Raw genomic sequence first — 72,089 nt, 5'->3', positions numbered from 1 at the left:
GTAGGATACTGTAGCCTACCATTTGATACAATAAATATGTTGAAATTAAGATATCACTGGAGTCATTGCAAGTCAATTTGTGCCACTTGTGTAGCCTACCTGGAGCTGGCAAACGGATTTAATAAATAGCCTATAACTTTAAGCATATGTTTTCGTTTCAGTCTCCTCCATCTCCACTAACCGAAGATAATTGTATATATTTTTTTCTATTAATGATGTAAAATAAACAGCTGTACAGAAAGACTCTTCTGAAGGCCAAATTACAGAGGAGGAACTTCTTGATGCAATTAAAGCCTTTAAGTCTGGGAAAACTCCAGGGTTGGATGGCATACCAGTCGAGGTATACCAAACCTCATTTGATATACTCAGAGGACCCTTATTAGCATGTTTTAACCACACCTACAAAAATGGTAGATTATCAGATACTCAACAAGAAGGTCTGATTTCATTATTACTGAAACAGCATCCAAGTGGTAAATATAAAGATCCGGTCCATTAAAAAAATTGGAGGCCCCTTAAATTGGAGGCCCCTTAAAATTTAAAAATTAAATGAGCAAAAAAAAGATTCAATTTTATTTGGAACGGCAAGCCAGACAAAATTAAACGGGCCTATTTATATAATGAACATGAATTCAGAGGGCAGAAATTATTAAATATTAAAGCATTAGACCTCTCACTAAAGGCTTCAGTCATGCAAAAGTTATACTTAAATCCAAACTGGTTTTCTAGCAGATTAATAAGAATATCTCACCCCATGTTCAAGAATGGCCTTTTCCCCTTTATTCAGATTACAACCTCTCACTGAAAATGAAATCATCTCCAAAATATCACTATTTTAAAAATAAGCCATAGAAAGTTGGTTGCGATTTCAGTTTAATCCACCAGAAAAGACAGAACAAATAATACAACAAATAATGTGGTTAAACTCAAATATAATTTTTATATTATTATTTTTTCAAAAAAATGTTTAAAAAAGGTATAATCTTTGTAAATGATATCATAAATAGGACTAGTGGAGTTATGTCACACATGCAGCTAACAAAAATATATGGAAATGTCTGCTCTACCCAAAATTACAACCAACTAATTGCAGCATTAACGCAAAAATGGAAGAGGCAAGTGGAAGGGGGAAAAAATAAGGAACTTGTCTTCATTAAAGACCAAAATTGGTTAATGAAAATTGTGATAAATAAAAAAGTATATCAGTTTTATTTAAGGACAAAAAATTTGACAGCTGTGCCATATAGATTGCAAAATAGTTGGAAAGAGATTTTCGATGTACCGATACCATGGCACATGGTTTATGAACTGATACGCAAAACAACGCCGGATTCAAAACCTAAAATTTTTCAATTAAAATTATTATACAAAATTCTTGCAACCAATAGAATGTTATATATATGGGGGATACAACCATCCCAGCTCTGCAGATTTTTCTGCGAAGAGACCGATTCATTAGATCATTTGTTTTGGTACTGTCCATGTGTAGCTTGTTTTTGGTCAAAGGTCCAGGAAGAAGAAGTGCAACATTTACCTGGAGCTAACTCTGCAGATAGCACTACTGGGTGATTTGAAAAGTCATAGTCAATCGATCAATAATATAATAATACTTTTAACAAAAATGTTTATCTTTAATTTACAATCTGTAGAAACTATGAGAATAGAAAGGTTCAGAACTTTTGTGAAACATCACAGCACAGTTGAAAAATATATGGCAAATGTAAATAAAAAATGGATGGTGTTAAGAGATAGATGGGAGGGGTTGAGTGGAGCTGAAGGGTGGGATTAAAAACAACAAGATAACTAATGTAAAATATATTGTGATGGGACCAACACTTTACATGTTGCATTTATATTTTTGTTAAGTGTAGTTAAGGGGGAAAAACTGATAATACATTAGTGTGATAAAAATGTTTAGTTTGAACTAAAAACTGTTCTGGTTTACTAAGGGTTTTGAAAAACGTTGTTTTAATCTAGGTTATATAAATCAAGAGTACCAAGAGATTTGTCTACCGTCTGTGTAAAAAAACACAAAGTACAAAACACACAAGTCAAAAGGAGTGGTCTTACAATCAACTGACAATCAAACCCTTCTTGCATTGATTTGACCTTGAACATTCAGAGCCTGCTTGTATATTCAAACCAAAAACATCAGTGAAGAAAAAGTGGACCTTCAAGTACTGCCTCAAACCACTTGTCCAAGCATATTACATCTCAATGTATAACATGAGACAGAAAACACATTGAATGACAACTATGGGCTCGATTAAATCCGTATTGCCGTAGTTCAGAGCTATAGCGGCTTATAACCACACTGACATTTTTTATTTTTTTTATGTTATTAGTTATACCAAGATTTGACGTTTTTACAAGGATTGTGATTGCTGAAAATAGCACGCTTGAAATGTAAATGTAATTTCCGGTCTTCGCGAACATTGCCTTTAAATTTCAATCGAGCTATAGCGAGTTTTGCCGTTACGGATTGAAGTCATCAATCTGTCAGTGAAGACACAGGTGCTCCTGGGTGAACCATCACAGATTCTGGCAGTGACTCCAGCATTTTTGCTGTGAAACTCTGGGGGGCACTGACAGACACAGACAGTGGACTGAGGTGGGAATGTTGAGAATGTGGATGTTGAGCCACTGGAGCCCAGTGACTGCTGGTTTGAGAGGCAGATGCATGCCCATGACTGAGTCCATGGCCGAAGCTGTGTTCGTGACTATGTCCATGACCTTGGCTGTGGCTGCAGCTGTGTCCATGTTCGTGACTATGTCCGTGACTTGGCCCAAAGCTATGCTTGAGGCCATATCCATGGTTGTGTCCATTATAACCTGAGAGCTGAACAGGGCTCCCCTGTGTATAGTAGGAGTTGGCCCAGCCTTCAAATGTCTTTGGTGTGGTCTCGGTAGCCTGTAGGTTGGAGGTAAAGGACACTGGAGCGTAGGCTTGGACTGGGTAGGAGCCTGGGGTTGGAATGATTCTGCAATCAATGAGAACGTGGACAGATTTCAGAGAGCCTATCTATACCAGTAATTCTCTATCTAATCATGGGGGACCACTAGGTGCCTATTGTACAGTATTCAATTACAGCTGCGGATCATCAATTATAACTGCACCTCATTATACTGTAGTACATTATGTGCTCTGGCTTGCACACAGCAATTGTTATTTAATGACCTCTTGTCTTGTCTGATAAATGATATGTCTGGTGCTTTCTCAGTACTTACGGTGGGTGGACCGTCTTCCTTCTCTCCTCTGTTGATGCAGGGACATACAGGACACCAATGTTCCTCAGCAGCCTGAAAGGCATCTTCTTGTCCAGCACTGATGCCCTGGCATCGGACATGTCCAGAAGTGAGAGCCAGCCCTTACCGTCTGTTTCACCAGTGCAAGTTAAGGAGAATGTGTGACGCAGTGATGCAAGATTTTTTCTAAACAAACATGCCATAATGTTCAGCAGCAGGATTCATATACAACACCTATAACCTATTACCACTTAACTACACTACTAAGCACACTTATAAAGCTGTGACATACTGCAGAGGAGTGTATCAGTTATTTTGAACCACAATGAGGTTATAGCCGGCCGCGACCGGGAGACCCATGGGGCGGCGCACAATTGGCCCAGCGTCGTCCAGGGTAGGGGAGGGAATGGCCGGCAGGGATGTAGCTCAGTTGGTAGAGCATGGCGTTTGCAACGCCAGGGTTGTGGGTTCGATTCCCACGGGGGGCCAGTATGAAAAATAAGGCTGAACGATTTTGGAAAATAATCTAATTGCGATTTTTTGCCCCCAATATTGCGATTGCGATTTAATATGCGATTTAATTTATTCATCCTTTTTCCCCTACAAAACATAATGAATGATTTAAATATGACCAACACAATAGTATATACATTTAGTGTGAAATGTTCTTTCCCATAGGCTGGGTCTATTTGTTAGAATTAAATTCAAACATGTATGACTTGAAATAAATGACATTTTTATTGAACTGCTCATTACAGAAACATCTGTGGCTTTGCCACTGTGCATTTAAATAATTTAAACAAAGGCATGAACTTTGTAAACACTGTGTGCAAAAGGTACAGTCTTAAGAAAAAAATAATTTTAAATTGTATGTATCTTACTGCTCCCAAGTCAGTAACATTTCACACAACTGAAACAAGGAATTTGCTTTGAAAATATTTTGTAAAATCAAAGTAAATAAAGTTATAAATAAAAAATGAGAAATGCACTTTTAATTTAGACAAACTATTTTTTATAAACGATTTGAATATTATAATATAAAATAGATGAGCCTCACTTATCTCAAGTACACAACAATAACACACCACACAGACTAAAGTTCACTACGAGTATGGCACTGCCAGCCATACTTATCCAACAGTTCTGTTCTCAGTGGCTCACAGGTTTTTTGCTAAGAAAACCAGAATATTGACTTTTTCTGGCTTCAAGGATGAGCGAGTGCAAGTCACAATATTCCCTCCTGTGCTAAAAAGACGCTCTGAGGGAGCGCTTGTAGCAGGTACACAAAGATACTTGCGTGCCATGGTGCACAACTGTGGGTAGCTGATCTTGTGCACCCTCCACCAAGCCAATGGATCATCTTCTCCATCAATGGTAGGAGTCATCAGGTAATTGTTTATCTCTGCCTCTGCGACATCTTCAAGATTTACAGGCAAAGAAGGAGAGGCTGAACTGGTCTTGAAAAAACTGCCAAGAGACCTCTTCGTCTTTTCCCCCAAGGACTGTGCACTTTGAGGCATCTGAACAGTTTCAGTACGAGACCTCTTCTCCTATTAGATGAAAACAACAGCCATTAGTTTTCCAGTTAGATTTTACAGAAAATTTTTGTTTTTGTGAAATACATAATTATTTACCCAATGATATGTACGTTGTGCCAAGTCTACTATCTCTGTCTTCAGACGAGTCTTGATAGCAGGGATGTTGTCTGTACTGATGTACTGTATTTTGAACCTAGGGTCCAGGAAACAGGCAACATCCAAAAGCTCCTGGATGTTTGGGTCTCCATATTTGTTATTGAGGTATGCTAGGACTTTGGTTTTTATTGATTTAGTCAGGTCAGTGTCCTCAGCATCTTCAGCCAGGACTGATGTGGCAAAAAGGTGGAGAACTGGCTTGAGGTAGGAGATGCTTACATACTCCTCTCCAGAAAGAGCATCAGTAAACTCCAGTAGAGGATGCAGTGCCTTGTGAATCGACTCCAACACGTCAATATCCTGCCAGGTTGGGATAAGGGAGCGTGCATATCGATCTCCAGACAATACCTGAGAAATGGCTTTGGCCTGTTCAAGCACTCTGGCAATCATCATTTCTTTAGAACCCCATCTTGTTGGGCACTCCGTTATGAGGTTGTGCTCAGGGAGTTTGAGCTCTCTCTGTGCCTCCGTCAGGGCTGCTTTCTTCTTCCAACTGTGGGAAAAGTGCCCCACCAGCTTCCTGCACAGTGCTGTTGCCCTTGACACTCTGTCATCTTTGAGTGCATTTTCTAAAAGAAATAAAAAGTAGTGTATTACACACAATTTGAGTTTTGATACAAGGCTCTCACTATTACACACTCAAATTAGCTGTAATTCTGAAATACACACATCCACAACACATCCTCTCTCTCTCTCTCAATTCAAAGGGTCTTTATTTGCATGTCAATTCTCTCTCTCTTTCTCTCTCTCTCTCTCTCATAAACACTAAAAAAACATGTAAAAAACAAAAACAAGAAAAGAAAAAAAATGCAGGTGGGCATTCCACCACAGACAGACATATGATATAAGCAAGTAAAATGAATTTACATATTAGAAAAGGAGTGGAAGTATGAATTTATTTAATCCCATCCGATTTATATAATATCATTTATATATATTTGTATATTCAGCTTTACTAATCGACGCATCTCTCTCTCTCGCACTCGCGCACACACACACACACACACACACACACACACACACACACACACACACACACACACGATAACTTACCAATGGCAAGATGTAATCTGTGGCCAAAACATTGGAGCCTCGTCCATTCATTAAGCCGCGCAGCAAGCACCATATTCGACGCGTTGTCCGTCGTGATGCAGACGTGATTCTCCTCGTGGAGATCCCAGCTGACAAGCCCTTCTCTCAGGCCGGCTGCAATATTTTCCCCTGTGTGATCGTCTGGGAAGTAGGTAGTTTGTAGGCAGCGAGCTCGGAGGTTGAAATCTTCATCAATAAAATGGACTGTAAGACTCTGGTACGGCTCAGCTGTGCGGCTTGACCACATATCAGTAGTGCTAGCAAAAAACTCCACCGTTTTAAGTTCCGCGGCGACTTTCTCTTTGCACTTTTTGTACAGCTCCGGTATGGCAGTCTGACTGAAGTATGTGCGGGAGGGTATACTGTAACGTTTATCAAGCGTATGTATTAATGCCATGAACCCAGGCTTGGTCACCGTGCTGAGAGGCATCATATCTTTGGCTATGAACTCGGTTATTGTCCGAGTGATTTCTCCGTGCCGTTTTGAATTACGTTCATACGGAGTGACACTTTCGAACATTTCTGTCAGTGATCCCTGTCTTGAGGTATTTGGCTTGTCTCGCGCACTGATGCTCGGCATTTTGGTCATACAACTGTCATGCATTGATTTGTGGTATTTTTTTAAGTGCTGAAACAGGTTTGTAGTGTTACCCCGTGAAGTAGCAATCGGAGCACGGCATGCTCTGCACAACACCTGACGCTGCTCAGCATCTTCTTTTTTAAAACCAAAATAGTTCCACACCACCGACGTGCTGTTCCTCTTCGATATTAAAGTATCAGCTGTGTCAGTTTCTGACTGTTCCGTCGAGCAAGAGGCCATTGCACTGGACAGCATGAAAAGTCGCGTCACGTGACCACCTCAAATCGCGCACGTTGCGATTAGAAAATCGCGTTCAGTCAAATCGCGATATTATCGCGAATGCAATTAATCGTTCAGCCCTAATTAAAAATTAAAAAATAACTCACTAACTGTAAGTCGCTCTGGATAAGAGCGTCTGCTAAATGACTAAAATGTAAATGTAAATGAGTAAGGATACAGATCCCCCCTGCGATGATGGCGATGGCATTGCAAAGGAAGACAGTGTGTGGGACCAAAAGTGTTATGATGAACAGAAACAGCCAGGGCAGGGCTAACATGGGTACAGTGACCCCGAAAAGAAAGCCCTTAACCATACGGGAGTGCACTGTGGCCATACCCATAAGGGAGAGGGACACTGGAATTAACCCCTCCACCTGTTTCTGGGCAGATGCACCAAACAGTAGCAGACCCAGTATGGTGTACAACACCCCTGTGCTGATAGAGAGCAGCAGAAACATGAGGAGGAACCGAACAGTCCCCACACTCTTCTCAATGCCTCCACAGAGGGGCACCAGAACCCCAATACTGAGGAGTAGCTGGGTCACTGTCTTGTGGTGGAAGGAGTATGTGATGAGCTTGTGCACTGCAAAGGAAGAGGAAAGGATTAAAACATAAATGATAGGGTTGACAGACATAAGCTGCACTGGTGTGTTGTGCTGTAGCCTGCTGCTGTAGCCTACTGGCACCATCTGTTACATTAGCTATACGTTTTAGCAAGCTAGCTAACGTTACAACACTCTCATTCAAAGTAGCTACTGAGCATATATGACTGTTGATTCACTCAGACCCTCCTAGCTAACTTACCATGCCCATTGCCAAAAACTGTCGTTCCAAGACTGAAGACATCCTCTGATAAACCGAAATATGTAGTGACAGTAAACAAAACAAATGATACTCTAATGACAGCAACAATCCCACTCGTGAGCCTGAACTCAGGAGTAAAACTCTTGAACCTCTGAACCATATGTTTTAAAACTATTCGGATATCATTTTGATGCCCAATGCATATTTGTCAAACTTGGATAATCAAGTACAATAATCAATCTTTTCCTCCAATATTGCGTAAAACTTTAGCCAGATTATAGGTAGCTAGCTAGCTAGCTAGAGGTTCCCACTAGATAACAAAGCCACAAATTACAAATAGGCTATATCTTAAAAATTAATGAAAACAAAAATAGGCTTTTTGGTCTTAATTTAAGGTTGGGCATAAGGTTAGCAGTGTGGTTAAGTTTAAAATCCGAGTTTAAGAAGATGAATTGTAGAAATAGGCGGGCAAGCTTGCTAAGCAAAAACAAATGTACTGGACTTCCGCATTTGGATTTGTCACAACCACAAAGTTGCTCAACTGTTGCTCAGATCATCAAGTGCTGCATTTGAAGACACTGCCACCTGCTGACATGTGCCTCAAATGTGATGATCAAAGAGTCCTCAACAGCCATTTGAGTTAGATAGCTAGATAGATTTTATTTGACAGTTATGAATTACGACCAGGGGGAGATACCACCAGTCCAGTCCCATACAAGCCTTTCCTGTGACGTATTATGCGCGGCCATAAAACTGTGACCTATTGTGACGTAACCAAGCATAAATTCACTACATAAACTGTGTTCAGCTTTGATACAATCAGTACAATCGCTTTCTTCAGTCAGGTTGTTTCAGGTGCATAGTCTGCCCTAGCTGACACTGTGCAGAGAATAAATACTACGATTGGAAACGGTTGGATAGACCCGTGCGCACTGCACAAGGTGATTTGGAGTTTAGAACGTCTGGTAGGCTCTTACATTCTTTGGTCCCAAATGGCACCCTGTAGTGTACTACTTTTGACCTGTGCCCATTGGACTCAGGTCAAAATAAGTGCAATATATGGGCACTGGGGTGCCATTTGGGACATGCCCTTTATGCGTGTGTGTGCCAGGATATGTTTTGTGCCAATCAATTGATGGAAATGTATCCCTCAGAAAGCAAGATGAATCGTAATGATGAGTGAATCAAAAGAGCTTTAAGGCGCCGCCCTTATGTGTTAAATATCAAATATATATATATATATTTTAAAAATCTTCTGTTTTTGTTATCACCTTTTAAATGGAGTGTTGTGTTGACAGTTGAATCCAGTGAGGGTGAACACCCCTGATTCTGTGATGTGGCCAACCGGCAAAGTGCGCAGAAGGCCAAGGCCTGTAAGTCAAATCTGACCTGAAAACAATAACACATAAACATTAGTTATGCTGCATGTACAAACTGCAGTTATCACAATAAAAGCAAGTGCAGATATCCCTCCTTATCTAACCACATTTGAAATGGAATATTGTCTTGACAGTCTACTTCAGTGCAGACCCCTCAGATCCACAAAAGGCCTGTATGTCACATTCAAATCAACCACATAACAGTAGCTACTTAAATTATTTATTGATAGCTACATCATTTATTTCCAAGTTATTTCCAAGGCCAAAATGAGCAAAAGAGTGTTACATTTTTTCTTTACTGTTCACAGCCAATCATTGTGAGCTGTGGGCAGGAACAGACATCTGGGGATGGATGGGACATCAATCCAGAGCCTCTTAGCCAGGTCAGACATCTCTGCTGTTCCCATAGAGACAGAACAGATAGATCAATCTGTTGATTCATATGGCCATTTTGGTTGGCTTGGTTGAATTGACAATCATTCATTAGAAATGCTAAAGAATGGGGCGGAGCTAGCATGTTGGAGTGAACGGCTGTGTGTGAGAGGCTCCCGCAACTTTTTTGCGAAATAATCTAACCTAACTTACTTTATTGCACTTGTTACAGCAAACTTTTCTTACTAATACAATATTGTAACTTTCTATGTGAAAATGCCTAGTAATAAGCGACCAAAGGACAATAAATCCACATCAGAGGTCTACACCCCACCAAACAACGAGACAAACATGGCGGAAGGCACAGGTAACAACGTGACACTTACAGAACTTACCCGGGCTTTGGGAGAACTACGTGTTGCTATAGCGGAGGATCTTAAGGCTACTATTGCTGAACTGGACACTAAAATCGAGAGCACCATTCGAACGGTCGCTTCGCAGGGCCAGAGTATTGTGGACCTTGAGAAAGCTTCTGAATTCAACGCTGGTAGGATCGACGAGTTAGAGATGCTATGCACGTCATTGCAGGATAATGTGCAGAGGCTTTCTGTGAAAGTGGTCGACCTGGAGGGCAGATCCAGGCGGCATAACCTTTGCGTTGTGGGTCTGGCAGAAGGGGTGGAGGCGGGCTCTCGCCCCACCGACTTCTTCGCCAAGCTACTGAAGGATGCAATGGGACCGGATGTTTTGGCGTCGGATCCCCTAGTGGACCGTGCACATCGCGCCCTTGTCCCAGTGCCTGGACCGGGCCAGCGTCCTCGCCCAGTAATCATCTGTTGTCACAGTTTCAAGACCAAGGATCTTATCCTGCGCGAGGCTCGAATGAGGGGCAACCTGTTACATAAAGGGCACCCCTTTCGTGTCTATGAGGACTATGCGCCCGATGTGGCAAAGCACCGCGCTGGCTACAGAGATGTCATGACCAAACTCTACAAACTCCATCTTCACCCAGCCTTGCTCTTCCCTGCAAGACTAAGAATTACCCCGCCTTCCGGGGAGAAGATCTGGCTCTCCTCGGTTCTGGACGCAGAGAAGTTTGTCCGGGAATATACACCAATCCCCCGTACAGGTTAGAGTGCCTTGTCATTGTGTGTTAAGGTCTGCTCACGGACTCGAATCCATACCATACCATACCATAACGGGTGAAAGCGTATTAAACGGTCTCAGCAAGGGCTACCGAACATGTAATACGATGAGCTGACCAATGGAGGGCGGTCAGAGCTCTCACTTAACGTTAATTTCACTTTCATTCCGACTGGGTTTAGAGCGATGCCTGTTTGGGAGGCCTTCCAGGTCGGATCATTGACACTTTCGGATGGATATACTTATATTCCCCCATTTTTGTTTTGTTTCGTTATTTATTTTTCAATTCTTACATTATTCCTGTGCGTACATATAATAATAATTATTTGTACTTTATTATTATTTTCTCTTAGCATTTTAGTATTATGTATGTGTATATTTTAAATTTGTATAGATTATTATTCTGGGGTATGCATGTTTGTGTATGTAGATGTGTGTGTATGGATGTATGTGTGTATGCGTGTGTATGTATCTGTATATATTTAAGAATATTTATTTTATATGTATATATTTTTTGGGGTGTGTGTATGTATGTGTGCGTGTATACGTGTGTATATGTGTGTGTGTGTGCGTATATATATATATATACGTATGTGTGTGTGTGTATGTATGTAGGTATGCACATGTATGTGTGTGTGGATGTGTATGTGTGCACATATGTATATATAAATCACTATTTTTTTTAAATTATTTGAAAATAATGTATTATTATTATTATTATTATTTTTACATTTTTTAATTTTTTTACATTTTTATTTACTTTGTTATTTTTTTGATTGGGGGGTACGTTCAATTTATCAAAATCCTTGTTCCCTTCTCCTAACCCACAATATGTAACTGTCCTGCTGTCTATGTCGGTTACTGATGGTTTATGTTTAGACCGGTATTGCTTAGCAATAGAATCTTGTGATGATACATCTTGCTTATCTCAGGGATTGACCCAAGATTAACCTTAAGTGCGCAATATGTTTAAGTTGCAACTTATTCTGTTTAGGTTTATTAGATGCTAATTGAACACTTTAAGTGCGGGAGCCTCCTCAGTTCATATGTTAGTAGAAGTTCTAGGATAGCGAGAGGTGAGCGCATAGTTGGGATTTTATTTGTGTTTTACCTCTTGTTCGAGGGCGCGCCGTGCTTTTTTGGCATCGGCCAGACAATGTGTTTGTTATTTTTATTTTCATATTTATTTCTGTCCTATGTGTGTATGCCTGTTAAATGTGGGTTGATGGGGGGGGGGGTAAAGGTTGGGGAAAGTAGGGGAACAGGGTGGAGAGTAAAGGTGCTTGCGGGGGGGGGAGGGGTGGGTTGGATACTGCTCGGGTGTAGGTGCTACATATGCTGATCGTGATGGTTTGGTGCGCTTTCTTACCTTTTTAGTGAGTTACATGTTATGCAGGCCACCATAGGAACTACAAATGAGAGGAGGGCGGGACTTACATTCACTTCCTGGAATGTCAAGGGTTTAAACGAACCAATTAAGAGAGGCAGGGTCCTAGCCCACTTGAAAGCACTTTCGTCTGATATTATATTTTTGCAAGAAACCCATCTGAAAAACAAATCTCATAACAGACTTAAATGTAAGTGGGTGGGACAAGTGTATCACTCTAACTTCTCTGCCAAAACGAGAGGCACAGCGATTCTGGTACGGAAAGGAATTCCCTTTCTACATAAAACCACTATTGTGGATAAAGAGGGTCGTTATGTGATCGTAATAGGAGAGATCCATTCTACTTCTGTAACTCTACTAAATATCTATGGGCCAAACATTGATAACCCCTCTTTTTTCAAAAGAGTCCTTGCCCTGATTCCAGATATCTCCCATACTAATCTGGTCATTGGAGGGGACCTTAACTGTGTACTAGACCAATATTTGGATAGATCCTCTACCCGGCGAACCCCTACCTCCTATTCAAGCGAATTCTTGAATACCTACATAAAAAATTCTAACTTATTTGATATATGGAGGATCTCTAATCCTACGGGTAGGGAATACTCCTTTTACTCTCATGTTCACAATGTATATACTCGAATTGACTACTTTTTGGTTGATGCTAAACTACTCCCCTATACCTGTAATGTGAGATATCATGATATTATAATCTCTGACCACAGTCCACTCATCTTCTCCCTGAGATTGGGTGACATCGTACCAAACGAGAGGGTCTGGAGGTTGAATCCTCAGCTCCTCACAGAACCAACATTCTGTGAACATCTTAAAGACCAAATTACATTTTTATTTGATACCAACGACAACACAGAGACTTCCCCAGCATTATTGTGGGAAACGCTGAAGGCTTATTTGAGAGGCTGTATCATCTCCTTTCAGACTGCCAGTAGGCAAAACAGAAAAAAATTGGTAGAACTGGAGGGACAAATTCACTTACTGGATAGGGAGAATGCTAGACATCCATCTATGGAGAAACATAAACAAATTATGTCTTTAAAATTTTAATACAATCAGATCCTCTCGGCTAAAATTGCTAAATCTTTTCTCTATGCCAAGCAAAAATATTTTGAGTTTGGTGACAAACCACACAAATTACTCGCCAGACAACTTCGAAAAAACGTGAGTGACCGAATGATTCACAAAGTTAAATCTGCATCTGGGGAATTACTCTCCTCCCCCAAAGACATCAATGACAGATTCCGTCAGTTTTATGAGACTCTATATACATCTAAAGCGGATCCTAATCCCTTAATTATGCATAACTTTTTGGAGGACTGTAATCTTCCTGCCCTGAACCAGGAAGACTCTAACTTCCTGAATAAGGAAATATCTCTTGAAGAAATTAGAGAAACAATTAAATCTCTAAAGAGTGGCAAGACCCCGGGCCCAGATGGATACCCTGGTGAATTCTATAAAACATTCAGCAACATGCTATCTCCCTACCTGCACAAAATGTTGGTTCGGGCCAATGAGGATGGAGCTCTCCCATCTACTTTGGATGAGGCGTTTATTACAGTTATACATAAGAAGGGTAAAGATCCGGAAGAGGTAGGGTCATACAGACCAATATCCCTCCTTAATACAGACCAAAAGATTTTAGCAAAAACTCTGGCTAACAGGCTTAGCACTTTAATTGGCAAATTGGTCCATTCGGACCAGACCGGCTTTATCCCTAATAGAAACTCATTCTTCAATCTCAGGCGCCTCTTCACATTATGTATTCTCAGAGGTTACCTAACGTGGACCTTGCCGTTATATCTCTTGACGCCGAAAAGGCCTTTGACCAAGTTGAGTGGCCCTATCTATTCAAGGTCCTACAGAAATTTAATATTGGAGATGGGTTCATAAATTGGATCCAGCTTTTATATAGGAACCCCTGTGCGAGAATACTCACTAACCAATCAATGTCGCCCCGATTTAACCTCCACAGAGGGACAAGGCAGGGTTGTGCGCTGTCGCCTATGCTCTTCGCCCTAATTATTGAACCTCTCGCTCAAGCGATCAGATCTCATTCAGCAATACACGGCTATAATACTAAAGATACTCTAAATAAGATTTCCCTATACGCAGATGATATTCTCCTCTATGTAACAGAACCCCACGCTAGTATTCCAGCTATTCTTGAGGTGATTAATTTGTTTGGTACCTTCTCGGGATATAGAATAAATTGGAACAAGAGGGAATTAATGCCCATACGGTTGCAAAACACCTCCTGGCTAGAACATCTTCCAGTTAAGTTATCTTCAGAAAAATGTATCTACCTTGGAATTGTAGTTACCAAACAATACTCCTTACTATTTAAAGAGAATTTCCCTTCTCTGATGCAAAATCTCAAGGCAAACAAACAGTTTTGGAGAACTCTCCCAATTTCTCTGCTCGGAAGAATTAATGCCATTAAAATGGTCTTCCTCCCACAACTGCTCTACCTATACCAGAACATCCCAGTATTCATACCTAAATCATTTCATAAACAACTGGACTCTATTATCAATCCTTTCATCTGGGATTATAAAACACACAGGATAGGTATAAAACACCTATGTAAATCCAAGATGGAAGGAGGATTGTCTCTCCCAAATTTTATATTTTACTATTGGGCCGCTAACCTCCGCGCTGTTACGTTTTTGCTGGATGACGCAACCCCGCCATCCAGCTGGCTTAGCATGGAGCGGGAGGAGTGTCACCCCTTCTCTATTGGTGCCGTGATTTTGTCACCTGTTAATCTGGAGATGTCACTTTACCATAACAATCCTATTATACATAGCACAGTCCGAATCTGGAAGCAAATTAAAGTCCACTTTGAGCTTAGACCAATATCATTCATGCTCCCTGTTGCCAGGAATCCCTCCTTTGCCCCCTCTAACCTTGATAACACCTTTGAGCGATGGGGAGAGTTGGGGATAAGTACCATAGGGGATTTATATATAGGAGGGACCTTTGCTTCCTTTGAAGCGCTGAGGGAAACTTATAACCTTCCCAGAAGTAACTTTTTCAGATACCTACAAATTAGAGACTATGTTAGAAAACACCTCCCAACATTTGAGAATGCTAAACCTTCCATGTTTGACGGATGCATAAAAATATGCCCCACCTCAGACAAACTGATATCTCGTCTATATGACGCTTTTCAATCTGTTAGCGCACCCTCTACAGATGCCATTAAGGCAAAATGGGAGGAAGAACTAGGGACTGATATTTCGGTGGCAGACTGGGAGGATAGCTTGGAGTATATCCACACCTGCTCCATTAACTCCAGACATCGTCTCATACAATTTAAGGTATTACACAGATTACACTACTCCAAAACTAAACTGCATAGGATATTTCCTGATACATCCCCTATGTGTGATAAATGTCAGGCTGAGCAGGGTACACTACTCCACTGCTTTGCCCTATGCTCTAGTCTGTATGGTTATTGGTGTGGAATATTTGGGGTCCTCTCTGAAGTTCTGGAGACTTCAATAGACCCAGACCCGCTTCTGATAATCCTGGGAGTGTCCGATTCCCTAAACGGATTAACCAACTCCCAAAAACAACTCATCTCTTACAGTCTCATTTCGGCAAAAAAATTAATCTTGTTGTTTTGGAAAAGGAGGGAAGCGCCCTCTACCAAATTATGGCTCAGCGAAGTGGCAAAAACTGTACACTTAGAAAGAATTAGATATATTCTGAACAATAAATTATCAACATTTGATCAAATCTGGCAGCCTTTCCTCTCTTACCTGGACCAGTCGGTGCTGTGAATTTGTACTTTTTAACGCACTCTCAATTGTCATATTGTAATCTACCTTTGGGCAGCGTGTGCTGGCCCTGACACTCGAGCAGTCGGGAGGGGAATAGGGTGGAATAGGGGGGGATAAGTGGGGGGGGTTACATATACCCTTTTTCTTTCTACCTGTCCCTGTTCTGTATGTCGTGTTTTGTAATATTTGTTTTGTGTCCAGAACTCTGGGTCTTGTTGTTCATGTCTGTTCTCTTATGTTTAGATAAGAACTGTACACATGTCTTTCATACCTATACACCATTCTTGTGTGTGTTCAATAAAAAAATATTTGAACAGAGAAATGCTAAAGAATCCTACAGTATGGAAAGTCTTTAGCCCCATCCCTAATGTTATGGGAGTTGCATTTATTGCATTTCAATACACTTGCATTTTCAATTACCCATAAATTACTCACTACTTGTACAACTATGTTGGATTGCCTAAATATTCAACATTTTCTTGACAGTCAATGCCAGTGTATTCTATGGCTGCCCTAAGTACATGCCTTTGTCTGTCTCCTCAGTCTGGAAGGGTGACTCGGCTGATGGATAGAAATGATGATGGGGTGATCTCATCCTCCAACTCTGATGACATCTCTATCTACTCCTTCACTGACTGTGAATCTGAGGTAAGACAGTTGTACACCATGTCTTTGTTGAGTGACATCACTGTAAGGAGAATAGTCTCTGACTAGTTGACTCTGATACCCAGTCTGATGATGAGGATCATGAAAGGAGGACACCACTGCTGAAAGTGAAGGATGAGGAGGATGGAAAGGTGACAAGGCTTAAAGTGAGGGATATAGTAGAGGACGACGATCTTTCTCTCCACTCCTTCGATGAGTCAGACTTTCTGGTATGTTCTGCAGCATGTATTTGAGTAACTCTTTGACTGAATGTGGAGAATGGACTATGACCAACTAGCTCTCTGACACACAGTGTGATAATGGCAATGATGCCTCTGCTGAGGACAGTCCAGGGCCTTCAAAGGAACCACTGAGAAAAGGGGCTTCACTGAAGGACCCTCGACTGGTAGGCTCTTACGTGTGTGTGTGTGTGTGTGTGTGTGTGTGTGTGTTAGTGGTGCGCGGGTCAGCTGTTTGTTCAACCGAACCCACCCGCAATTGCTAATAACCCATCCGCAACCGCCCGACTATATGTGATAAAGTGAAAATCTGAGGCCCGCACCTGACCCTAACCCGCAAATATAGAACACCGTCAGAACGATTTCTTAGCAGGGGGTGCAGGATTTTTTTGTGCCTAGTTTGGATATGTTTCTGCTTATAATTTCCAACATTTTGGTAGGCTATTTGTTAGTCAACTTGTCTATAATTAGATAGAAGACTAAATAAACCAAAAACTTTTAGGGATCAAGAAGAAAATGCAATAACTTAAGATCAAAAGGGAAACATTTTCTGTGCAAAATTTCCAAATGACATCAGTTTGACGGGTTGAAAACGACCAGACATGTTTCTGATAAGATTTCAGTTTGGCTTGGATGCACATTTTATGTGGTTGAAATATTATCAGCTTTTATGATGCTGATAAAGCAGTCCCTAGCTGCGCATTTGCATTCCCTCAAGATGCTGAAAGAAATCATATTTCTCCACTGCTGTTCCCGAGTCAAAATAAAGCCTACATTTGGTGTAGCCTATCATTTTACTGCAAGAAATGCTTAATTCTGCAGGAGTTAATATTAAGACTGTGAGAGGTTAAAGATCTACAGTCAGTGTCCAGATTTCAGTTTCCATCTAACCCATCTGAACAGTAGGCTGTTTGTTCCCTTGACGTGCCATAGGCCTATTTGAATCCCCCTCTTGTGACTGTCGAATTTCTATAGTGCCTCACAATCATCAAACATAACATAGGCACTGCCATCATCCTCTTTTAACACTTCACCAAATATTTTCCAAACATTACTTTTCTGGCCGTCCCTTCTTTATTTTCAACTTTCCATTTCGTAGCTTTTCTCTTATTGAATTAAAGCGTTTGGTGATTGGTGTGTAGTCTATCTGGCGCGCGTCAAGTTATGCCCTAAAGTTTAGGCTTACACACTAATGCCAAATAGCCTATAGATATAACTTGCACAATAATTATACATTTATGGATTTTTTAATGTATTGTTTTCTGTTTATTCAACAATATTTCATGACCCTAAATCCCCCGCCCTGTGGATATAACCGCAGGACTTCTGGTTATGAGTCAACCCGCGCATCACTAGTGTGTGTCACATCTCAATTGTTTGACCCGATGTCTGTACATATTATTGTGGCCAAACCCAACATCCCTCTCCCTGCCTCTGTGAGTGCCCTGAAGAAGGTGTCACGCCAGATGGAGGTGGTCCCTTCTGTCCGGCCCTGCAGGCAGCAGCTGGACAAGAAGACACAGTGGACCAACACCAATGAGGAGAGCCTGAGGAGAATTAAAGAAAACCTGGCCTCCATAGAGCTTGACCTGGAGGAAGGCCTGAAGACGGTCAATGACGGTCTGGACATCAACCAAGAGAGGCAGAAGAAGAATGAGGGATGCTTCAGAGCCTGGATTGAGAAGTGGATGGGGAGGAGGAAGGATGAAAGACTGAGGGATGAAGATGTGAATAGGGAAGACAATGGGAGGAGGGGCGAGGAGTTGAGGGCACTGATCCAAGTGATGAAGAGAAACTGCAGCAAAATGAGATCTTGAGGCAGTAGACCTGGACAGTTGGCTGAATGACTTGGAAAGGTTGAAAGTGGCTTTCAAGAAATGCACTGGAGAGATGGCCGAAATGGTAGAGAGCATGGCAGAAATGAAGACCAGCATAGCCAAGAACAGGCTCCTCAAGCTTGAAAAAAAGAAGTATGAAGTCCAGCGCTTTGTAAGTTACTCTTACTTATTGAGTGTAGTCATGTATCTAATGTATTTATAGATTAGTTATACAGTATATCTAGAGATTGTGTATAACATAGCACTGTCCTGACAGTTTGTTTGTTGTTTCTGGTATTACAGAGCCCAGGGAAAGTCTCTGGTCCTGTGCCTGGCCAGACTTGCCTTTCTCCTCTTGTGACCTCAGCACCCTGGACCCTGGCTGAAGCCCTACGGGCCCTGCCCTCTCCAGAGGATGTCCCAAAGCCTCTGACTCCTCCCAGCCCTGTCCCTGTCATTGTTGCTCCGCCTGCTGTGGAGTACTTACCATACCACCACAGCCCTCGCCTGGCCCCAATCACCAACCTGAGCGAGAACGGTAGGAAGCTGCTCCAGAAAATGTCAGGAGTGGCCCCACAGGTGAGAGGAAATACAGAAAGCCCTTGCCTGGCCCCCATCACCAATACAGGAAGCCCTCGCCTGGCCCCCATCACCAACCTGAGTGAGAACAGCAGGAAGCTGCTCCAGGAAATGGCGCAGAAAATGACAGGAGTGTACCCACAGGTGAGAGGAAACAGGAAGGGGATATTGGCCATATGTCCTACAGTATATCATAACTCTAGATATCGTAGCTCAAGAGTAGAAAATAGCCATAAGCTTATATTACTTTATCTCCTTGTCCAAAATATTCAGGAAGGGAAGGTCAAAAGGAAAAAGGGCAAGGCAAAAAAGCGAGTGAAGCAAGAGCAGGCTAGTAACATGAAGCAGGTGGAAAATGTTGGAGAAAGTAAGGAGGACAAGAAAGAGGAAAATAAGAGTCTGAGGAAGAGGTGAGGAAATAGAAGAAGGAGAAGTAGAACATAACAAGGGCATTTTTGAGATTTATAGAAATAGAATGAGGTAGAGAATTATAGAAATAGAATGAGGTAGCAGAGAAAGAGCAGCTATCTGATGTGTAAGTGAAAACTACTATTTATTGTCCTGTTTGATTGACAGGTTTCTCCAGTGGCTGCTGCCCAAACTTAGATGTTTGAATAAATAATGGCCATCTACTACTACAACACACACACACACAGATATTTTGAGTATTGCTTACTCCTCCAATACACACAGAAACTTAATTTCAGACACAGGAACTATGTTTAGAAAAATACACATATTGGTCTCGTTCTAATATTTTGAGACATGCACTATTCTTTAAAATAAAAAAACTACAAAAAATGTTTGAAATATGCATTTTCAATAAAGCTTTTGAAATTGCAATTATTTGTGTCAGACTGTTTTTTTGTTCATTAATTACAGCAAGGGAACAATTATTGTAGTGACATTACATGACATGTTATGTACCAGTGGGTGTTTTATATTCTGCTGTCCTGCACTGGATCCCACTGTAGGTGGCAGTAGTGCACAAAATAGTTGGTTTGCTCACCAGAAACCCAACCAGGCAGAGAGACTATTGTTACCATGCAACGAGCAGATGCTTCAGTGCAGGGTTGCCATGTCCGCAGTTTTGCTAACATTTGGGCTACTTTGAAAACGATGTCGCGGGGGGTAAACATGGCATTTCTTCAAACAAAACATATTTTTCACTGTGACCTGCTGCTGACTACCAGGCAGTGAGCAGGCAGGTTGTTACTGAATGAGCAGTAGGAAGGGGGAGGGCCGTGTTCATTCAAAAATCATGTCAAACACTATTATTGCAACTTATTATGTGAGTTGTTAAGCATATTTTTACTCCTGAACTTATTTAGGCTTGCCATAACAAATGGGTTGAATACATATTGACTCAAGACATTTCAGCTTTTCATTTTTTATAGCTTTCTAAACATTTCTAAAAACATAATTCCACTTTGACATTATGGGGTGTTGTGTGTAGGTCAGTGACAGAAAATCTCAATTTATTCCATTTTAAATTCAGGCTGTAACACAACAAAATGTGGGTGTGAATACTTCCTGAAGGCACAGTACATGTACAAGCTTTGAGGGTTTTTTGAAAGAGAAAATCCATCATTATTGTGTGCCTACTGTAAATATGGCTGCCACTTGTCTTTTCCTAGGAATGCTCGGAACATGGCGCGGGATGTGCAGAATTCCTTCTATGACATCGTTGAGGAGGTGGGAGGTCTCACACACACACAGGCTGTGGCTTACATCAAGAAGCTGATGACCAAGGGCCGCTACTCTCAGGACGTGTGGAGCTAAGGAAGATTAAGTTAACGTTACAGCACACCCTCACAACCCCATATGTTAACCTATTTCTTTCGGGTGGAGGGTGAGTGGTAACGGAAAACAGTTTTAAACTGTTTTTGGAGGTAACGTGTCAGCACATAATCACTAAATGGAAAGACGTATGAATGAATGTTTGTTGTACTTATTGTCTTGTTGTGTAATCTTACTGACAGCATTTTGTAGAGACTCGTGCTGAGAGGTAGTGCAATTCATTCAAGATTGGTTGGGAATGGGCTCATACTCCAAATCGACCCCTAACCCCCAGGCCTTTCATGTACACTGAACAAAATATAAACGCAACATGTAAAGTGTTGGTCCCATGTTTCATGAGCTGAAATAAAAGATCCCAGACATTTTCCATCCACACAAAAAGCTTATTTCTCTCAAATTTTGTGCACGTGTAACCACGCCAGCCCAGGACCTCCACATCCGGCTCCTTCACCTGTGGGATCGTCTGAGACCAACCACCCGGACAGCTGATGAATCTGTGGGTTTGCACAACAGAATAATTTCTGCACAAACTGTCAGTAACCGTCTCAGGGAAGCTAATCTGCATGCTCGTCGTCCTCACCAGGGTCTTGACCTGACTGCAGTTTGGCGTCGTAACTGACTTCTGTGGGCAAATGCTCACCTTCGATAGCAACTGGCATGCTGGAGAAGTGTGCTCTTCACGGATGAATCCCGGTTTCAACTGTACCAGGTAGAAGTCAGCGTGTATGGCGCCATGTGGGCGAGCGGTTTGCTGATGTCAACATTGTGGACAGAGTGCCCCGTGGTGGTGGGGTTATGGTATGGACAGGCATAAGCTACGGACAATGAACACAATTGCATTTTAAATCGATGGCAATTTGAATGCACAGAGATACCGTGACGAGATCCTGAGGCCCATTGTCGTGCCATTCATCCGCCACCATCACCTCACGTTTCAGCACAATAATGCACGGCCCCATGTCACAAGGATCTGTTCACAATTTCTGGAAGCTGAAAATGTCCCAGTTCTTCCATGGCCTGCATACTCACCAGACATGTCACTGATTGAGCATGTTTGGGATGCTCTGGATTGACGTGTACGACAGCGTGTTCCATATCTGAATTCCCAGTCATGTGAAATCCATAGATTAGGGCCTAATTTATTCATTTCAATTGACTGATTTCCTTATATGAACTGTAACTCAGTAAAATCTTTGAAATAGTTGCATGTTGCGTTTATATTTTTGTTCAGTGTAGATTTGGTCCACGCGCTCCTTTTAAGGTTATGGAACATTTTGGAATAAACCAATAGATTTTTTTATAAAATAGAGTGCAGACCTTCATTGTTTCCCATCAGATTAGAAAAATTGGAGATATTATACATTGAATGTTACACATCGTTTTTGTAAGTGAAACTAGGCGCAAACAGAGGTGATTATGATATGAAATATTGCCTCTGGACGTTTATCATGCTGTGAAGATCCCCACAAGGCGATAAAAAAAGTAATATATTGTAAATTAACTCCTGAAATGTCTACGGCATTGAAAGCATTCTATATTTGCATCTTTAAATGTATTTACAAGTTCAACATGGCTGCCTATTCAGATGCACGAAGGTTGTGTAAATACAGAGAGCAGTGCAAGATTAGTCAAATATGCATACTAGTAGCACATTCATATTGTACCATGTACTGTACAATTCCTACATTTAAATTGCAGTAACTGTTTAGTCATTGAGCCTTGTTCTTCATCGGTTCATTAAACGAAAAGGTTGTAGATTAAATGGTGGTTTACTGTAAAAATGCCCAGGTGTTTTTTTCTCATGCTCTCCCACTGTAAGGCTTAGTACCGACTAGTTATGTTTAGCTGGACACTACCACGGCATTTAGGCAATGCAATATGTGTTGTATTGTATGTGCACTTGCAGTACAACATGAATACATCTATTAACTGTCATTTATTAACTGTCATTTATGTGTGTTCTGATAATCACTAATTCTGGGATATGTATATGTAAGAACTTTATCTAGTTTTATTTTCTTATGCTGATGGTTGAAAGCCTAAATACAAAATATTTACTTCAATTTTCTGAGGTTCTGTAACCGTATGAAATAGAATCAAGTGGATGATATACGGGTGATGTTCAGCAGTCTATCATTTTAGCACGTCATTTTGTGTTTCTTTTAATAGAGAAACCCTCAACTATTGTAGTGATACAGAATCAAATATGGTATGGTACATGTTGTCATTTAAATAAGAAATGTGCCTTTTTAAAATTGACCTGTGTTACATGACTCTTACCACTTGATCCAGTTTTATATGCAAAATAGCTATTTGTATATAAACAGTAACTTTAAAGCATGCATTTGTAAAGAAATAATAAATGGAGATCATTGATTTGCTTTATTTAGTTTTGGTTGTCATTTATGGCTTCTCTTTACTGTGCACGACTAGTTAATTTTCCAAAGATTACATCATAATCTGCCCTTGTAGCCCACACTCTTGATCACCTCACCCACTTGTCCCCTGCTTCTGAATTTCCAAAATTTTTGAACGATGCATTGCAAAACAAACTGAATGTAATGGATCTAATTTAGTGGTGAGTGGATGCTATTTTGTATTTTATTCTAAGAACACAGATACCTTAAAAGAAAGGTAGGTGCGTGGATCAGAAAACCAAACAGTATCTGGTGTGACCACCATTTCCCTCAAGCAGCACGACACATATCCTTCGCATTGAGTTGATCAGGCTGTTGATTGTGGCCTGTGGAATGTTGTGTCACTCTTCAACAGCTGTGCGAAGTTGCTGTTCATTGCTTGCCCATATCATAACCCCACCGCCACCATTGGGCACTCTGCTGGTCCTGGGGTGGCGTGGTTACACGTGGTCTGCGGTTGTGAGGCCGGTTGGACGTACTGCCAAATTCTCTAAAACGACGTTGGAGTCTGCTTATGGTACAGAAATGAATTTTAAATTCTCTCGCAACATCTCTGGTGGACATTTCTGCAGTCAGCATGCCAATTGCACGCTTCCTCAAAACTTGAGACATATGTAGCATTGTGTTGTGTGACAAAACTGCACATTTTAGAGTGGCTCTTTTATTGTCCCCAGCACAAGAAGCACCTGTGTAATGATCAAGCTGTTTAATCAGCTTCTTGATATGCTACACCTGTCAGGTGGATGGATTATCTTGGCAAAGGACAAATGCTCACTAACAGAGATTTAAACAAATTTGTATACAAAATTAGAGAAAGAAGCTTTTTGTACGTTTGGAAAATTTCTGGGATCTTTTATTTCAGCTCATGAAACATGGGACCAACACTTTACATGTTGCATTTATATTTTGTTAAGTGTAGTTAAGGGGGAAAAACTGATAATACATTAGTGTGATAAAAATGTTTAGTTTGAACTAAAAACTGTTCTGGTTTACTAAGGGTTTTGAAAAACGTTGTTTTAATCTAGGTTGTATAAATCAAGAGTACCAAGAGATTTGTCTACCGTATGTGTAAAAAAACACAAAGTACAAAACACACAAGCCAAAAGGAGTGGTCTTACAATCAACTGACAAGCAAACCCTTTATTGCATTGATTTGACCTTGAACATTCAGAGCCTGCTTGTATATTAAAACCAAAAACATCAGTGAAGAAAAAGTGGACCTTCAAGTACTGCCTCAAAACACTTGTCCAAGCATATTACATCTCAATGTATAACATGAGACAGAAAACACATTGAATGACAACTATGGGCTCGATTAAATCCGTATCGCCGTAGTTCAGAGCTATAGCGGCTTATAACCACACTGACATTTGTATTTTTTTAATGTTATTAGTTATACCAAGAGTTGACGTTTTTACAAGGATTGTGATTGCTGAAAATAGCACGCTTGAAATGTAAATGTAATTTCCGGTCTTCGCGAACATTGCCTTTACATTTCAATCGAGCTATAGCGAGTTTTGCCGTTACGGATTGAAGTCATCAATCTGTCAGTGAAGACACAGGTGCTCCTGGGTGAACCATCACAGATTCTGGCAGTGACTCCGGCATCTTTGCTGTGAAACTCTGGGGGGCACTGACAGACACAGACAGTGGACTGAGGTGGGAATGTTGAGAATGTGGATGTTGAGCCACTGGAGCCCAGTGACTGCTGGTTTGAGAGGCAGATGCATGCCCATGACTGAGTCCATGGCCGAAGCTGTGTTCGTGACTATGTCCATAACCTTGGCTGTGGCTGCAGCTGTGTCCATGTTCGTGACTATGTCCGTGACTTGGCCCAAAGCTATGCTTGAGGCCATATCCATGGTTGTGTCCGTAATAACCTGAGAGCTGAACAGTGCTCCCCTGTGTATAGTAGGAGTGGGCCCAGCCTTCAAATGTCTTTGGTGTGGTCTCGGTAGCCTGTAGGTTGGAGGTAAAGGACACTGGAGCGTAGGCTTGGACTGGGTAGGAGCCTGGGGTTGGAATGATTCTGCAATCAATGAGAACGTGGACAGAATTCAGAGAGCCTATCTATACCAGTAATTCTCTATCTAATCATGGGGGACCACTAGGTGCCTATTGTACAGTATTCAATTACAGCTGAGGATCATCAATTATAACTGCACCTCATTATACTGTAGTACATTATGTGCTCTGGCTTGCACACAGCAATTGTTATTTAATGACCTCTTGTCTTGTCTGATAAATGATATGTCTGGTGCTTTCTTAGTACTCACGGTGGGTGGACCGTCTTCCTTCTCTCCTCTGTTGATGCAGGGACATACAGGACACCAATGTTCCTCAGCAGCCTGAAAGGCATCTTCTTGTCCAGCACTGATGCCCTGGCATCGGACATGTCCAGAAGTGAGAGCCAGCCCTTTCCGTCTGTTTCACCAGTGCAAGTTAAGGAGAATGTGTGACGCAGTGATGCAATATTTTTTCTAAACAAACATGCCATAATGTTCAGCAGCAGGATTCATATACAACACCTATAACCTATTACCACTTAACTACACTACTAAGCACACTTATAAAGCTGTGACATACTGCAGAGGAGTGTATCAGTTATTTTGAACCACAATGAGGTTGGAGTAAGGATACAGATCCCCCCTGCGATGATGGCGATGGCATTGCAAAGGAAGACAGTGTGTGGGACCAAAAGTGTTATGATGAACAGAAACAGCCAGGGCAGGGCTAACATGGGTACAGTGACCCCGAAAAGAAAGCCCTTAACCATACGGGAGTGCACTGTGGCCATACCCATAAGGGAGAGGGACACTGGAATGAACCCCTCCACCTGGTTCTGGGCAGATGCACCAAACAGTAGCAGACCCAGTATGGTGTACAACACCCCTGTGCTGATAGAGAGCAGCAGAAACATGAGGAGGAACCGAACAGTGCCCACACTCTTCTCAATGCCTCCACAGAGGGGCACCAGAACCCCAATACTGAGGAGTAGCTGGGTCACTGTCTTGTGGTGGAAGGAGTATGTGATGAGCTTGTGCACTGCAAAGGAAGAGGAAAGGATTAAAACATAAATTATAGGGTTGACAGACATAAGCTACACTGGTGTGTTGTGCTGTAGCCTACTGCTGTAGCCTACTGGCACCATCTGTTACATTAGCTATAAGTTTTAATAATAATAATAATGTGGTCCTCTGTAGCTCAGCTGGTAGAGCACGGCGCTTGAAACGCCAAGGTAGTTGGTTCGATCCCCGGGACCACCCATACACAAAAAAATGTATGCACGCATGACTGTAAGTCGCTTTGGATAAAAGCGTCTGCTAAATGGCATATTATTATTATTATTATTATTATTATTATAATAATATGCCATTTAGCAGACGCTTTTATCCAAAGCGACTTACAGTCATGCGTGCATACATTTTTGTGTATGGGTGGTCCCGGGGATCGAACCCACTATCTTGGCGTTACAAGAGCCGTGCTCTACCAGCTGAGCTACAGAGGACCACCATTCTAGCAAGCTAGCTAACGTTACAACACTCTCATACAAAGTAGCTACTGAGCATATATAACTGTTGATTCACTCAGACCCTCCTAGCTAACTTACCATGCCCATTGCCAAAAACTGTCGTTCCAAGACTGAAGACATCCTCTGATAAACCGAAATATGTAGTGACAGTAAACAAAACAAATGATACTATAATGACAGCAACAATCCCACTCGTGAGCCTGAACTCAGGAGTAAAACTCTTGAACCTCTGAACCATATGTTTTAAAATTATTCGGGATATCATTTTGATGACCAATGCATATTTGTCAAACTAGTACTTGGATAATCAAGCACAATAATCAATCAACTTTTCCTCCAATATTGCGCAACACTTTAGCCAGATTGTAGGTAGCTAGCTAGCTAGAGGTTCCCACTAGATAACACAGCCACAAAGTACAAATAGGCTATATCGTAAAAATTAATGAAAACAAAAATAGGCTTTTTGGTCTTAATTTAAGGTTGGGCATAAGGTTAGCAGTGTGGTTAAGTTTAAAATCAGAGTTTAAGAAGATGAATTGTAGAAATAGGCGGGCAAGCTTGCTAAGCAAAAACAAATGTACTGGACTTCCGCATTTGGATTCGTCACAACCACAAAGTTGCTCAACTGTTGCTCAGATCATCAAGTGCTGCATTTGAAGACACTGCCACCTGCTGACATGTGCCTCAAATGTGATGATCAAAGAGTCCTCTACAGCCATTTCAGTTAGATAGCTAGATAGATTTTATTTGACAGTTATAAATTACGACCAGGGGGAGATACCACCAGTCCAGTCCCATACAAGCCTTTCCTGTGACGTATTATGCGCGCCCATAAAACTGTGACCTATTGTGACGTAACCAAGCATAAATTCACTACATAAACTGTGTTCAGCTTTGATATCATCAGTACAATCGCTTTCTTCAGTAAGGTTGTTTCAGGTGCATAGTCTGCCCTAGCTGACACTGTGCAGAGAATAAATACTACGATTGGAAACGGTTGGATAGACCCGTCCTTGGAGTTTAGAACGTCTGGTAGGCTCTTACATTCTTTGGTCCCAAATGGCACCCTGTAGTGTACTACTTTTGACCTGTGCCCATTGGGCTCAGGTCAAAATAAGTGCAATATATGGGCACTGGGGTGCCATTTGGGACATGCCCTTTATGCGTGTATGTGCCAGGATATGTTTTGTGCCAATCAATTGATGGAAATGTATCCCTCAGAAAGCAAGATGAATCATAATGATGAGAGAATCAAAAGAGCTTTAAGGCGCCGCCCTTATGTGGTAAATATCAAATATATATATATATTTAAAAAATCTTCTGTTTTTGTTATCACCTTTTAAATGGAGTGTTGTGTTGACAGTTGAATCCAGTGAGGGTGAACACCCCTGATTCTGTGATGTGGCCAACCGGCAAAGTGCGCAGAAGGCCAAGGCCTGTAAGTCAAATCTGACCTGAAAACAATAACACATAAACATTAGTTATGCTGCATGTACAAACTGCAGTTATCACAGTAAAAGCAAGTGCAGATATCCCTCCTTATCTAACCACATTTGAAATGGAATATTGTCTTGACAGTCTACATCAGTGCAGACCCCTCAGATCCACAAAAGGCCTGTATGTCACATTCAAATCAACCACATAACAGTAGCTACTTAAATTATTTATTGATAGCTACATCATTTATTTCCAAGTTATTTCCAAGGCCAAAATGAGCAAAAGAGTGTTACATTTTTTCTTTACTGTTCACAGCCAATCATTGTGAGCTGTGGGCAGGAACAGACATCTGGGGATGGATGGGACATCAATCCAGAGCCTCTTAGCCAGGTCAGACATCTCTGCTGTTCCCATAGAGACAGAACAGATAGATCAATCTGTTGATTCATATGGCCATTTTGGTTGGCTTGGTTGAATTGACAATCATTCATTAGAAATGCTAAAGAATCCTACAGTATGGAAAGTCTTTAGCCCTATCCCTAATGTTATGGGAGTTGCATTTATTGCATTTCAATACACTTGCATTTTCAATTACCCATAAATTACTCACTACTTGTACAACTATGTTGGATTGCCTAAATATTCAACATTTTCTTGACAGTCAATGCCAGTGTATTCTATGGCTGCCCTAAGTACATGCCTTTGTCTGTCTCCTCAGTCTGGAAGGGTGACTCGGCTGATGGATAGAAATTATGATGGGGTGATCTCATCCTCCAACTCTGACATCTCTATCTACTCCTTCACTGACTGTGAATCTGAGGTAAGACAGTTGTACACCATGTCTTTGTTGAGTGACATCACTGTAAAGAGATTAGTCTCTGACTAGTTTACTCTGATACACAGTCTGATGATGAGGATCATGAAAGGAGGACACCACCGCTGAAAGTGAAGGATGAGGAGGATGGAAAGCTGACAAGGCTTAAAGTGAGGGATATGGTAGAGGACGACGATCTTTCTCTCCAATCCTTCGATGAGTCAGACTTTCTGGTATGTTCTGCAGCATGTATTTGAGTAACTCTTTGACTGAATGTGAAGAATGGACTATGACCAACTAGCTCTATGACACACAGCGTGATAATGGCAATGATGCCTCTGCTGAGGACAGTCCAGGGCCTTCAAAGGAACCACTGAGAAAAGGGGCTTCACTGAAGGACCCTCGACTGGTAGGCTCTTACGTGTGTGTGTGTGTGTGTGTTAGTGGTGCGCGGGTCAGCTGTTTGTTCAACCGAACCCACCCGCAATTGCTAATAACCCAGCCGCAACCGCCCGACTATATGTGATAAAGTGAAAATCTGAGGCCCGCACCTGACCCTAACCCGCAAATATAGAACACCGTCAGAACGATTTCTTAGCAGGGGGTGCAGGATTTTTTTGTGCCTAATTTGGATATGTTTCTGCTTATAATTTCCAACATTTTGGTAGGCTATTTGTTAGTCAACTTGTCTATAATTAGAGAGAAGACTAAATAAACCAAAAACGTTTAGGGATCAAGAAGAAAATGCAATAACTCAAGAAAAAAAGGGAAACATTTTCTGTGCAAAATTTCCAAATGACATCAGTTTGACGGGTTGAAAACGACCAGACATGTTTCTGATAAGATTTCAGTTTGGCTTGGATGCACATTTTATGTGGTTGAAATATTATCAGCTTTTATGATGCTGATAAAGCAGTCCCTAGCTGCGCATTCGCATTCCCTCAAGATGCTGAAAGAAATCATATTTCTCCACTGCTGTTCCCGAGTCAAAATAAAGCCTACATTTGGTGTAGCCTATCATTTTACTGCAAGAAATGCTTAATTCTGCAGGAGTTAATATTAAGACTGTGAGAGGTTAAAGATCTACAGTCAGTGTCCAGATTTCAGTTTCCATTTAATCCATCTGAACAGTAGGCTGTTTGTTCCCTTGACGTGCCATAGGCCTATTTGAATCCCCCTCTTGTGACTGTCGAATTTCTATAGTGCCTCACAATCATCACACATAACATAGGCACTGCCATCATCCTCTTTTAACACTTCACCAAATATTTTCCAAACATTACTTTTCTGGCCGTCCCTTCTTTATTTTCAACTTTCCATTTCGTAGCTTTTCTCTTATTGAATTAAAGCGTTTGGTGATTGGTGTGTAGTCTATCTGGCGCGCGTCAAGTTATGCCCTAAAGTTTAGGCTTACGCACTAATGCCAAATAGCCTATAGATATAACTTGCACAATAATTATACATTTATGGATTTTTTAATGTATTGTTTTCTGTTTATTCAACAATATTTCATGACCCTAAATCCGCCGCCCTGTGGATATAACCGCGGGACTTCTGGTTATGAGTCAACCCGCGCATCACTAGTGTGTGTCACATCTCAATTGTTTGACCCTATGTCTGTACAGATTATTGTGGCCAAACCCAACATCCCTGTCATTGTTGCTCCGCATGCTGTGGAGTACTTACCATACCACCACAGCCCTCGCTGGCCCCAATCACCAACCTGAGCGAGAACGGTAGGAAGCTGCTCCAGAAAATGTCAGGAGTGGCCCCACAGGTGAGAGGAAATACAGAAAGCCCTTGCCTGGCCCCCATCACCAATACAGGAAGCCCTCGCCTGGCCCCCATCACCAACCTGAGTGAGAACAGCAGGAAGCTGCTCCAGGAAACGGCGCAGAAAATGGCAGGAGTGTACCCACAGGTGAGAGGAAATACAGAAAGCCCTTGCCTGGCCCCCATCACCAATAAAGGAAGCCCTCGCCTGGCCCCCATCACCAACCTGAGTGAGAACAGCAGGAAGCTGCTCCAGGAAACGGCGCAGAAAATGGCAGGAGTGTACCCACAGGTGAGAGGAAACAGGAAGGGGATATTGGCCATATGTCCTACAGTATATCATAACTCTAGATATTGTAGCTCAAGAGTAGAAAATAGCCATAAGCTTATATTACTTTATCTCCTTGTCCACATTATTCAGGAAGGGAAGGTCAAAAGGAAAAAGGGCAAGGCAAAAAAGAGAGTGAAGCAAGAGCAGGCTAGTAACATGAAGCAGGTGGAAAATGTTGGAGAAAGTAAGGAGGACAAGAAAGAGGAAAAGAAGAGTCTGAGGAAGAGGTGAGGAAATAGAAGAAGGAGAAGTAGAACATAACAAGGGCATTTTTGAGATTTATAGAAATAGAATGAGGTAGAGAATTATAGAAATAGAATGAGGTAGCAGAGAAAGAGCAGCTATCTGATGTGTAAGTGAAAACTACTATTTATTCTCCTGTTTGATTGACAGGTTTCTCCAGTGGCTGCTGCCCAAACTTAGATGTTTGAATAAATAATGGCCATCTACTACTACAACACACACACACACACAGATATTTTGAGTATTGCTTACTCCTCCAATACACACAGAAACTTAATTTCAGACACAGGAACTATGTTTAGAAAAATACACATATTGGTCTCGTTCTAATATTTTGAGACATGCACTATTCTTTAAAATAAAAAAACTACAAAAAATGTTTGAAATATGCATTTTCAATAAAGCTTTTGAAATTGCAATTATTTGTGTCAGACTGTTTTTTTGTTCTTCATTAATTACAGCAAGGGAACAATTATTGTAGTGACATTACATGACATGTTATGTACCAGTGGGTGTTTTATATTCTGCTGTCCTGCACTGGATCCCACTGTAGGTGGCAGTAGTGCACAAAATAGTTGGTTTGCTCACCAGAAACCCAACCAGGCAGAGAGACTATTGTTACCATGCAACGAGCAGATGCTTCAGTGCAGGGTTGCCATGTCCGCAGTTTTGCTAACATTTGGGCTACTTTGAAAACGATGTCGCGGGGGGTAAACATGGCATTTCTTCAAACAAAACATATTTTTCACTGTGACCTGCTGCTGACTACCAGGCAGTGAGCAGGCAGGTTGTTACTGAATGAGCAGTAGGAAGGGGGAGGGCCGTGTTTTTGTGTGTGTGTTTTAGAGCCACAGCAGGCAGCTGAGTCACCGGCCATCAAGTATGCTATTAATTTGTATGCCATTGTAGGATACTGTAGCCTACCATTTGATACAATAAATATGTTGAAATTAAGATATCACTGGAGTCATTGCAAGTCAATTTGTGCCACTTGTGTAGCCTACCTGGAGCTGGCAAACGGATTTAATAAATAGCCTATAACTTTAAGCATATGTTTTCGTTTCAGTCTCCTCCATCTCCACTAACCGAAGATAATTGTATATATTTTTTTCTATTAATGATGTAAAATAAACAGTTGTACAGAAAGACTCTTCTGAAGGCCAAATTACAGAGGAGGAACTTCTTGATGCAATTAAAGCCTTTAAGTCTGGGAAAACTCCAGGGTTGGATGGCATACCAGTCGAGGTATACCAAACCTCATTTGATATACTCAGAGGACCCTTATTAGCATGTTTTAACCACACCTACAAAAATGGTAGATTATCAGATACTCAACAAGAAGGTCTGATTTCATTATTACTGAAACAGCATCCAAGTGGTAAATATAAAGATCCGGTCCATTAAAAAAATTGGAGGCCCCTTAAACTTCAGTGTTGTGATGCAAAAGTTCTAGCAAAATGTATAGCGTATAGAATTAAAAAGGTATTGTCGGGTATTATTTATCCTAATCAGACAGGTTGTTTACATGGATGATACATTGGAGATAATATAAGACAAGTATTGGAAACAATAGAACACTATGAAAAATCTGGGAAACCAGGCCTGGTATTCATAGCTGACTTTGAAAAGGCTTTTGATAAAGTACGACTGGAATTTATATATAAATGCCTGGAATAAATTTCAATTTTGGAGAATCTCTTATAAAATGGGTTAAAGTTACAGTATGTATAGTAACCCTAGGTGTAAAATAGTAAATAATGACTACTTCTCAGAAAGTTTTAAACTGTCAAGAGGAGTAAAACAAGGTTGTCCACTATCTGCATATCTATTTATTATGGCCATCGAAATGTTAGCTATTAAAATCAGATCCAACAATAATATCAAGGGGTTAGAAATCAAGGGCTTAAAAACAAAGATGTCATTGTACGCTGATGATTCATGCTTTCTTTTAAATCCACAATTTGGATCCCTCCACAGCCTCATAGAGGATCTAGGTACTTTTTCTAACCTTTTACATTACCGTGTAGTTTACCAATAAAATGGTCTGACGGTGATGTGGACATACTCGGTATACATATCCCGAAATAAAGAAATTATCTCACTACAATACATTTTAATAGAAAGTTAGCAAAAATATATAAAAATGTTCTACCATGGAAAGGAAAATACCTGTCTATTTGTGGTAAAATCACCCTGATTAACTCTTTAGTCATATCCCAGTTTACCTATTTGCTTATGGTCTTGCCTACATCTAGGGACCTGTTTTTAAAAATTAAATGAGCAAAAAAAAGATTCAATTTTATTTGGAACGGCAAGCCAGACAAAATTAAACGGGCCTATTTATATAATGAACATGAATTCAGAGGGCAGAAATTATTAAATATTAAAGCATTAGACCTCTCACTAAAGGCTTCAGTCATGCAAAAGTTATACTTAAATCCAAACTGGTTTTCTAGCAGATTAATAAGAATATCTCACCCCATGTTCAAGAATGGCCTTTTCCCCTTTATTCAGATTACAACCTCTCACTGAAAATGAAATCATCTCCAAAATATCACTATTTTAAAAATAAGCCATAGAAAGTTGGTTGCGATTTCAGTTTAATCCACCAGAAAAGACAGAACAAATAATACAACAAATAATGTGGTTAAACTCAAATATAATTTTTATATTATTATTTTTTCAAAAAAATGTTTAAAAAAGGTATAATCTTTGTAAATGATATCATAAATAGGACTAGTGGAGTTATGCCACACATGCAGCTAACAAAAATATATGGAAATGTCTGCTCTACCCAAAATTACAACCAACTAATTGCAGCATTAACGCAAAAATGGAAGAGGCAAGTGGAAGGGGGAAAAAATAAGGAACTTGTCTTCATTAAAGACCAAAATTGGTTAATGAAAATTGTGATAAATAAAAAAGTATATCAGTTTTATTTAAGGACAAAAAATTTGACAGCTGTGCCATATAGATTGCAAAATAGTTGGAAAGAGATTTTCGATGTACCGATACCATGGCACATGGTTTATGAACTGATACGCAAAACAACGCCGGATTCAAAACCTAAAATTTTTCAATTAAAATTATTATACAAAATTCTTGCAACCAATAGAATGTTATATATATGGGGGATACAACCATCCCAGCTCTGCAGATTTTTCTGCGAAGAGACCGATTCATTAGATCATTTGTTTTGGTACTGTCCATGTGTAGCTTGTTTTTGGTCAAAGGTCCAGGAAGAAGAAGTGCAACATTTACCTGGAGCTAACTCTGCAGATAGCACTACTGGGTGATTTGAAAAGTCATAGTCAATCGATCAATAATATAATAATACTTTTAACAAAAATGTTTATCTTTAATTTACAATCTGTAGAAACTATGAGAATAGAAAGGTTCAGAACTTTTGTGAAACATCACAGCACAGTTGAAAAATATATGGCAAATGTAAATAAAAAATGGATGGTGTTAAGAGATAGATGGGAGGGGTTGAGTGGAGCTGAAGGGTGGGATTAAAAACAACAAGATAACTAATGTAAAATATATTGTGATGGGACCAACACTTTACATGTTGCATTTATATTTTTGTTAAGTGTAGTTAAGGGGGAAAAACTGATAATACATTAGTGTGATAAAAATGTTTAGTTTGAACTAAAAACTGTTCTGGTTTACTAAGGGTTTTGAAAAACGTTGTTTTAATCTAGGTTATATAAATCAAGAGTACCAAGAGATTTGTCTACCGTCTGTGTAAAAAAACACAAAGTACAAAACACACAAGCCAAAAGGAGTGGTCTTACAATCAACTGACAATCAAACCCTTCTTGCATTGATTTGACCTTGAACATTCAGAGCCTGCTTGTATATTCAAACCAAAAACATCAGTGAAGAAAAAGTGGACCTTCAAGTACTGCCTCAAACCACTTGTCCAAGCATATTACATCTCAATGTATAACATGAGACAGAAAACACATTGAATGACAACTATGGGCTCGATTAAATCCGTATTGCCGTAGTTCAGAGCTATAGCGGCTTATAACCACACTGACATTTTTTATTTTTTTTATGTTATTAGTTATACCAAGAGTTGACGTTTTTACAAGGATTGTTATTGCTGAAAATAGCACGCTTGAAATGTAAATGTAATTTCCGGTCTTCGCGAACATTGCCTTTAAATTTCAATCGAGCTATAGCGAGTTTTGCCGTTACGGATTGAAGTCATCAATCTGTCAGTGAAGACACAGGTGCTCCTGGGTGAACCATCACAGATTCTGGCAGTGACTCCAGCATTTTTGCTGTGAAACTCTGGGGGGCACTGACAGACACAGACAGTGGACTGAGGTGGGAATGTTGAGAATGTGGATGTTGAGCCACTGGAGCCCAGTGACTGCTGGTTTGAGAGGCAGATGCATGCCCATGACTGAGTCCATGGCCGAAGCTGTGTTCGTGACTATGTCCATGACCTTGGCTGTGGCTGCAGCTGTGTCCATGTTCGTGACTATGTCCGTGACTTGGCCCAAAGCTATGCTTGAGGCCATATCCATGGTTGTGTCCATTATAACCTGAGAGCTGAACAGGGCTCCCCTGTGTATAGTAGGAGTTGGCCCAGCCTTCAAATGTCTTTGGTGTGGTCTCGGTAGCCTGTAGGTTGGAGGTAAAGGACACTGGAGCGTAGGCTTGGACTGGGTAGGAGCCTGGGGTTGGAATGATTCTGCAATCAATGAGAACGTGGACAGATTTCAGAGAGCCTATCTATACCAGTAATTCTCTATCTAATCATGGGGGACCACTAGGTGCCTATTGTACAGTATTCAATTACAGCTGCGGATCATCAATTATAACTGCACCTCATTATACTGTAGTACATTATGTGCTCTGGCTTGCACACAGCAATTGTTATTTAATGACCTCTTGTCTTGTCTGATAAATGATATGTCTGGTGCTTTCTCAGTACTTACGGTGGGTGGACCGTCTTCCTTCTCTTCTCTGTTGATGCAGGGACATACAGGACACCAATGTTCCTCAGCAGTCTGAAAGGCATCTTCTTGTCCAGCACTGATGCCCTGGCATCGGACATGTCCAGAAGTGAGAGCCAGCCCTTACCGTCTGTTTCACCAGTGCAAGTTAAGGAGAATGTGTGACGCAGTGATGCAATATTTTTTCTAAACAAACATGCCATAATGTTCAGCAGCAGGATTCATATACAACACCTATAACCTATTACCACTTAACTACACTACTAAGCACACTTATAAAGCTGTGACATACTGCAGAGGAGTGTATCAGTTATTTTGAACCACAATGAGGTTATAGCCGGCCGCGACCGGGAGACCCATGGGGCGGCGCACAATTGGCCCAGCGTCGTCCAGGGTAGGGGAGGGAATGGCCGGCAGGGATGTAGCTCAGTTGGTAGAGCATGGCGTTTGCAACGCCAGGGTTGTGGGTTCGATTCCCACGGGGGGCCAGTATGAAAAATTAAAAAATAACTCACTAACTGTAAGTCGCTCTGGATAAGAGCGTCTGCTAAATGACTAAAATGTAAATGTAAATGAGTAAGGATACAGATCCCCCCTGCGATGATGGCGATGGCATTGCAAAGGAAGACAGTGTGTGGGACCAAAAGTGTTATGATGAACAGAAACAGCCAGGGCAGGGCTAACATGGGTACAGTGACCCCGAAAAGAAAGCCCTTAACCATACGGGAGTGCACTGTGGCCATACCCATAAGGGAGAGGGACACTGGAATGAACCCCTCCACCTGTTTCTGGGCAGATGCACCAAACAGTAGCAGACCCAGTATGGTGTACAACACCCCTGTGCTGATAGAGAGCAGCAGAAACATGAGGAGGAACCGAACAGTCCCCACACTCTTCTCAATGCCTCCACAGAGGGGCACCAGAACCCCAATACTGAGGAGTAGCTGGGTCACTGTCTTGTGGTGGAAGGAGTATGTGATGAGCTTGTGCACTGCAAAGGAAGAGGAAAGGATTAAAACATAAATGATAGGGTTGACAGACATAAGCTGCACTGGTGTGTTGTGCTGTAGCCTGCTGCTGTAGCCTACTGGCACCATCTGTTACATTAGCTATACGTTTTAGCAAGCTAGCTAACGTTACAACACTCTCATTCAAAGTAGCTACTGAGCATATATGACTGTTGATTCACTCAGACCCTCCTAGCTAACTTACCATGCCCATTGCCAAAAACTGTCGTTCCAAGACTGAAGACATCCTCTGATAAACCGAAATATGTAGTGACAGTAAACAAAACAAATGATACTCTAATGACAGCAACAATCCCACTCGTGAGCCTGAACTCAGGAGTAAAACTCTTGAACCTCTGAACCATATGTTTTAAAACTATTCGGATATCATTTTGATGCCCAATGCATATTTGTCAAACTTGGATAATCAAGTACAATAATCAATCTTTTCCTCCAATATTGCGTAAAACTTTAGCCAGATTATAGGTAGCTAGCTAGCTAGCTAGAGGTTCCCACTAGATAACAAAGCCACAAATTACAAATAGGCTATATCTTAAAAATTAATGAAAACAAAAATAGGCTTTTTGGTCTTAATTTAAGGTTGGGCATAAGGTTAGCAGTGTGGTTAAGTTTAAAATCCGAGTTTAAGAAGATGAATTGTAGAAATAGGCGGGCAAGCTTGCTAAGCAAAAACAAATGTACTGGACTTCCGCATTTGGATTTGTCACAACCACAAAGTTGCTCAACTGTTGCTCAGATCATCAAGTGCTGCATTTGAAGACATTGCCACCTGCTGACATGTGCCTCAAATGTGATGATCAAAGAGTCCTCAACAGCCATTTGAGTTAGATAGCTAGATAGATTTTATTTGACAGTTATGAATTACGACCAGGGGGAGATACCACCAGTCCAGTCCCATACAAGCCTTTCCTGTGACGTATTATGCGCGGCCATAAAACTGTGACCTATTGTGACGTAACCAAGCATAAATTCACTACATAAACTGTGTTCAGCTTTGATACAATCAGTACAATCGCTTTCTTCAGTCAGGTTGTTTCAGGTGCATAGTCTGCCCTAGCTGACACTGTGCAGAGAATAAATACTACGATTGGAAACGGTTGGATAGACCCGTGCGCACTGCACAAGGTGATTTGGAGTTTAGAACGTCTGGTAGGCTCTTACATTCTTTGGTCCCAAATGGCACCCAGTAGTGTACTACTTTTGACCTGTGCCCATTGGACTCAGGTCAAAATAAGTGCAATATATGGGCACTGGGGTGCCATTTGGGACATGCCCTTTACGCGTGTGTGTGCCAGGATATGTTTTGTGCCAATCAATTGATGGAAATGTATCCCTCAGAAAGCAAGATGAATCGTAATGATGAGTGAATCAAAAGAGCTTTAAGGCGCCGCCCTTATGTGTTAAATATCAAATATATATATATATATTTAAAAAATCTTCTGTTTTTGTTATCACCTTTTAAATGGAGTGTTGTGTTGACAGTTGAATCCAGTGAGGGTGAACACCCCTGATTCTGTGATGTGGCCAACCGGCAAAGTGCGCAGAAGGCCAAGGCCTGTAAGTCAAATCTGACCTGAAAACAATAACACATAAACATTAGTTATGCTGCATGTACAAACTGCAGTTATCACAATAAAAGCAAGTGCAGATATCCCTCCTTATCTAACCACATTTGAAATGGAATATTGTCTTGACAGTCTACTTCAGTGCAGACCCCTCAGATCCACAAAAGGCCTGTATGTCACATTCAAATCAACCACATAACAGTAGCTACTTAAATTATTTATTGATAGCTACATCATTTATTTCCAAGTTATTTCCAAGGCCAAAATGAGCAAAATAGTGTTACATTTTTTCTTTACTGTTCACAGCCAATCATTGTGAGCTGTGGGCAGGAACAGACATCTGGGGATGGATGGGACATCAATCCAGAGCCTCTTAGCCAGGTCAGACATCTCTGCTGTTCCCATAGAGACAGAACAGATAGATCAATCTGTTGATTCATATGGCCATTTTGGTTGGCTTGGTTGAATTGACAATCATTCATTAGAAATGCTAAAGAATGGGGCGGAGCTAGCATGTTGGAGTGAACGGCTGTGTGTGAGAGGCTCCCGCAACTTTTTTGCGAAATAATCTAACCTAACTTACTTTATTGCACTTGTTACAACAAACTTTTCTTACTAATACAATATTGTAACTTTCTATGTGAAAATGCCTAGTAATAAGCGACCAAAGGACAATAAATCCACATCAGAGGTCTACACCCCACCAAACAACGAGACAAACATGGCGGAAGGCACAGGTAACAACGTGACACTTACAGAACTTACCCGGGCTTTGGGAGAACTACGTGTTGCTATAGCGGAGGATCTTAAGGCTACTATTGCTGAACTGGACACTAAAATCGAGAGCACCATTCGAACGGTCGCTTCGCAGGGCCAGAGTATTGTGGACCTTGAGAAAGCTTCTGAATTCAACGCTGGTAGGATCGACGAGTTAGAGATGCTATGCACGTCATTGCAGGATAATGTGCAGAGGCTTTCTGTGAAAGTGGTCGACCTGGAGGGCAGATCCAGGCGGCATAACCTTTGCGTTGTGGGTCTGGCAGAAGGGGTGGAGGCGGGCTCTCGCCCCACCGACTTCTTCGCCAAGCTACTGAAGGATGCAATGGGACCGGATGTTTTGGCGTCGGATCCCCTAGTGGACCGTGCACATCGCGCCCTTGTCCCAGTGCCTGGACCGGGCCAGCGTCCTCGCCCAGTAATCATCTGTTGTCACAGTTTCAAGACCAAGGATCTTATCCTGCGCGAGGCTCGAATGAGGGGCAACCTGTTACATAAAGGGCACCCCTTTCGTGTCTATGAGGACTATGCGCCCGATGTGGCAAAGCACCGCGCTGGCTACAGAGATGTCATGACCAAACTCTACAAACTCCATCTTCACCCAGCCTTGCTCTTCCCTGCAAGACTAAGAATTACCCCGCCTTCCGGGGAGAAGATCTGGCTCTCCTCGGTTCTGGACGCAGAGAAGTTTGTCCGGGAATATACACCAATCCCCCGTACAGGTTAGAGTGCCTTGTCATTGTGTGTTAAGGTCTGCTCACGGACTCGAATCCATACCATACCATACCATAACGGGTGAAACCGTATTAAACGGTCTCAGCAAGGGCTACCGAACATGTAATACGATGAGCTGACCAATGGAGGGCGGTCAGAGCTCTCACTTAACGTTAATTTCACTTTCATTCCGACTGGGTTTAGAGCGATGCCTGTTTGGGAGGCCTTCCAGGTCGGATCATTGACACTTTCGGATGGATATACTTATATTCCCCCATTTTTGTTTTGTTTCGTTATTTATTTTTCAATTCTTACATTATTCCTGTGCGTACATATAATAATAATTATTTGTACTTTATTATTATTTTCTCTTAGCATTTTAGTATTATGTATGTGTATATTTTAAATTTGTATAGATTATTATTCTGGGGTATGCATGTTTGTGTATGTAGATGTGTGTGTATGGATGTATATGTGTATGCGTGTGTATGTATCTGTATATATTTAAGAATATTTATTTTATATGTATATATTTTTTGGGGTGTGTGTATGTATGTGTGCGTGTATACGTGTGTATATGTGTGTGCGTATATATATATATATATATATATACGTATGTGTGTGTGTGTATGTATGTAGGTATGCACATGTATGTATGTGTGTGTGTGTGTGTGTGGATGTGTATGTGTGCACATATGTATATATAAATCACTATTTTTTAAAATTATTTGAAAATAATGTATTATTATTATTATTTTTACATTTTTTAATTTTTTTACATTTTTATTTACTTTGTTATTTTTTTGATTGGGGGGTACGTTCAATTTATCAAAATCCTTGTTCCCTTCTCCTAACCCACAATATGTAACTGTCCTGCTGTCTATGTCGGTTACTGATGGTTTATGTTTAGACCGGTATTGCTTAGCAATAGAATCTTGTGATGATACATCTTGCTTATCTCAGGGATTGACCCAAGATTAACCTTAAGTGCGCAATATGTTTAAGTTGCAACTTATTCTGTTTAGGTTTATTAGATGCTAATTGAACACTTTAAGTGCGGGAGCCTCCTCAGTTCATATGTTAGTAGAAGTTCTAGGATAGCGAGAGGTGAGCGCATAGTTGGGATTTTATTTGTGTTTTACCTCTTGTTCGAGGGCGCGCCGTGCTTTTTTGGCATCGGCCAGACAATGTGTTTGTTATTTTTATTTTCATATTTATTTCTGTCCTATGTGTGTATGCCTGTTAAATGTGGGTTGATGGAGGGGGGGGTAAAGGTTGGGGAAAGTAGGGGAACAGGGTGGAGAGTAAAGGTGCTTGCGGGGGGGGAGGGGTGGGTTGGATACTGCTCGGGTGTAGGTGCTACATATGCTGATCGTGATGGTTTGGTGCGCTTTCTTACCTTTTTAGTGAGTTACATGTTATGCAGGCCACCATAGGAACTACAAATGAGAGGAGGGCGGGACTTACATTCACTTCCTGGAATGTCAAGGGTTTAAACGAACCAATTAAGAGAGGCAGGGTCCTAGCCCACTTGAAAGCACTTTCGTCTGATATTATATTTTTGCAAGAAACCCATCTGAAAAACAAATCTCATAACAGACTTAAATGTAAGTGGGTGGGACAAGTGTATCACTCTAACTTCTCTGCCAAAACGAGAGGCACAGCGATTCTGGTACGGAAAGGAATTCCCTTTCTACATAAAACCACTATTGTGGATAAAGAGGGTCGTTATGTGATCGTAATAGGAGAGATCCATTCTACTTCTGTAACTCTACTAAATATCTATGGGCCAAACATTGATAACCCCTCTTTTTTCAAAAGAGTCCTTGCCCTGATTCCAGATATCTCCCATACTAATCTGGTCATTGGAGGGGACCTTAACTGTGTACTAGACCAATATTTGGATAGATCCTCTACCCGGCGAACCCCTACCTCCTATTCAAGCGAATTCTTGAATACCTACATAAAAAATTCTAACTTATTTGATATATGGAGGATCTCTAATCCTACGGGTAGGGAATACTCCTTTTACTCTCATGTTCACAATGTATATACTCGAATTGACTACTTTTTGGTTGATGCTAAACTACTCCCCTATACCTGTAATGTGAGATATCATGATATTATAATCTCTGACCACAGTCCACTCATCTTCTCCCTGAGATTGGGTGACATCGTACCAAACGAGAGGGTCTGGAGGTTGAATCCTCAACTCCTCACAGAACCAACATTCTGTGAACATCTTAAAGACCAAATTACATTTTTATTTGATACCAACGACAACACAGAGACTTCCCCAGCATTATTGTGGGAAACGCTGAAGGCTTATTTGAGAGGCTGTATCATCTCCTTTCAGACTGCCAGTAGGCAAAACAGAAAAAAATTGGTAGAACTGGAGGGACAAATTCACTTACTGGATAGGGAGAATGCTAGACATCCATCTATGGAGAAACATAAACAAATTATGTCTTTAAAATTTTAATACAATCAGATCCTCTCGGCTAAAATTGCTAAATCTTTTCTCTATGCCAAGCAAAAATATTTTGAGTTTGGTGACAAACCACACAAATTACTCGCCAGACAACTTCGAAAAAACGTGAGTGACCGAATGATTCACAAAGTTAAATCTGCATCTGGGGAATTACTCTCCTCCCCCAAAGACATCAATGACAGATTCCGTCAGTTTTATGAGACTCTATATACATCTAAAGCGGATCCTAATCCCTTAATTATGCATAACTTTTTGGAGGACTGTAATCTTCCTGCCCTGAACCAGGAAGACTCTAACTTCCTGAATAAGGAAATATCTCTTGAAGAAATTAGAGAAACAATTAAATCTCTAAAGAGTGGCAAGACCCCGGGCCCAGATGGATACCCTGGTGAATTCTATAAAACATTCAGCAACATGCTATCTCCCTACCTGCACAAAATGTTGGTTCGGGCCAATGAGGATGGAGCTCTCCCATCTACTTTGGATGAGGCGTTTATTACAGTTATACATAAGAAGGGTAAAGATCCGGAAGAGGTAGGGTCATACAGACCAATATCCCTCCTTAATACAGACCAAAAGATTTTAGCAAAAACTCTGGCTAACAGGCTTAGCACTTTAATTGGCAAATTGGTCCATTCGGACCAGACCGGCTTTATCCCTAATAGAAACTCATTCTTCAATCTCAGGCGCCTCTTCACATTATGTATTCTCAGAGGTTACCTAACGTGGACCTTGCCGTTATATCTCTTGACGCCGAAAAGGCCTTTGACCAAGTTGAGTGGCCCTATCTATTCAAGGTCCTACAGAAATTTAATATTGGAGATGGGTTCATAAATTGGATCCAGCTTTTATATAGGAACCCCTGTGCGAGAATACTCACTAACCAATCAATGTCGCCCCGATTTAACCTCCACAGAGGGACAAGGCAGGGTTGTGCGCTGTCGCCTATGCTCTTCGCCCTAATTATTGAACCTCTCGCTCAAGCGATCAGATCTCATTCAGCAATACACGGCTATAATACTAAAGATACTCTAAATAAGATTTCCCTATACGCAGATGATATTCTCCTCTATGTAACAGAACCCCACGCTAGTATTCCAGCTATTCTTGAGGTGATTAATTTGTTTGGTACCTTCTCGGGATATAGAATAAATTGGAACAAGAGGGAATTAATGCCCATACGGTTGCAAAACACCTCCTGGCTAGAACATCTTCCAGTTAAGTTATCTTCAGAAAAATGTATCTACCTTGGAATTGTAGTTACCAAACAATACTCCTTACTATTTAAAGAGAATTTCCCTTCTCTGATGCAAAATCTCAAGGCAAACAAACAGTTTTGGAGAACTCTCCCAATTTCTCTGCTCGGTAGAATTAATGCCATTAAAATGGTCTTCCTCCCACAACTGCTCTACCTATACCAGAACATCCCAGTATTCATACCTAAATCATTTCATAAACAACTGGACTCTATTATCAATCCTTTCATCTGGGATTATAAAACACACAGGATAGGTATAAAACACCTATGTAAATCCAAGATGGAAGGAGGATTGTCTCTCCCAAATTTTATATTTTACTATTGGGCCGCTAACCTCCGCGCTGTTACGTTTTTGCTGGATGACGCAACCCCGCCATCCAGCTGGCTTAGCATGGAGCGGGAGGAGTGTCATCCCTTCTCTATTGGTGCCGTGATTTTGTCACCTGTTAATCTGGAGATGTCACTTTACCATAACAATCCTATTATACATAGCACAGTCCGAATCTGGAAGCAAATTAAAGTCCACTTTGAGCTTAGACCAATATCATTCATGCTCCCTGTTGCCAGGAATCCCTCCTTTGCCCCCTCTAACCTTGATAACACCTTTGAGCGATGGGGAGAGTTGGGGATAAGTACCATAGGGGATTTATATATAGGAGGGACCTTTGCTTCCTTTGAAGCGCTGAGGGAAACTTATAACCTTCCCAGAAGTAACTTTTTCAGATACCTACAAATTAGAGACTATGTTAGAAAACACCTCCCAACATTTGAGAATGCTAAACCTTCCATGTTTGACGGATGCATAAAAATATGCCCCACCTCAGACAAACTGATATCTCGTCTATATGACGCTTTTCAATCTGTTAGCGCACCCTCTACAGATGCCATTAAGGCAAAATGGGAGGAAGAACTAGGGACTGATATTTCGGTGGCAGACTGGGAGGATAGCTTGGAGTATATCCACACCTGCTCCATTAACTCCAGACATCGTCTCATACAATTTAAGGTATTACACAGATTACACTACTCCAAAACTAAACTGCATAGGATATTTCCTGATACATCCCCTATGTGTGATAAATGTCAGGCTGAGCAGGGTACACTACTCCACTGCTTTGCCCTATGCTCTAGTCTGTATGGTTATTGGTGTGGAATATTTGGGGTCCTCTCTGAAGTTCTGGAGACTTCAATAGACCCAGACCCGCTTCTGATAATCCTGGGAGTGTCCGATTCCCTAAACGGATTAACCAACTCCCAAAAACAACTCATCTCTTACAGTCTCATTTCGGCAAAAAAATTAATCTTGTTGTTTTGGAAAAGGAGGGAAGCGCCCTCTACCAAATTATGGCTCAGCGAAGTGGCAAAAACTGTACACTTAGAAAGAATTAGATATATTCTGAACAATAAATTATCAACATTTGATCAAATCTGGCAGCCTTTCCTCTCTTACCTGGACCAGTCGGTGCTGTGAATTTGTACTTTTTAACGCACTCTCAATTGTCATATTGTAATCTACCTTTGGGCAGCGTGTGCTGGCCCTGACACTCGAGCAGTCGGGAGGGGAATAGGGTGGAATAGGGGGGGATAAGTGGGGGGGGTTACATATACCCTTTTTCTTTCTACCTGTCCCTGTTCTGTATGTCGTGTTTTGTAATATTTGTTTTGTGTCCAGAACTCTGGGTCTTGTTGTTCATGTCTGTTCTCTTATGTTTAGATAAGAACTGTACACATGTCTTTCATACCTATACACCATTCTTGTGTGTGTTCAATAAAAAAATATTTGAACAGAGAAATGCTAAAGAATCCTACAGTATGGAAAGTCTTTAGCCCCATCCCTAATGTTATGGGAGTTGCATTTATTGCATTTCAATACACTTGCATTTTCAATTACCCATAAATTACTCACTACTTGTACAACTATGTTGGATTGCCTAAATATTCAACATTTTCTTGACAGTCAATGCCAGTGTATTCTATGGCTGCCCTAAGTACATGCCTTTGTCTGTCTCCTCAGTCTGGAAGGGTGACTCGGCTGATGGATAGAAATGATGATGGGGTGATCTCATCCTCCAACTCTGATGACATCTCTATCTACTCCTTCACTGACTGTGAATCTGAGGTAAGACAGTTGTACACCATGTCTTTGTTGAGTGACATCACTGTAAGGAGAATAGTCTCTGACTAGTTGACTCTGATACCCAGTCTGATGATGAGGATCATGAAAGGAGGACACCACTGCTGAAAGTGAAGGATGAGGAGGATGGAAAGGTGACAAGGCTTAAAGTGAGGGATATAGTAGAGGACGACGATCTTTCTCTCCACTCCTTCGATGAGTCAGACTTTCTGGTATGTTCTGCAGCATGTATTTGAGTAACTCTTTGACTGAATGTGGAGAATGGACTATGACCAACTAGCTCTCTGACACACAGTGTGATAATGGCAATGATGCCTCTGCTGAGGACAGTCCAGGGCCTTCAAAGGAACCACTGAGAAAAGGGGCTTCACTGAAGGACCCTCGACTGGTAGGCTCTTACGTGTGTGTGTGTGTGTGTGTGTGTGTGTGTGTGTGTGTTAGTGGTGCGCGGGTCAGCTGTTTGTTCAACCGAACCCACCCGCAATTGCTAATAACCCATCCGCAACCGCCCGACTATATGTGATAAAGTAAAAATCTGAGGCCCGCACCTGACCCTAACCCGCAAATATAGAACACCGTCAGAACGATTTCTTAGCAGGGGGTGCAGGATTTTTTTGTGCCTAGTTTGGATATGTTTCTGCTTATAATTTCCAACATTTTGGTAGGCTATTTGTTAGTCAACTTGTCTATAATTAGATAGAAGACTAAATAAACCAAAAACTTTTAGGGATCAAGAAGAAAATGCAATAACTTAAGATCAAAAGGGAAACATTTTCTGTGCAAAATTTCCAAATGACATCAGTTTGACGGGTTGAAAACGACCAGACATGTTTCTGATAAGATTTCAGTTTGGCTTGGATGCACATTTTATGTGGTTGAAATATTATCAGCTTTTATGATGCTGATAAAGCAGTCCCTAGCTGCGCATTTGCATTCCCTCAAGATGCTGAAAGAAATCATATTTCTCCACTGCTGTTCCTGAGTCAAAATAAAGCCTACATTTGGTGTAGCCTATCATTTTACTGCAAGAAATGCTTAATTCTGCAGGAGTTAATATTAAGACTGTGAGAGGTTAAAGATCTACAGTCAGTGTCCAGATTTCAGTTTCCATTTAACCCATCTGAACAGTAGGCTGTTTGTTCCGTTGACGTGCCATAGGCCTATTTGAATCCCCCTCTTGTGACTGTCGAATTTCTATAGTGCCTCACAATCATCACACATAACATAGGCACTGCCATCATCCTCTTTTAACACTTCACCAAATATTTTCCAAACATTACTTTTCTGGCCGTCCCTTCTTTATTTTCAACTTTCCATTTCGTAGCTTTTCTCTTATTGAATTAAAGCGTTTGGTGATTGGTGTGTAGTCTATCTGGCGCGCGTCAAGTTATGCCCTAAAGTTTAGGCTTACACACTAATGCCAAATAGCCTATAGATATAACTTGCACAATAATTATACATTTATGGATTTTTTTATGTATTGTTTTCTGTTTATTCAACAATATTTCATGACCCTAAATCCCCCGCCCTGTCGATATAACCGCAGGACTTCTGGTTATGAGTCAACCCGCGCATCACTAGTGTGTGTCACATCTCAATTGTTTGACCCGATGTCTGTACATATTATTGTGGCCAAACCCAACATCCCTCTCCCTGCCTCTGTGAGTGCCCTGAAGAAGGTGTCACGCCAGATGGAGGTGGTCCCTTCTGTCCGGCCCTGCAGGCAGCAGCTGGACAAGAAGACACAGTGGACCAACACCAATGAGGAGAGCCTGAGGAGAATTAAAGAAAACCTGGCCTCCATAGAGCTTGACCTGGAGGAAGGCCTGAAGACGGTCAATGACGGTCTGGACATCAACCAAGAGAGGCAGAAGAAGAATGAGGGATGCTTCAGAGCCTGGATTGAGAAGTGGATGGGGAGGAGGAAGGATGAAAGACTGAGGGATGAAGATGTGAATAGGGAAGACAATGGGAGGAGGGGCGAGGAGTTGAGGGCACTGATCCAAGTGATGAAGAGAAACTGCAGCAAAATGAGATCTTGAGGCAGTAGACCTGGACAGTTGGCTGAATGACTTGGAAAGGTTGAAAGTGGCTTTCAAGAAATGCACTGGAGAGATGGCCGAAATGGTAGAGAGCATGGCAGAAATGAAGACCAGCATAGCCAAGAACAGGCTCCTCAAGCTTGAAAAAAAGAAGTATGAAGTCCAGCGCTTTGTAAGTTACTCTTACTTATTGAGTGTAGTCATGTATCTAATGTATTTATAGATTAGTTATACAGTATATCTAGAGATTGTGTATAACATAGCACTGTCCTGACAGTTTGTTTGTTGTTTCTGGTATTACAGAGCCCAGGGAAAGTCTCTGGTCCTGTGCCTGGCCAGACTTGCCTTTCTCCTCTTGTGACCTCAGCACCCTGGACCCTGGCTGAAGCCCTACGGGCCCTGCCCTCTCCAGAGGATGTCCCAAAGCCTCTGACTCCTCCCAGCCCTGTCCCTGTCATTGTTGCTCCGCCTGCTGTGGAGTACTTACCATACCACCACAGCCCTCGCCTGGCCCCAATCACCAACCTGAGCGAGAACGGTAGGAAGCTGCTCCAGAAAATGTCAGGAGTGGCCCCACAGGTGAGAGGAAATACAGAAAGCCCTTGCCTGGCCCCCATCACCAATACAGGAAGCCCTCGCCTGGCCCCCATCACCAACCTGAGTGAGAACAGCAGGAAGCTGCTCCAGGAAATGGCGCAGAAAATGACAGGAGTGTACCCACAGGTGAGAGGAAACAGGAAGGGGATATTGGCCATATGTCCTACAGTATATCATAACTCTAGATATCGTAGCTCAAGAGTAGAAAATAGCCATAAGCTTATATTACTTTATCTCCTTGTCCAAAATATTCAGGAAGGGAAGGTCAAAAGGAAAAAGGGCAAGGCAAAAAAGCGAGTGAAGCAAGAGCAGGCTAGTAACATGAAGCAGGTGGAAAATGTTGGAGAAAGTAAGGAGGACAAGAAAGAGGAAAATAAGAGTCTGAGGAAGAGGTGAGGAAATAGAAGAAGGAGAAGTAGAACATAACAAGGGCATTTTTGAGATTTATAGAAATAGAATGAGGTAGAGAATTATAGAAATAGAATGAGGTAGCAGAGAAAGAGCAGCTATCTGATGTGTAAGTGAAAACTACTATTTATTGTCCTGTTTGATTGACAGGTTTCTCCAGTGGCTGCTGCCCAAACTTAGATGTTTGAATAAATAATGGCCATCTACTACTACAACACACACACACACAGATATTTTGAGTATTGCTTACTCCTCCAATACACACAGAAACTTAATTTCAGACACAGGAACTATGTTTAGAAAAATACACATATTGGTCTCGTTCTAATATTTTGAGACATGCACTATTCTTTAAAATAAAAAAACTACAAAAAATGTTTGAAATATGCATTTTCAATAAAGCTTTTGAAATTGCAATTATTTGTGTCAGACTGTTTTTTTGTTCATTAATTACAGCAAGGGAACAATTATTGTAGTGACATTACATGACATGTTATGTACCAGTGGGTGTTTTATATTCTGCTGTCCTGCACTGGATCCCACTGTAGGTGGCAGTAGTGCACAAAATAGTTGGTTTGCTCACCAGAAACCCAACCAGGCAGAGAGACTATTGTTACCATGCAACGAGCAGATGCTTCAGTGCAGGGTTGCCATGTCCGCAGTTTTGCTAACATTTGGGCTACTTTGAAAACGATGTCGCGGGGGGTAAACATGGCATTTCTTCAAACAAAACATATTTTTCACTGTGACCTGCTGCTGACTACCAGGCAGTGAGCAGGCAGGTTGTTACTGAATGAGCAGTAGGAAGGGGGAGGGCCGTGTTCATTCAAAAATCATGTCAAACACTATTATTGCAACTTATTATGTGAGTTGTTAAGCATATTTTTACTCCTGAACTTATTTAGGCTTGCCATAACAAATGGGTTGAATACATATTGACTCAAGACATTTCAGCTTTTCATTTTTTATAGCTTTCTAAACATTTCTAAAAACATAATTCCACTTTGACATTATGGGGTGTTGTGTGTAGGTCAGTGACAGAAAATCTCAATTTATTCCATTTTAAATTCAGGCTGTAACACAACAAAATGTGGGTGTGAATACTTCCTGAAGGCACAGTACATGTACAAGCTTTGAGGGTTTTTTGAAAGAGAAAATCCATCATTATTGTGTGCCTACTGTAAATATGGCTGCCACTTGTCTTTTCCTAGGAATGCTCGGAACATGGCGCGGGATGTGCAGAATTCCTTCTATGACATCGTTGAGGAGGTGGGAGGTCTCACACACACACAGGCTGTGGCTTACATCAAGAAGCTGATGACCAAGGGCCGCTACTCTCAGGACGTGTGGAGCTAAGGAAGATTAAGTTAACGTTACAGCACACCCTCACAACCCCATATGTTAACCTATTTCTTTCGGGTGGAGGGTGAGTGGTAACGGAAAACAGTTTTAAACTGTTTTTGGAGGTAACGTGTCAGCACATAATCACTAAATGGAAAGACGTATGAATGAATGTTTGTTGTACTTATTGTCTTGTTGTGTAATCTTACTGACAGCATTTTGTAGAGACTCGTGCTGAGAGGTAGTGCAATTCATTCAAGATTGGTTGGGAATGGGCTCATACTCCAAATCGACCCCTAACCCCCAGGCCTTTCATGTACACTGAACAAAATATAAACGCAACATGTAAAGTGTTGGTCCCATGTTTCATGAGCTGAAATAAAAGATCCCAGACATTTTCCATCCACACAAAAAGCTTATTTCTCTCAAATTTTGTGCACGTGTAACCACGCCAGCCCAGGACCTCCACATCCGGCTCCTTCACCTGTGGGATCGTCTGAGACCAACCACCCGGACAGCTGATGAATCTGTGGGTTTGCACAACAGAATAATTTCTGCACAAACTGTCAGTAACCGTCTCAGGGAAGCTAATCTGCATGCTCGTCGTCCTCACCAGGGTCTTGACCTGACTGCAGTTTGGCGTCGTAACTGACTTCTGTGGGCAAATGCTCACCTTCGATAGCAACTGGCATGCTGGAGAAGTGTGCTCTTCACGGATGAATCCCGGTTTCAACTGTACCAGGTAGAAGTCAGCGTGTATGGCGCCATGTGGGCGAGCGGTTTGCTGATGTCAACATTGTGGACAGAGTGCCCCGTGGTGGTGGGGTTATGGTATGGACAGGCATAAGCTACGGACAATGAACACAATTGCATTTTAAATCGATGGCAATTTGAATGCACAGAGATACCGTGACGAGATCCTGAGGCCCATTGTCGTGCCATTCATCCGCCACCATCACCTCACGTTTCAGCACAATAATGCACGGCCCCATGTCACAAGGATCTGTTCACAATTTCTGGAAGCTGAAAATGTCCCAGTTCTTCCATGGCCTGCATACTCACCAGACATGTCACTGATTGAGCATGTTTGGGATGCTCTGGATTGACGTGTACGACAGCGTGTTCCATATCTGAATTCCCAGTCATGTGAAATCCATAGATTAGGGCCTAATTTATTCATTTCAATTGACTGATTTCCTTATATGAACTGTAACTCAGTAAAATCTTTGAAATAGTTGCATGTTGCGTTTATATTTTTGTTCAGTGTAGATTTGGTCCACGCGCTCCTTTTAAGGTTATGGAACATTTTGGAATAAACCAATAGATTTTTTTATAAAATAGAGTGCAGACCTTCATTGTTTCCCATCAGATTAGAAAAATTGGAGATATTATACATTGAATGTTACACATCGTTTTTGTAAGTGAAACTAGGCGCAAACAGAGGTGATTATGATATGAAATATTGCCTCTGGACGTTTATCATGCTGTGAAGATCCCCACAAGGCGATAAAAAAAGTAATATATTGTAAATTAACTCCTGAAATGTCTACGGCATTGAAAGCATTCTATATTTGCATCTTTAAATGTATTTACAAGTTCAACATGGCTGCCTATTCAGATGCACGAAGGTTGTGTAAATACAGAGAGCAGTGCAAGATTAGTCAAATATGCATACTAGTAGCACATTCATATTGTACCATGTACTGTACAATTCCTACATTTAAATTGCAGTAACTGTTTAGTCATTGAGCCTTGTTCTTCATCGGTTCATTAAACGAAAAGGTTGTAGATTAAATGGTGGTTTACTGTAAAAATGCCCAGGTGTTTTTTTCTCATGCTCTCCCACTGTAAGGCTTAGTACCGACTAGTTATGTTTAGCTGGACACTACCACGGCATTTAGGCAATGCAATATGTGTTGTATTGTATGTGCACTTGCAGTACAACATGAATACATCTATTAACTGTCATTTATTAACTGTCATTTATGTGTGTTCTGATAATCACTAATTCTGGGATATGTATATGTAAGAACTTTATCTAGTTTTATTTTCTTATGCTGATGGTTGAAAGCCTAAATACAAAATATTTACTTCAATTTTCTGAGGTTCTGTAACCGTATGAAATAGAATCAAGTGGATGATATACGGGTGATGTTCAGCAGTCTATCATTTTAGCACGTCATTTTGTGTTTCTTTTAATAGAGAAACCCTCAACTATTGTAGTGATACAGAATCAAATATGGTATGGTACATGTTGTCATTTAAATAAGAAATGTGCCTTTTTAAAATTGACCTGTGTTACATGACTCTTACCACTTGATCCAGTTTTATATGCAAAATAGCTATTTGTATATAAACAGTAACTTTAAAGCATGCATTTGTAAAGAAATAATAAATGGAGATCATTGATTTGCTTTATTTAGTTTTGGTTGTCATTTATGGCTTCTCTTTACTGTGCACGACTAGTTAATTTTCCAAAGATTACATCATAATCTGCCCTTGTAGCCCACACTCTTGATCACCTCACCCACTTGTCCCCTGCTTCTGAATTTCCAAAATTTTTGAACGATGCATTGCAAAACAAACTGAATGTAATGGATCTAATTTAGTGGTGAGTGGATGCTATTTTGTATTTTATTCTAAGAACACAGATACCTTAAAAGAAAGGTAGGTGCGTGGATCAGAAAACCAAACAGTATCTGGTGTGACCACCATTTCCCTCAAGCAGCACGACACATATCCTTCGCATTGAGTTGATCAGGCTGTTGATTGTGGCCTGTGGAATGTTGTGTCACTCTTCAACAGCTGTGCGAAGTTGCTGTTCATTGCTTGCCCATATCATAACCCCACCGCCACCATTGGGCACTCTGCTGGTCCTGGGGTGGCGTGGTTACACGTGGTCTGCGGTTGTGAGGCCGGTTGGACGTACTGCCAAATTCTCTAAAACGACGTTGGAGTCTGCTTATGGTACAGAAATGAATTTTAAATTCTCTCGCAACATCTCTGGTGGACATTTCTGCAGTCAGCATGCCAATTGCACGCTTCCTCAAAACTTGAGACATATGTAGCATTGTGTTGTGTGACAAAACTGCACATTTTAGAGTGGCTCTTTTATTGTCCCCAGCACAAGAAGCACCTGTGTAATGATCAAGCTGTTTAATCAGCTTCTTGATATGCTACACCTGTCAGGTGGATGGATTATCTTGGCAAAGGACAAATGCTCACTAACAGAGATTTAAACAAATTTGTATACAAAATTAGAGAAAGAAGCTTTTTGTACGTTTGGAAAATTTCTGGGATCTTTTATTTCAGCTCATGAAACATGGGACCAACACTTTACATGTTGCATTTATATTTTGTTAAGTGTAGTTAAGGGGGAAAAACTGATAATACATTAGTGTGATAAAAATGTTTAGTTTGAACTAAAAACTGTTCTGGTTTACTAAGGGTTTTGAAAAACGTTGTTTTAATCTAGGTTGTATAAATCAAGAGTACCAAGAGATTTGTCTACCGTATGTGTAAAAAAACACAAAGTACAAAACACACAAGCCAAAAGGAGTGGTCTTACAATCAACTGACAAGCAAACCCTTTATTGCATTGATTTGACCTTGAACATTCAGAGCCTGCTTGTATATTAAAACCAAAAACATCAGTGAAGAAAAAGTGGACCTTCAAGTACTGCCTCAAAACACTTGTCCAAGCATATTACATCTCAATGTATAACATGAGACAGAAAACACATTGAATGACAACTATGGGCTCGATTAAATCCGTATCGCCGTAGTTCAGAGCTATAGCGGCTTATAACCACACTGACATTTGTATTTTTTTAATGTTATTAGTTATACCAAGAGTTGACGTTTTTACAAGGATTGTGATTGCTGAAAATAGCACGCTTGAAATGTAAATGTAATTTCCGGTCTTCGCGAACATTGCCTTTACATTTCAATCGAGCTATAGCGAGTTTTGCCGTTACGGATTGAAGTCATCAATCTGTCAGTGAAGACACAGGTGCTCCTGGGTGAACCATCACAGATTCTGGCAGTGACTCCGGCATCTTTGCTGTGAAACTCTGGGGGGCACTGACAGACACAGACAGTGGACTGAGGTGGGAATGTTGAGAATGTGGATGTTGAGCCACTGGAGCCCAGTGACTGCTGGTTTGAGAGGCAGATGCATGCCCATGACTGAGTCCATGGCCGAAGCTGTGTTCGTGACTATGTCCATAACCTTGGCTGTGGCTGCAGCTGTGTCCATGTTCGTGACTATGTCCGTGACTTGGCCCAAAGCTATGCTTGAGGCCATATCCATGGTTGTGTCCGTAATAACCTGAGAGCTGAACAGTGCTCCCCTGTGTATAGTAGGAGTGGGCCCAGCCTTCAAATGTCTTTGGTGTGGTCTCGGTAGCCTGTAGGTTGGAGGTAAAGGACACTGGAGCGTAGGCTTGGACTGGGTAGGAGCCTGGGGTTGGAATGATTCTGCAATCAATGAGAACGTGGACAGAATTCAGAGAGCCTATCTATACCAGTAATTCTCTATCTAATCATGGGGGACCACTAGGTGCCTATTGTACAGTATTCAATTACAGCTGAGGATCATCAATTATAACTGCACCTCATTATACTGTAGTACATTATGTGCTCTGGCTTGCACACAGCAATTGTTATTTAATGACCTCTTGTCTTGTCTGATAAATGATATGTCTGGTGCTTTCTTAGTACTCACGGTGGGTGGACCGTCTTCCTTCTCTCCTCTGTTGATGCAGGGACATACAGGACACCAATGTTCCTCAGCAGCCTGAAAGGCATCTTCTTGTCCAGCACTGATGCCCTGGCATCGGACATGTCCAGAAGTGAGAGCCAGCCCTTTCCGTCTGTTTCACCAGTGCAAGTTAAGGAGAATGTGTGACGCAGTGATGCAATATTTTTTCTAAACAAACATGCCATAATGTTCAGCAGCAGGATTCATATACAACACCTATAACCTATTACCACTTAACTACACTACTAAGCACACTTATAAAGCTGTGACATACTGCAGAGGAGTGTATCAGTTATTTTGAACCACAATGAGGTTGGAGTAAGGATACAGATCCCCCCTGCGATGATGGCGATGGCATTGCAAAGGAAGACAGTGTGTGGGACCAAAAGTGTTATGATGAACAGAAACAGCCAGGGCAGGGCTAACATGGGTACAGTGACCCCGAAAAGAAAGCCCTTAACCATACGGGAGTGCACTGTGGCCATACCCATAAGGGAGAGGGACACTGGAATGAACCCCTCCACCTGGTTCTGGGCAGATGCACCAAACAGTAGCAGACCCAGTATGGTGTACAACACCCCTGTGCTGATAGAGAGCAGCAGAAACATGAGGAGGAACCGAACAGTGCCCACACTCTTCTCAATGCCTCCACAGAGGGGCACCAGAACCCCAATACTGAGGAGTAGCTGGGTCACTGTCTTGTGGTGGAAGGAGTATGTGATGAGCTTGTGCACTGCAAAGGAAGAGGAAAGGATTAAAACATAAATTATAGGGTTGACAGACATAAGCTACACTGGTGTGTTGTGCTGTAGCCTACTGCTGTAGCCTACTGGCACCATCTGTTACATTAGCTATAAGTTTTAATAATAATAATAATGTGGTCCTCTGTAGCTCAGCTGGTAGAGCACGGCGCTTGAAACGCCAAGGTAGTTGGTTCGATCCCCGGGACCACCCATACACAAAAAAATGTATGCACGCATGACTGTAAGTCGCTTTGGATAAAAGCGTCTGCTAAATGGCATATTATTATTATTATTATTATTATTATAATAATATGCCATTTAGCAGACGCTTTTATCCAAAGCGACTTACAGTCATGCGTGCATACATTTTTGTGTATGGGTGGTCCCGGGGATCGAACCCACTATCTTGGCGTTACAAGAGCCGTGCTCTACCAGCTGAGCTACAGAGGACCACCATTCTAGCAAGCTAGCTAACGTTACAACACTCTCATACAAAGTAGCTACTGAGCATATATAACTGTTGATTCACTCAGACCCTCCTAGCTAACTTACCATGCCCATTGCCAAAAACTGTCGTTCCAAGACTGAAGACATCCTCTGATAAACCGAAATATGTAGTGACAGTAAACAAAACAAATGATACTATAATGACAGCAACAATCCCACTCGTGAGCCTGAACTCAGGAGTAAAACTCTTGAACCTCTGAACCATATGTTTTAAAATTATTCGGGATATCATTTTGATGACCAATGCATATTTGTCAAACTAGTACTTGGATAATCAAGCACAATAATCAATCAACTTTTCCTCCAATATTGCGCAACACTTTAGCCAGATTGTAGGTAGCTAGCTAGCTAGAGGTTCCCACTAGATAACACAGCCACAAAGTACAAATAGGCTATATCGTAAAAATTAATGAAAACAAAAATAGGCTTTTTGGTCTTAATTTAAGGTTGGGCATAAGGTTAGCAGTGTGGTTAAGTTTAAAATCAGAGTTTAAGAAGATGAATTGTAGAAATAGGCGGGCAAGCTTGCTAAGCAAAAACAAATGTACTGGACTTCCGCATTTGGATTCGTCACAACCACAAAGTTGCTCAACTGTTGCTCAGATCATCAAGTGCTGCATTTGAAGACACTGCCACCTGCTGACATGTGCCTCAAATGTGATGATCAAAGAGTCCTCTACAGCCATTTCAGTTAGATAGCTAGATAGATTTTATTTGACAGTTATAAATTACGACCAGGGGGAGATACCACCAGTCCAGTCCCATACAAGCCTTTCCTGTGACGTATTATGCGCGCCCATAAAACTGTGACCTATTGTGACGTAACCAAGCATAAATTCACTACATAAACTGTGTTCAGCTTTGATATCATCAGTACAATCGCTTTCTTCAGTAAGGTTGTTTCAGGTGCATAGTCTGCCCTAGCTGACACTGTGCAGAGAATAAATACTACGATTGGAAACGGTTGGATAGACCCGTCCTTGGAGTTTAGAACGTCTGGTAGGCTCTTACATTCTTTGGTCCCAAATGGCACCCTGTAGTGTACTACTTTTGACCTGTGCCCATTGGGCTCAGGTCAAAATAAGTGCAATATATGGGCACTGGGGTGCCATTTGGGACATGCCCTTTATGCGTGTATGTGCCAGGATATGTTTTGTGCCAATCAATTGATGGAAATGTATCCCTCAGAAAGCAAGATGAATCATAATGATGAGAGAATCAAAAGAGCTTTAAGGCGCCGCCCTTATGTGGTAAATATCAAATATATATATATATTTAAAAAATCTTCTGTTTTTGTTATCACCTTTTAAATGGAGTGTTGTGTTGACAGTTGAATCCAGTGAGGGTGAACACCCCTGATTCTGTGATGTGGCCAACCGGCAAAGTGCGCAGAAGGCCAAGGCCTGTAAGTCAAATCTGACCTGAAAACAATAACACATAAACATTAGTTATGCTGCATGTACAAACTGCAGTTATCACAGTAAAAGCAAGTGCAGATATCCCTCCTTATCTAACCACATTTGAAATGGAATATTGTCTTGACAGTCTACATCAGTGCAGACCCCTCAGATCCACAAAAGGCCTGTATGTCACATTCAAATCAACCACATAACAGTAGCTACTTAAATTATTTATTGATAGCTACATCATTTATTTCCAAGTTATTTCCAAGGCCAAAATGAGCAAAAGAGTGTTACATTTTTTCTTTACTGTTCACAGCCAATCATTGTGAGCTGTGGGCAGGAACAGACATCTGGGGATGGATGGGACATCAATCCAGAGCCTCTTAGCCAGGTCAGACATCTCTGCTGTTCCCATAGAGACAGAACAGATAGATCAATCTGTTGATTCATATGGCCATTTTGGTTGGCTTGGTTGAATTGACAATCATTCATTAGAAATGCTAAAGAATCCTACAGTATGGAAAGTCTTTAGCCCTATCCCTAATGTTATGGGAGTTGCATTTATTGCATTTCAATACACTTGCATTTTCAATTACCCATAAATTACTCACTACTTGTACAACTATGTTGGATTGCCTAAATATTCAACATTTTCTTGACAGTCAATGCCAGTGTATTCTATGGCTGCCCTAAGTACATGCCTTTGTCTGTCTCCTCAGTCTGGAAGGGTGACTCGGCTGATGGATAGAAATTATGATGGGGTGATCTCATCCTCCAACTCTGACATCTCTATCTACTCCTTCACTGACTGTGAATCTGAGGTAAGACAGTTGTACACCATGTCTTTGTTGAGTGACATCACTGTAAAGAGATTAGTCTCTGACTAGTTTACTCTGATACACAGTCTGATGATGAGGATCATGAAAGGAGGACACCACCGCTGAAAGTGAAGGATGAGGAGGATGGAAAGCTGACAAGGCTTAAAGTGAGGGATATGGTAGAGGACGACGATCTTTCTCTCCAATCCTTCGATGAGTCAGACTTTCTGGTATGTTCTGCAGCATGTATTTGAGTAACTCTTTGACTGAATGTGAAGAATGGACTATGACCAACTAGCTCTATGACACACAGCGTGATAATGGCAATGATGCCTCTGCTGAGGACAGTCCAGGGCCTTCAAAGGAACCACTGAGAAAAGGGGCTTCACTGAAGGACCCTCGACTGGTAGGCTCTTACGTGTGTGTGTGTGTGTGTGTTAGTGGTGCGCGGGTCAGCTGTTTGTTCAACCGAACCCACCCGCAATTGCTAATAACCCAGCCGCAACCGCCCGACTATATGTGATAAAGTGAAAATCTGAGGCCCGCACCTGACCCTAACCCGCAAATATAGAACACCGTCAGAACGATTTCTTAGCAGGGGGTGCAGGATTTTTTTGTGCCTAATTTGGATATGTTTCTGCTTATAATTTCCAACATTTTGGTAGGCTATTTGTTAGTCAACTTGTCTATAATTAGAGAGAAGACTAAATAAACCAAAAACGTTTAGGGATCAAGAAGAAAATGCAATAACTCAAGAAAAAAAGGGAAACATTTTCTGTGCAAAATTTCCAAATGACATCAGTTTGACGGGTTGAAAACGACCAGACATGTTTCTGATAAGATTTCAGTTTGGCTTGGATGCACATTTTATGTGGTTGAAATATTATCAGCTTTTATGATGCTGATAAAGCAGTCCCTAGCTGCGCATTCGCATTCCCTCAAGATGCTGAAAGAAATCATATTTCTCCACTGCTGTTCCCGAGTCAAAATAAAGCCTACATTTGGTGTAGCCTATCATTTTACTGCAAGAAATGCTTAATTCTGCAGGAGTTAATATTAAGACTGTGAGAGGTTAAAGATCTACAGTCAGTGTCCAGATTTCAGTTTCCATTTAATCCATCTGAACAGTAGGCTGTTTGTTCCCTTGACGTGCCATAGGCCTATTTGAATCCCCCTCTTGTGACTGTCGAATTTCTATAGTGCCTCACAATCATCACACATAACATAGGCACTGCCATCATCCTCTTTTAACACTTCACCAAATATTTTCCAAACATTACTTTTCTGGCCGTCCCTTCTTTATTTTCAACTTTCCATTTCGTAGCTTTTCTCTTATTGAATTAAAGCGTTTGGTGATTGGTGTGTAGTCTATCTGGCGCGCGTCAAGTTATGCCCTAAAGTTTAGGCTTACGCACTAATGCCAAATAGCCTATAGATATAACTTGCACAATAATTATACATTTATGGATTTTTTAATGTATTGTTTTCTGTTTATTCAACAATATTTCATGACCCTAAATCCGCCGCCCTGTGGATATAACCGCGGGACTTCTGGTTATGAGTCAACCCGCGCATCACTAGTGTGTGTCACATCTCAATTGTTTGACCCTATGTCTGTACAGATTATTGTGGCCAAACCCAACATCCCTGTCATTGTTGCTCCGCATGCTGTGGAGTACTTACCATACCACCACAGCCCTCGCTGGCCCCAATCACCAACCTGAGCGAGAACGGTAGGAAGCTGCTCCAGAAAATGTCAGGAGTGGCCCCACAGGTGAGAGGAAATACAGAAAGCCCTTGCCTGGCCCCCATCACCAATACAGGAAGCCCTCGCCTGGCCCCCATCACCAACCTGAGTGAGAACAGCAGGAAGCTGCTCCAGGAAACGGCGCAGAAAATGGCAGGAGTGTACCCACAGGTGAGAGGAAATACAGAAAGCCCTTGCCTGGCCCCCATCACCAATAAAGGAAGCCCTCGCCTGGCCCCCATCACCAACCTGAGTGAGAACAGCAGGAAGCTGCTCCAGGAAACGGCGCAGAAAATGGCAGGAGTGTACCCACAGGTGAGAGGAAACAGGAAGGGGATATTGGCCATATGTCCTACAGTATATCATAACTCTAGATATTGTAGCTCAAGAGTAGAAAATAGCCATAAGCTTATATTACTTTATCTCCTTGTCCACATTATTCAGGAAGGGAAGGTCAAAAGGAAAAAGGGCAAGGCAAAAAAGAGAGTGAAGCAAGAGCAGGCTAGTAACATGAAGCAGGTGGAAAATGTTGGAGAAAGTAAGGAGGACAAGAAAGAGGAAAAGAAGAGTCTGAGGAAGAGGTGAGGAAATAGAAGAAGGAGAAGTAGAACATAACAAGGGCATTTTTGAGATTTATAGAAATAGAATGAGGTAGAGAATTATAGAAATAGAATGAGGTAGCAGAGAAAGAGCAGCTATCTGATGTGTAAGTGAAAACTACTATTTATTCTCCTGTTTGATTGACAGGTTTCTCCAGTGGCTGCTGCCCAAACTTAGATGTTTGAATAAATAATGGCCATCTACTACTACAACACACACACACACACAGATATTTTGAGTATTGCTTACTCCTCCAATACACACAGAAACTTAATTTCAGACACAGGAACTATGTTTAGAAAAATACACATATTGGTCTCGTTCTAATATTTTGAGACATGCACTATTCTTTAAAATAAAAAAACTACAAAAAATGTTTGAAATATGCATTTTCAATAAAGCTTTTGAAATTGCAATTATTTGTGTCAGACTGTTTTTTTGTTCTTCATTAATTACAGCAAGGGAACAATTATTGTAGTGACATTACATGACATGTTATGTACCAGTGGGTGTTTTATATTCTGCTGTCCTGCACTGGATCCCACTGTAGGTGGCAGTAGTGCACAAAATAGTTGGTTTGCTCACCAGAAACCCAACCAGGCAGAGAGACTATTGTTACCATGCAACGAGCAGATGCTTCAGTGCAGGGTTGCCATGTCCGCAGTTTTGCTAACATTTGGGCTACTTTGAAAACGATGTCGCGGGGGGTAAACATGGCATTTCTTCAAACAAAACATATTTTTCACTGTGACCTGCTGCTGACTACCAGGCAGTGAGCAGGCAGGTTGTTACTGAATGAGCAGTAGGAAGGGGGAGGGCCGTGTTTTTGTGTGTGTGTTTTAGAGCCACAGCAGGCAGCTGAGTCACCGGCCATCAAGTATGCTATTAATTTGTATGCCATTGTAGGATACTGTAGCCTACCATTTGATACAATAAATATGTTGAAATTAAGATATCACTGGAGTCATTGCAAGTCAATTTGTGCCACTTGTGTAGCCTACCTGGAGCTGGCAAACGGATTTAATAAATAGCCTATAACTTTAAGCATATGTTTTCGTTTCAGTCTCCTCCATCTCCACTAACCGAAGATAATTGTATATATTTTTTTCTATTAATGATGTAAAATAAACAGTTGTACAGAAAGACTCTTCTGAAGGCCAAATTACAGAGGAGGAACTTCTTGATGCAATTAAAGCCTTTAAGTCTGGGAAAACTCCAGGGTTGGATGGCATACCAGTCGAGGTATACCAAACCTCATTTGATATACTCAGAGGACCCTTATTAGCATGTTTTAACCACACCTACAAAAATGGTAGATTATCAGATACTCAACAAGAAGGTCTGATTTCATTATTACTGAAACAGCATCCAAGTGGTAAATATAAAGATCCGGTCCATTAAAAAAATTGGAGGCCCCTTAAACTTCAGTGTTGTGATGCAAAAGTTCTAGCAAAATGTATAGCGTATAGAATTAAAAAGGTATTGTCGGGTATTATTTATCCTAATCAGACAGGTTGTTTACATGGATGATACATTGGAGATAATATAAGACAAGTATTGGAAACAATAGAACACTATGAAAAATCTGGGAAACCAGGCCTGGTATTCATAGCTGACTTTGAAAAGGCTTTTGATAAAGTACGACTGGAATTTATATATAAATGCCTGGAATAAATTTCAATTTTGGAGAATCTCTTATAAAATGGGTTAAAGTTACAGTATGTATAGTAACCCTAGGTGTAAAATAGTAAATAATGACTACTTCTCAGAAAGTTTTAAACTGTCAAGAGGAGTAAAACAAGGTTGTCCACTATCTGCATATCTATTTATTATGGCCATCGAAATGTTAGCTATTAAAATCAGATCCAACAATAATATCAAGGGGTTAGAAATCAAGGGCTTAAAAACAAAGATGTCATTGTACGCTGATGATTCATGCTTTCTTTTAAATCCACAATTTGGATCCCTCCACAGCCTCATAGAGGATCTAGGTACTTTTTCTAACCTTTTACATTACCGTGTAGTTTACCAATAAAATGGTCTGACGGTGATGTGGACATACTCGGTATACATATCCCGAAATAAAGAAATTATCTCACTACAATACATTTTAATAGAAAGTTAGCAAAAATATATAAAAATGTTCTACCATGGAAAGGAAAATACCTGTCTATTTGTGGTAAAATCACCCTGATTAACTCTTTAGTCATATCCCAGTTTACCTATTTGCTTATGGTCTTGCCTACATCTAGGGACCTGTTTTTAAAAATTAAATGAGCAAAAAAAAGATTCAATTTTATTTGGAACGGCAAGCCAGACAAAATTAAACGGGCCTATTTATATAATGAACATGAATTCAGAGGGCAGAAATTATTAAATATTAAAGCATTAGACCTCTCACTAAAGGCTTCAGTCATGCAAAAGTTATACTTAAATCCAAACTGGTTTTCTAGCAGATTAATAAGAATATCTCACCCCATGTTCAAGAATGGCCTTTTCCCCTTTATTCAGATTACAACCTCTCACTGAAAATGAAATCATCTCCAAAATATCACTATTTTAAAAATAAGCCATAGAAAGTTGGTTGCGATTTCAGTTTAATCCACCAGAAAAGACAGAACAAATAATACAACAAATAATGTGGTTAAACTCAAATATAATTTTTATATTATTATTTTTTCAAAAAAATGTTTAAAAAAGGTATAATCTTTGTAAATGATATCATAAATAGGACTAGTGGAGTTATGCCACACATGCAGCTAACAAAAATATATGGAAATGTCTGCTCTACCCAAAATTACAACCAACTAATTGCAGCATTAACGCAAAAATGGAAGAGGCAAGTGGAAGGGGGAAAAAATAAGGAACTTGTCTTCATTAAAGACCAAAATTGGTTAATGAAAATTGTGATAAATAAAAAAGTATATCAGTTTTATTTAAGGACAAAAAATTTGACAGCTGTGCCATATAGATTGCAAAATAGTTGGAAAGAGATTTTCGATGTACCGATACCATGGCACATGGTTTATGAACTGATACGCAAAACAACGCCGGATTCAAAACCTAAAATTTTTCAATTAAAATTATTATACAAAATTCTTGCAACCAATAGAATGTTATATATATGGGGGATACAACCATCCCAGCTCTGCAGATTTTTCTGCGAAGAGACCGATTCATTAGATCATTTGTTTTGGTACTGTCCATGTGTAGCTTGTTTTTGGTCAAAGGTCCAGGAAGAAGAAGTGCAACATTTACCTGGAGCTAACTCTGCAGATAGCACTACTGGGTGATTTGAAAAGTCATAGTCAATCGATCAATAATATAATAATACTTTTAACAAAAATGTTTATCTTTAATTTACAATCTGTAGAAACTATGAGAATAGAAAGGTTCAGAACTTTTGTGAAACATCACAGCACAGTTGAAAAATATATGGCAAATGTAAATAAAAAATGGATGGTGTTAAGAGATAGATGGGAGGGGTTGAGTGGAGCTGAAGGGTGGGATTAAAAACAACAAGATAACTAATGTAAAATATATTGTGATGGGACCAACACTTTACATGTTGCATTTATATTTTTGTTAAGTGTAGTTAAGGGGGAAAAACTGATAATACATTAGTGTGATAAAAATGTTTAGTTTGAACTAAAAACTGTTCTGGTTTACTAAGGGTTTTGAAAAACGTTGTTTTAATCTAGGTTATATAAATCAAGAGTACCAAGAGATTTGTCTACCGTCTGTGTAAAAAAACACAAAGTACAAAACACACAAGCCAAAAGGAGTGGTCTTACAATCAACTGACAATCAAACCCTTCTTGCATTGATTTGACCTTGAACATTCAGAGCCTGCTTGTATATTCAAACCAAAAACATCAGTGAAGAAAAAGTGGACCTTCAAGTACTGCCTCAAACCACTTGTCCAAGCATATTACATCTCAATGTATAACATGAGACAGAAAACACATTGAATGACAACTATGGGCTCGATTAAATCCGTATTGCCGTAGTTCAGAGCTATAGCGGCTTATAACCACACTGACATTTTTTATTTTTTTTATGTTATTAGTTATACCAAGAGTTGACGTTTTTACAAGGATTGTTATTGCTGAAAATAGCACGCTTGAAATGTAAATGTAATTTCCGGTCTTCGCGAACATTGCCTTTAAATTTCAATCGAGCTATAGCGAGTTTTGCCGTTACGGATTGAAGTCATCAATCTGTCAGTGAAGACACAGGTGCTCCTGGGTGAACCATCACAGATTCTGGCAGTGACTCCAGCATTTTTGCTGTGAAACTCTGGGGGGCACTGACAGACACAGACAGTGGACTGAGGTGGGAATGTTGAGAATGTGGATGTTGAGCCACTGGAGCCCAGTGACTGCTGGTTTGAGAGGCAGATGCATGCCCATGACTGAGTCCATGGCCGAAGCTGTGTTCGTGACTATGTCCATGACCTTGGCTGTGGCTGCAGCTGTGTCCATGTTCGTGACTATGTCCGTGACTTGGCCCAAAGCTATGCTTGAGGCCATATCCATGGTTGTGTCCATTATAACCTGAGAGCTGAACAGGGCTCCCCTGTGTATAGTAGGAGTTGGCCCAGCCTTCAAATGTCTTTGGTGTGGTCTCGGTAGCCTGTAGGTTGGAGGTAAAGGACACTGGAGCGTAGGCTTGGACTGGGTAGGAGCCTGGGGTTGGAATGATTCTGCAATCAATGAGAACGTGGACAGATTTCAGAGAGCCTATCTATACCAGTAATTCTCTATCTAATCATGGGGGACCACTAGGTGCCTATTGTACAGTATTCAATTACAGCTGCGGATCATCAATTATAACTGCACCTCATTATACTGTAGTACATTATGTGCTCTGGCTTGCACACAGCAATTGTTATTTAATGACCTCTTGTCTTGTCTGATAAATGATATGTCTGGTGCTTTCTCAGTACTTACGGTGGGTGGACCGTCTTCCTTCTCTTCTCTGTTGATGCAGGGACATACAGGACACCAATGTTCCTCAGCAGTCTGAAAGGCATCTTCTTGTCCAGCACTGATGCCCTGGCATCGGACATGTCCAGAAGTGAGAGCCAGCCCTTACCGTCTGTTTCACCAGTGCAAGTTAAGGAGAATGTGTGACGCAGTGATGCAATATTTTTTCTAAACAAACATGCCATAATGTTCAGCAGCAGGATTCATATACAACACCTATAACCTATTACCACTTAACTACACTACTAAGCACACTTATAAAGCTGTGACATACTGCAGAGGAGTGTATCAGTTATTTTGAACCACAATGAGGTTATAGCCGGCCGCGACCGGGAGACCCATGGGGCGGCGCACAATTGGCCCAGCGTCGTCCAGGGTAGGGGAGGGAATGGCCGGCAGGGATGTAGCTCAGTTGGTAGAGCATGGCGTTTGCAACGCCAGGGTTGTGGGTTCGATTCCCACGGGGGGCCAGTATGAAAAATTAAAAAATAACTCACTAACTGTAAGTCGCTCTGGATAAGAGCGTCTGCTAAATGACTAAAATGTAAATGTAAATGAGTAAGGATACAGATCCCCCCTGCGATGATGGCGATGGCATTGCAAAGGAAGACAGTGTGTGGGACCAAAAGTGTTATGATGAACAGAAACAGCCAGGGCAGGGCTAACATGGGTACAGTGACCCCGAAAAGAAAGCCCTTAACCATACGGGAGTGCACTGTGGCCATACCCATAAGGGAGAGGGACACTGGAATGAACCCCTCCACCTGTTTCTGGGCAGATGCACCAAACAGTAGCAGACCCAGTATGGTGTACAACACCCCTGTGCTGATAGAGAGCAGCAGAAACATGAGGAGGAACCGAACAGTCCCCACACTCTTCTCAATGCCTCCACAGAGGGGCACCAGAACCCCAATACTGAGGAGTAGCTGGGTCACTGTCTTGTGGTGGAAGGAGTATGTGATGAGCTTGTGCACTGCAAAGGAAGAGGAAAGGATTAAAACATAAATGATAGGGTTGACAGACATAAGCTGCACTGGTGTGTTGTGCTGTAGCCTGCTGCTGTAGCCTACTGGCACCATCTGTTACATTAGCTATACGTTTTAGCAAGCTAGCTAACGTTACAACACTCTCATTCAAAGTAGCTACTGAGCATATATGACTGTTGATTCACTCAGACCCTCCTAGCTAACTTACCATGCCCATTGCCAAAAACTGTCGTTCCAAGACTGAAGACATCCTCTGATAAACCGAAATATGTAGTGACAGTAAACAAAACAAATGATACTCTAATGACAGCAACAATCCCACTCGTGAGCCTGAACTCAGGAGTAAAACTCTTGAACCTCTGAACCATATGTTTTAAAACTATTCGGATATCATTTTGATGCCCAATGCATATTTGTCAAACTTGGATAATCAAGTACAATAATCAATCTTTTCCTCCAATATTGCGTAAAACTTTAGCCAGATTATAGGTAGCTAGCTAGCTAGCTAGAGGTTCCCACTAGATAACAAAGCCACAAATTACAAATAGGCTATATCTTAAAAATTAATGAAAACAAAAATAGGCTTTTTGGTCTTAATTTAAGGTTGGGCATAAGGTTAGCAGTGTGGTTAAGTTTAAAATCCGAGTTTAAGAAGATGAATTGTAGAAATAGGCGGGCAAGCTTGCTAAGCAAAAACAAATGTACTGGACTTCCGCATTTGGATTTGTCACAACCACAAAGTTGCTCAACTGTTGCTCAGATCATCAAGTGCTGCATTTGAAGACATTGCCACCTGCTGACATGTGCCTCAAATGTGATGATCAAAGAGTCCTCAACAGCCATTTGAGTTAGATAGCTAGATAGATTTTATTTGACAGTTATGAATTACGACCAGGGGGAGATACCACCAGTCCAGTCCCATACAAGCCTTTCCTGTGACGTATTATGCGCGGCCATAAAACTGTGACCTATTGTGACGTAACCAAGCATAAATTCACTACATAAACTGTGTTCAGCTTTGATACAATCAGTACAATCGCTTTCTTCAGTCAGGTTGTTTCAGGTGCATAGTCTGCCCTAGCTGACACTGTGCAGAGAATAAATACTACGATTGGAAACGGTTGGATAGACCCGTGCGCACTGCACAAGGTGATTTGGAGTTTAGAACGTCTGGTAGGCTCTTACATTCTTTGGTCCCAAATGGCACCCAGTAGTGTACTACTTTTGACCTGTGCCCATTGGACTCAGGTCAAAATAAGTGCAATATATGGGCACTGGGGTGCCATTTGGGACATGCCCTTTACGCGTGTGTGTGCCAGGATATGTTTTGTGCCAATCAATTGATGGAAATGTATCCCTCAGAAAGCAAGATGAATCGTAATGATGAGTGAATCAAAAGAGCTTTAAGGCGCCGCCCTTATGTGTTAAATATCAAATATATATATATATATTTAAAAAATCTTCTGTTTTTGTTATCACCTTTTAAATGGAGTGTTGTGTTGACAGTTGAATCCAGTGAGGGTGAACACCCCTGATTCTGTGATGTGGCCAACCGGCAAAGTGCGCAGAAGGCCAAGGCCTGTAAGTCAAATCTGACCTGAAAACAATAACACATAAACATTAGTTATGCTGCATGTACAAACTGCAGTTATCACAATAAAAGCAAGTGCAGATATCCCTCCTTATCTAACCACATTTGAAATGGAATATTGTCTTGACAGTCTACTTCAGTGCAGACCCCTCAGATCCACAAAAGGCCTGTATGTCACATTCAAATCAACCACATAACAGTAGCTACTTAAATTATTTATTGATAGCTACATCATTTATTTCCAAGTTATTTCCAAGGCCAAAATGAGCAAAATAGTGTTACATTTTTTCTTTACTGTTCACAGCCAATCATTGTGAGCTGTGGGCAGGAACAGACATCTGGGGATGGATGGGACATCAATCCAGAGCCTCTTAGCCAGGTCAGACATCTCTGCTGTTCCCATAGAGACAGAACAGATAGATCAATCTGTTGATTCATATGGCCATTTTGGTTGGCTTGGTTGAATTGACAATCATTCATTAGAAATGCTAAAGAATGGGGCGGAGCTAGCATGTTGGAGTGAACGGCTGTGTGTGAGAGGCTCCCGCAACTTTTTTGCGAAATAATCTAACCTAACTTACTTTATTGCACTTGTTACAACAAACTTTTCTTACTAATACAATATTGTAACTTTCTATGTGAAAATGCCTAGTAATAAGCGACCAAAGGACAATAAATCCACATCAGAGGTCTACACCCCACCAAACAACGAGACAAACATGGCGGAAGGCACAGGTAACAACGTGACACTTACAGAACTTACCCGGGCTTTGGGAGAACTACGTGTTGCTATAGCGGAGGATCTTAAGGCTACTATTGCTGAACTGGACACTAAAATCGAGAGCACCATTCGAACGGTCGCTTCGCAGGGCCAGAGTATTGTGGACCTTGAGAAAGCTTCTGAATTCAACGCTGGTAGGATCGACGAGTTAGAGATGCTATGCACGTCATTGCAGGATAATGTGCAGAGGCTTTCTGTGAAAGTGGTCGACCTGGAGGGCAGATCCAGGCGGCATAACCTTTGCGTTGTGGGTCTGGCAGAAGGGGTGGAGGCGGGCTCTCGCCCCACCGACTTCTTCGCCAAGCTACTGAAGGATGCAATGGGACCGGATGTTTTGGCGTCGGATCCCCTAGTGGACCGTGCACATCGCGCCCTTGTCCCAGTGCCTGGACCGGGCCAGCGTCCTCGCCCAGTAATCATCTGTTGTCACAGTTTCAAGACCAAGGATCTTATCCTGCGCGAGGCTCGAATGAGGGGCAACCTGTTACATAAAGGGCACCCCTTTCGTGTCTATGAGGACTATGCGCCCGATGTGGCAAAGCACCGCGCTGGCTACAGAGATGTCATGACCAAACTCTACAAACTCCATCTTCACCCAGCCTTGCTCTTCCCTGCAAGACTAAGAATTACCCCGCCTTCCGGGGAGAAGATCTGGCTCTCCTCGGTTCTGGACGCAGAGAAGTTTGTCCGGGAATATACACCAATCCCCCGTACAGGTTAGAGTGCCTTGTCATTGTGTGTTAAGGTCTGCTCACGGACTCGAATCCATACCATACCATACCATAACGGGTGAAACCGTATTAAACGGTCTCAGCAAGGGCTACCGAACATGTAATACGATGAGCTGACCAATGGAGGGCGGTCAGAGCTCTCACTTAACGTTAATTTCACTTTCATTCCGACTGGGTTTAGAGCGATGCCTGTTTGGGAGGCCTTCCAGGTCGGATCATTGACACTTTCGGATGGATATACTTATATTCCCCCATTTTTGTTTTGTTTCGTTATTTATTTTTCAATTCTTACATTATTCCTGTGCGTACATATAATAATAATTATTTGTACTTTATTATTATTTTCTCTTAGCATTTTAGTATTATGTATGTGTATATTTTAAATTTGTATAGATTATTATTCTGGGGTATGCATGTTTGTGTATGTAGATGTGTGTGTATGGATGTATATGTGTATGCGTGTGTATGTATCTGTATATATTTAAGAATATTTATTTTATATGTATATATTTTTTGGGGTGTGTGTATGTATGTGTGCGTGTATACGTGTGTATATGTGTGTGCGTATATATATATATATATATATATACGTATGTGTGTGTGTGTATGTATGTAGGTATGCACATGTATGTATGTGTGTGTGTGTGTGTGTGGATGTGTATGTGTGCACATATGTATATATAAATCACTATTTTTTAAAATTATTTGAAAATAATGTATTATTATTATTATTTTTACATTTTTTAATTTTTTTACATTTTTATTTACTTTGTTATTTTTTTGATTGGGGGGTACGTTCAATTTATCAAAATCCTTGTTCCCTTCTCCTAACCCACAATATGTAACTGTCCTGCTGTCTATGTCGGTTACTGATGGTTTATGTTTAGACCGGTATTGCTTAGCAATAGAATCTTGTGATGATACATCTTGCTTATCTCAGGGATTGACCCAAGATTAACCTTAAGTGCGCAATATGTTTAAGTTGCAACTTATTCTGTTTAGGTTTATTAGATGCTAATTGAACACTTTAAGTGCGGGAGCCTCCTCAGTTCATATGTTAGTAGAAGTTCTAGGATAGCGAGAGGTGAGCGCATAGTTGGGATTTTATTTGTGTTTTACCTCTTGTTCGAGGGCGCGCCGTGCTTTTTTGGCATCGGCCAGACAATGTGTTTGTTATTTTTATTTTCATATTTATTTCTGTCCTATGTGTGTATGCCTGTTAAATGTGGGTTGATGGAGGGGGGGGTAAAGGTTGGGGAAAGTAGGGGAACAGGGTGGAGAGTAAAGGTGCTTGCGGGGGGGGAGGGGTGGGTTGGATACTGCTCGGGTGTAGGTGCTACATATGCTGATCGTGATGGTTTGGTGCGCTTTCTTACCTTTTTAGTGAGTTACATGTTATGCAGGCCACCATAGGAACTACAAATGAGAGGAGGGCGGGACTTACATTCACTTCCTGGAATGTCAAGGGTTTAAACGAACCAATTAAGAGAGGCAGGGTCCTAGCCCACTTGAAAGCACTTTCGTCTGATATTATATTTTTGCAAGAAACCCATCTGAAAAACAAATCTCATAACAGACTTAAATGTAAGTGGGTGGGACAAGTGTATCACTCTAACTTCTCTGCCAAAACGAGAGGCACAGCGATTCTGGTACGGAAAGGAATTCCCTTTCTACATAAAACCACTATTGTGGATAAAG

The 72,089-nt window shown here is 41.2% G+C and overlaps 4 protein-coding genes across 4 annotated transcripts; 2 read left to right on the top strand and 2 right to left on the bottom strand.

The window, feature by feature from the left end:
- The first annotated feature begins 17,460 nt into the window (after positions 1 to 17,460).
- LOC311143213 (uncharacterized protein) lies at positions 17,461 to 19,900 on the top strand. Its single transcript, XM_084179014.1, has 3 exons — positions 17,461 to 18,652; positions 18,784 to 19,203; positions 19,636 to 19,900. The coding sequence occupies exons 1-3, from the start codon at positions 18,554 to 18,556 to the stop codon at positions 19,663 to 19,665; spliced, it is 549 nt and encodes a 182-aa protein (XP_084035140.1). The 5' UTR covers positions 17,461 to 18,553; the 3' UTR covers positions 19,666 to 19,900.
- A 4,501-nt stretch (positions 19,901 to 24,401) lies between these two features.
- Positions 24,402 to 28,644, bottom strand: LOC311142645 (uncharacterized protein; the record flags this gene model as incomplete). The annotated part of the gene is made up of 4 exons (XM_084178299.1): positions 24,402 to 25,305; positions 25,553 to 25,700; positions 26,076 to 26,321; positions 28,593 to 28,644. 4 exons carry the CDS (start codon positions 28,642 to 28,644, stop codon positions 24,816 to 24,818), a joined length of 936 nt encoding a protein of 311 aa, XP_084034425.1. The 3' UTR covers positions 24,402 to 24,815.
- A 19,243-nt stretch (positions 28,645 to 47,887) lies between these two features.
- On the top strand, positions 47,888 to 49,808 carry LOC311142150 (uncharacterized protein). Its single transcript, XM_084177742.1, has 3 exons — positions 47,888 to 48,560; positions 48,692 to 49,111; positions 49,544 to 49,808. The coding sequence occupies exons 1-3, from the start codon at positions 48,462 to 48,464 to the stop codon at positions 49,571 to 49,573; spliced, it is 549 nt and encodes a 182-aa protein (XP_084033868.1). The 5' UTR covers positions 47,888 to 48,461; the 3' UTR covers positions 49,574 to 49,808.
- A 4,501-nt stretch (positions 49,809 to 54,309) lies between these two features.
- LOC311142643 (uncharacterized protein) lies at positions 54,310 to 58,549 on the bottom strand (the record flags this gene model as incomplete). The annotated part of the gene is made up of 4 exons (XM_084178298.1): positions 54,310 to 55,213; positions 55,461 to 55,608; positions 55,984 to 56,229; positions 58,498 to 58,549. 4 exons carry the CDS (start codon positions 58,547 to 58,549, stop codon positions 54,724 to 54,726), a joined length of 936 nt encoding a protein of 311 aa, XP_084034424.1. The 3' UTR covers positions 54,310 to 54,723.
- Between the last annotated feature and the right edge of the window lie 13,540 nt (positions 58,550 to 72,089).

The sequence above is a fragment of the Coregonus lavaretus genome (genome assembly GCF_964263955.1).
Source record: "Coregonus lavaretus genome assembly, chromosome: 15".
In the NCBI taxonomy this organism is placed as follows: Eukaryota; Metazoa; Chordata; class Actinopteri; order Salmoniformes; family Salmonidae; genus Coregonus; species Coregonus lavaretus.
Note: the sequence above shows the minus strand (reverse complement) of the source record. Positions and strands in the feature narration are given on the sequence as shown.

What these genes read in the sequence shown, in the direction of transcription:
- LOC311143213 (XM_084179014.1), top strand. Translation starts at nt 18,554, where the DNA reads ATGGCCGAAATGGTAGAGAGCATGGCAGAAATGAAGACCAGCATAGCC. An exon ending in AGTATGAAGTCCAGCGCTTT is followed by an intron (nt 18,653 to 18,783) that starts GTAAGTTACTCT and finishes CTGGTATTACAG; the next exon opens with AGCCCAGGGAAAGTCTCTGG. An exon ending in TGACAGGAGTGTACCCACAG is followed by an intron (nt 19,204 to 19,635) that starts GTGAGAGGAAAC and finishes TTTGATTGACAG; the next exon opens with GTTTCTCCAGTGGCTGCTGC.
- LOC311142150 (XM_084177742.1), top strand. Translation starts at nt 48,462, where the DNA reads ATGGCCGAAATGGTAGAGAGCATGGCAGAAATGAAGACCAGCATAGCC. An exon ending in AGTATGAAGTCCAGCGCTTT is followed by an intron (nt 48,561 to 48,691) that starts GTAAGTTACTCT and finishes CTGGTATTACAG; the next exon opens with AGCCCAGGGAAAGTCTCTGG. An exon ending in TGACAGGAGTGTACCCACAG is followed by an intron (nt 49,112 to 49,543) that starts GTGAGAGGAAAC and finishes TTTGATTGACAG; the next exon opens with GTTTCTCCAGTGGCTGCTGC.